This window comes from Eretmochelys imbricata, chromosome 1 (assembly GCF_965152235.1).
Source record: "Eretmochelys imbricata isolate rEreImb1 chromosome 1, rEreImb1.hap1, whole genome shotgun sequence".
In the NCBI taxonomy this organism is placed as follows: domain Eukaryota; kingdom Metazoa; phylum Chordata; order Testudines; family Cheloniidae; genus Eretmochelys; species Eretmochelys imbricata.
The window spans coordinates 159,245,711-159,305,749 of record NC_135572.1 but is presented as its reverse complement, the minus strand read 5'-3'; the positions used below and the strand labels follow the sequence as shown (position 1 = coordinate 159,305,749).

Below are 60,039 nucleotides of genomic sequence, written 5' to 3'. Positions count from 1 at the left end.
ATTGAGACCCTTAAAATTTTTCAAGCAGCAGCCAGGTGAGACAATAGCCAGTGGCTGAAGCACTCAACTAGGATGAGCAAGATACCACTTCAAGTTCCTGCTCTGAATTGGGCAGAGCATGGATTTGAACCTAGTTCCCACAGAGACTATTAGCGTTTTGAAGAGAAAGTCCCTCCTGGACCCAAGAACCCTCCCCAGTGAAAGTTTTGTAGAAACTGTCATAATTTTGTGAAAAGTTTCAGTTTCAACAAATCAGCATTTTACAACAACAGTTTCATCAAAAAATTCCCCCCAGCTCTGGTAAGGGCATCGCAATCTGACCCTAACTGAAAGTCCTGTGGTTTGTGTCAGAAATATTTTGACTAATGTCTCATCTGCAGAGCACTAAAGTATGTACATCTAGAGGAAGGGAGAAATATTGGGACAATTAAAAACAAAGGACAACTCAGCATTTATACATTTTGTTTTGATTCTTTTATTGCTTTGGACAGCTGCTTGGTACCAACCTACTAAAAAGAATAAAAGCTATGATTAACTGGGTCATCGGAAAAGGAGTAAATCCAAGGCAAAAATGATCTGGAAATCAGAATTATTACAGAGTGCGAAGTGTAAGATGTGAAGGTTTTCTATTATTTTCCTGTGTGAGTATATCCATTGATAGAGAGGTTCCTGGTGCAATTTCCTGGTACATGGTCTCTAACAATCTAGGGGAGAAAGAAGGGAAATGGGTTAAGAGTTGAATTTTTTCATCAGATCCACAGAAGATTAAAAGCACGTGTTTGCCTGTGGCAGATAACAAAAAGTGGTATGTCAGGCAATTATTCAGCACAACAGTTCCCTCTTACACATCTTTCTATATGTTTAAGGCACATGAGTTATGAAGATCTACCAAGGAGCGTGTGTAAAGGTGTTATTATTTCTGTGACACAGAGGAGATGACTAAGCTGAGGGCTGTGATCCACAGAGGGGAAGTTCCAGAGAGGCTGAGATGCCCCATCTGGACTCTGAAACACCTTCCTGTGCCCTCCTTGTGGCACTGACACCCAGTACTAAGTACTGTATGCACAAGAACTGTCTTCATATCCCTTTATCGCCACACATCTTGCATCACTGCAGGCAACATTATAACAGCAGTGAGTGTCATGTAATACATTGTTATGTTCTGCCTCAGCATAGGGGATGGACTGGATGAGCTCTTGACGTCCCTTCCAGGCCCACATTTCTGTGATTATTCATCCCCCCTTTTTTAAACATTAAAGATCTCTACCTCACTCACACCCTGAGCATGCAAGCCTTCAACACAAGCAAATAATGACGGAAGACTCCATGAAGCTTAGTCTAAGGGAATTCTCTACTAACGCTTAGCCTGCAAAGTCTCATGCAGATCAGAAAGTAAAAGAGTAAAATTCCCAACTACAAGCCTCTATGTGTTCATGCCCTGAGAAAATTAACTTTACTTCACACTCATAACTTACCTTCTTCTACCAGAAGAGGATAAAAGCACCAGGCGACAGCAGGGGGTCTTGACTCAAAACAACATCCTCTCGCCTTACATACTGTAGCAGGGATGCCGGGGTAACCACAGTTCTTTCTGAGTTTTACCTCTGCTGGACAGACCTTTTTATCTGTTTTTTTTAAAAAGGCACGTTACCTTAGGCTTCTTCTATTCTATTCATTATTAATATTACCATAGCACCCAGGACCCCCAGTCATGGACCAGGTGCTGATCAAACACAGAACAAAAACACAGTTCCTGCCCCAGACATCTGACAATCTAAGTGTAAAACCAGACATCAGATGGCTACAGACAGGTAGGTGGAGGCGTACATGATGTTTATTTGTAATCCACTGACAAACTGTTAGTTTAATAGCACTGGACTTGGTTATAAAAATAGAGAGACAGAGTCCTTGCTGCATCAGACATGTGCTGGGTGTGGCGGGGGGAGGAGGGTTCTGTCAGGGAGCCCGTTACAGCTCCTTGATTCTACACCCAGCCTTGGTCACAGGTGCAGTTTAGAGCAACTAGGGACCAGCTGCTAGATGGGGATTGTGGGAGTGCATGGTGCTTTGGCTGCTCCCATTGCTCTGAGTGAGGTAAAGGGAGTGCAGTGGGGGCAGAGAATTTGGCCCACATTTCCTACAGAAGGTGCTAACTGCAGAAACTGCCTGATTTAAATAATCCAGCAGAATGAAGGAATCAAAACCAGATCCCAGTACCTGGAAGCAAAAGGTTAAATGTTTTAATAATTGTGTAATAATTGGCTTTGAACAGAGTGTAAACTTCTCTGATCTGGGGCACGTGTAACATGACAACAATGCAGCTTAGAACTTAAACAATACATTAGTGAGGTTTGGCCACTGAACATGACAGCCAGGCCAGTCTTCTCAACATAGGTACCAGATTCACATGGGGCAAAGCTATGCCTGTTTAGCTTAAGTCCAGAATAAAGGGGGGTGGGTGGGATCCAGCACCTCAGCAGGATCGTGGGGAGGAATTGTGCCTCAGAGGCAAAATGCTTCCTAGAACTACCTAGCATGCAGGAGCAGAGGCAATGGTGGAGTCATGATCTTGCCTCTTCCTCACCCCTCCCCACTAAAAACAATGGTGGTGTCTTCCCCTGCCCTAGGGAGTCAGAATGGAACAGAACCTGTGTTCTCCAGATCACATAGACTGCAATTCAGCCTGACCCTTTCATAGGGCAGATCTGAGAAAGGTTCCCTAAAGCCTCAGAAATCAGAATCTGGCTCTTAACAAGGGTGTTGTACCTTCTTAGCCTGGTGGGAGGAGCACAGCCTAGGTGGGCAGGCAAGAGCAGTTGTTCAGCAAGTAGGTCAGACTGAGGGGAATTGGTTATATCAGTGCTCAGCCTTCAATCATGTGAGGGAAGTAGGCTGCTTAGGAGGTAATCAGGGTCCATGCTTCAAACTAGTGGTGAAAGTTCACATCGGGATCCAGGAGACCATTGCAGAACTGACATCAACTGATAACTGTAGCTGTGCATATCTGTTTGGTAAATCTCCAATTCCCCTTCAGCAGCTGTGGAAAAACTTATGTGGGCATATCTCACCACCATGCAGCCCAGGTATGGTGTTCCTGCACAATAATATTTATTGATGTACAGTCCTGCTCTGAAAAGTGAATTTGTAAAAATGGCACTGTGCGATTCTGCCATTTGTTTCTCATGATTCCCATAAGAAACATGTTCCATTTATAAAATAAAATGATTCCCTCCTCGCCCTCCTAATTCTCAGAGTACAAAATCAGTCTGGGCTCTGACGGCCCACATGCCTTCTTTCTGTCTCATGTATTGTATAAATTGTAATAAAGGTTCTGTTAGAAAACTGCCTGTTACAAGTATGCAATCTCACTATTTTCATATTATGTCCTCAGTGCTAAATGTGCAACTCCAGTTGCCTTCAATGAGTTTGCATGGCTTTAACTAATTGGAACTTAGAGCAGAAAGTTGTTGATGATGCAAAAGAAGGAATAAAACGTATCTTCCGCCCAGAGCTGTGGTGGCTCTTCAGGGTCGACAGGAGTAAAGATCTGGTTGTGTCATTAAGGTAACAGGAAAGAACTGAATACAGGGGGGAAGCAAACCTGTTGAGCAAGAAGCTGCCTTTTTTGAATGCTTGCTTTTCAGAACTGAATCACACTTATATTCTTTTCTCTTTGACCCTGGTTTTTGTTTGTTTGTTTTCCCCCAGTCCTCCTCACTGCTGAATAGAGATTTGGCTACTTAGGGCCTGGAATGAAAGCATTATCCATCTTATCTTTATGAAAGGTAATAAAAATGACTCATCATGATAGAGACCAAATGACTTATGGATGCTGAACCTAGTCCGTAAAGTATTAAGGTGTCTGTGAACTATACTGCTACAGCAGGTCTGATGTGCAGTAGTTATGTGAATAATAAGAGAGTTTCTACACTTACCATTCTACTGTTGATGAGTGCTTTGCATTGTCTCTCCTAGTCAATATGTTTATAAATATCTAATACTACAGGAAAAGCTTTACACAGGGTTTGCTGCCCTTTGGGTGTTCTTAGTAGGACTCTCCTCTGGCATAAGTTGCCTAAAAGCAGGGTTGAAATGGGATTGTTCTTTCTTTTTAAGAGCTCTTTAGTTCTCAAGCGTTTTTCAGGTAAAACTACACCTCTTTCTTTTGGAGAAGGGTGTTGAAAAGGGGTGTATCATCCCATGTCTGTTTGATGTTGTTTCTTCTCTTGGCCCTAAAATAAAAGGATTTGAATTCTATGGCCTAAATACTCTGGGTACCAAAGAGAGGATATTCTTGAATGTAGGTGTTTCACTACTTCTCTGTCTATTCCTTGTTAGCCAGAAACAAACTGGCTCCAGTGTACATGTTCAATATCCTCCAACTACTCGTGTTAAGAGTTGGTGGCTTCATTTACAGATAAGAATCCCTTGCCCTTCTTGACTTCAGTGGGTAGTACTAAATTAGAATTAAGCATTATGGATACAATAAAACAAAAGGAAAAGGCAGCCCCTTTAGATATTTATTAATAGGACTGGACACCACATAGCTCTGAGGTCTTTGCAAGGTACTCTAGAGGTTTTTGAGGCTAAATTAATTAATTCATTTATTCTGTATAGGGACCAACTCTATGGCGGAGTTTCTATCTCCAGCCTGGAATCACTATAGAATAGTTTCCTCAGTCAAGTCCTTAGTGTCTTGAGTAACATCTGTGGCTCAAATCTTGCTATATGAAGCATGCAAGCACAGCAGAATTTCCTTGTATGCTACATGTTGCAGGATCAGAGCCATGGCCCTACAATTCCTATTCAGTTAAGTCTGGTGTCCGTTAGAGACAAAGTTTGGGAACATCTTTTCAAATTTTAAGGAAAAAAACAAAATAATACAGGATCCATAGGACTTATTCAAGGAAGAAGCTAAAGCAGGGGCTGAGGTTCTGCAGTTGGGGCACCTTACCTGAAGAGCATAATGGGAGGGATGCTGTGAATGAGTGCGGGGGAGGGGAGGAGAACAGAAAACTGGAGTTTAAATGGGGAGTGAGTGAGAATGGAGAGAAGTATCAGGAGTTTGGAGAGACTGGAGAGAAGATAGACCCAGGGGTCTTTTGCAGAAGGCACTAAGCAGTTAAAGATGGGCTCATGTCCCCTTAAAGATTTTTTTTTTTTCCTGGCCTTGGATCAGACTTGATGTGGAGTAACTCTAGCCCTGGATAGCCACTTAGAAAACAAATATAAATTAACAAAGACATTCCTAACTTTAGTCAACATGGCTGCAGATGGGGGCCACTTTTAATTACTTGCTAACTTCTATCCAGGAGAGAAAGCAAATGACTGATGTAGAGCATGTGAGAAAAATAGAGATATAGGAGACTTGAAAGTAAGGTTGAATGTTGCCTATGCTAGTATTTTTCACTGTCCTCACTCTTTGCAGCGTTCTAATAGAAATCTGCACCCATTTGGTTGTCCTTCTTATTGTGTAAGTAGCACTGTTTCCCACCTGGACACATTTTTGCATAGTTAAGCACTAGGGAAATCAGACACGTTTCAGAAAGGTACATTACATTTCCTTGCGAGAGGAATGAAGCACCAGGGGACGCCAGGAACTTCTGAATTGAAACAGCATCCTGCGTCCTCGCATTGCTTGGCAGTGATTCCTGGAGGCCCGCAGTTCACTCTGTTTTTTGGAGCCACAGTACATTGGCATGGAGCTGTTTAGAACAAAAATCAGTGTTACCATCTCTCTCTCGTTATCCCTATTAGTGTTTTTTTATCAGTGGCACTTTCACTGGTTTCAAACAATCTTGCAAACATAAATTCTCCATGACCCACTGAAGCCAGAAATCATTTGGTCTACAGCTTTTCAACAGTATGAAGATACTGGCTCCATTGAGGTCAATGGCAAAACTTCCACTGACTTCAGTGGGACCAGGGTTTCACCCTTTAAGAATTAGTGTCCTCCCCCAAAGCCCATTCAGGTAATGGAATGAGGCCCACTGAGTTCAGTAAACTTTGGATCAGGCCCAGGAGTAAGAATGTAACATCATATACTATTCCAGATCCAGCAAATTTTGACACCTTTGCTGATCTTTTAGAAAGAAAGAGAGAGAGAAGGGTTCCATGCAAATTAGTATAGTTGTGAAGATGCAAAACCATGGTAGTCAGGTTATTGTAAAATAAGGGATCAGATGCAAATTGTAATAGCTGGAATTTTAACATTCTAATCTTACAGTAGAGGCATCAGTAATAGATTGGTTCAATAAAAGCTGTCTAAATGCATCAAACCTACTTACTTGCTGCCCATTTCTTGGGTTGTCTAATTGGATTTCTTTGTCTGATTATGCAGTATTTATATACAACTTTCTGCTTGTATTGGCACAACAGTGTGGTATAAGTTAAAATAAACAGTGTGCTTTTTGCAGAGAATTGGCTACAATAGCACATCATGAGGCAAGATCTTTCTGGTTTTCTAATGGGTAGTACCAGGTTCGATGTCTATTACTACTCCTTTTTGTAGGTTGCTGCTTGTTTTGCTAAGCGTATGAATGTTAATCTTGCTCCCAGTGAAGTCAGGGGGATTTTTGCTATTGAGTTCAATAGTAGCCGGATCAGGGTCATGGAACAATACCTTGAGATGAAATGTTAATATTTTATTGTACACAAATAGGAGATCTGCTCTTGCTGCTATTGAAATCAGCAGCATCAGGCCCATGTAAGTACTTCTGAATGCAATAGCAAATAAATATACTTACCTGGGGGTTCTGCTCCTTCAGTCAGTGCACTGAGCCCTAAAATGAGGATGACTGACAGTAACTGGATCCCCTTCTGGTCCATTGCAGTGTGGAGTTCTCAAAAAGAAAAGAGAGAGAATTTGGATCTCGGATAAGTACCCCTTACATTCAGAAGGGTTCATTTTATACCCTATTCTATGTTTGTGTAGTAGGTTCAGATAATGCTTTGCCAGACCAGGCTCCACCTAGAGTATCTTTTTCTTTTGATTAGAAAATCTAACCAAGTATATCATATATGTGGTGGTGATATCCATTTGATAAAATGAAAACTCCTGTGACAAACTGCATTAATCATACACCTTTGACTACCTCACCTGAGCTCTTTTCCTTGGGGACATTCCAAACCTCTGAGCAGCTTCAAACTGTCGCTGCATATTTCTAATAAAACAACTTGCCAGAGCAATATTTTCCCTCCAAATATATAATTTCTGCTTCAAGACTTCCACTGGGCCAAGGCCCAGAGCAGGCGATATTCACTCCTGAACCAGTGAAAGGATAGCTCACAATCCATTTGGCCTATAGAGAAGGAAACCACTTCACATTAGAAAGTAAAGAACTGTTGTGTTAATTTCAATGGAATAGGTGAGCCCAGGGAGTCAAAGGTATTAACCTGACCCTGTCACTGTACAACACCAAATAGTCCAATATGGTTTGGGGTTATGATGAGCAGAGAGACCTTGGCCAGCTTAATCCCAGGGTACAAACAAACAAAAAAAAAAAAGGCCAAAGTTTGGAAATGTATTGATTAGGTCACACAAGAGAAAAAACATCTTGCAACAGAGTGGTTATGCAAAACAAACTTAATCCAAACTTATCAAAGTCCTTTTTAGAGCGAGGATATTGGTTAAAGTCTCATATTTTGTCAAACAGTCCATCTTAGTGGAGAAGAAAGGATTAGTTCTGTTGTATATTGAGTTGACCTCTGAGAATGGTGGTTACTTTCTCTGCTTCTGGCAAAACAGAAAGAAAAAGGAAGGAAGAAAAAGGATAGTAAAGGTGGGAGAAATAAGGCTTTTGTTGACATTCTCACAATACAAAGGGATGGTCAGTCACAGGTGGATGCTTTGGGCTGTCAGGTTGGCCATGACAGCTATTGCTCTGGACTCTGGCTCACTTCCCTGGTCTGGGATGTCATATGGCTGGTCCGGTCAGGTCCCTCTCCTTTATCCATCTCAGGCTGCATGGACTTCAATGAGCCATTTAATCTTGTTGTGCTGGTGTCAGGTGGTGCGACTGGTCTCTGGCTCAGGTGTAAAGCTAGCAGACAGAGCCCCAGAGGAAGATAGTAGTGGACGCAAAGGAAAAGGAAGACAGGGTAGAATCTCACGTATATCAGTCTGGGATCCTCACTGGTCCAGCAGTGATCGTCAGGCGTCCTCACTGGTGTGCTGGTCTAGACATACTGATGATCAAGGTCCACCAGCAAAGGACAGTCTCTGGAATGAAGCAGAAGCCTGTTGGCCTTTGCTCAAGGGATTCCCCCAGGAGTCTATTCCCTATTTGATCCCCGGAGAGTCCCTTTTATAAGAACCCTAAAAGGGTGGCGCTGGGTAGAATAGCTCATACCCTCATTACTTGTCCACCAGTTAGTCCTGATTTCCAGCACATCAATTTTGGTCCATTAATTTCCATTCTCTTATTAACCAGATATGATCTCAACACAGCCCTGGGGTTGGATCAGTAGAGCTTTCTGTCTGAACTAGTCCAGTCTCTGTCTCCCTTTCATATCTTTTTCTGTCCACACTTGTTATAGGTGATGGTAACATTTTGTGAACTTTCACCCACTTTCTAACAGTTGTGCTCACAATTGGGGTCGGCCTGATAGACACCATTATTACACCAATCTTTCCAGTGGGGAAATCAATTTGTTTCTAACTCTGATAGACTGTGTGATATTAGACCCATACCTCTCAACTTGCCAAGGCACAAATGTGACAAAGACCAAAAAGGGGCATAAAATTATTCATGCAGGTACATTACAGTGCTGTGGGATTCACCTATTTAGTGTAATGACCCCGTTACTTCTGTCTTAAATAATTTTAAACAAAAGGGTGGTGTATTGAAGACCATGTACAAATTTTAACATTATTACTTTAAGAGTAAGAGGTTTCTTGGTCCTGCTTGCAGGTTATGGGGTCTGTAGGGAAGCATGTAGTCTGGGCCTAGCACAGTTTGTCAGCAGACAGACAGCCTAGAGTTAGGTGAGATGAGTTATGCTTCTCTGTTTTAGGGAGCAGCCTGCTTTGTCTCTCTCTTTTTCTGGGTTCTTTTATCATTCTGATTTCTAAGAAATAATGTAGTGTTATGTTGCAATCTTCCAGTATGAGTATTTTGTTTTTATTTGGCTTCTCTGTTTGTATCCTGTGAAACATAAAAAAAAAAATGAGAGGGACACCAAATCTGTGAGGAATGCAGGGAATAATGGGATTAAATTGAAAGACGTTCCTTAGAAAGAGGTTTCTTTGAGAGGTATGATCAGAGCTTAAAATCCTGACACCACTGTTAATAGCCTAAGATAGCTTTTCCATAGTTAGAATTTTCAGACTGTATTGTCTGCCTTTGTGGTCTGTTTTGTCAGACATGATTCCAAGGCATGTAATGTGGAAGGATACAAAAACAGTACTAATAAAAAGAAGATAAATATTTCTGTGGTGTATTGTATGCTGTGAACATAACTGCTAAATATTTTTAATGTAAAATGTGGCAAATGGAGAAAACAGAATGGTGTACTTTGCTAAAAAGATTTTATTGGCATCTATTTGGGATGACCTGCATACATCACTTGTGTGTGGGTTCATCACTCAGGAGTTATGTAGATCTTCTGAGACTCATGCTGACAAAATCTTTAAACCACACCTGCATGTGTTCTACAGCTACCATGTTCAGCTAGTTACTTCAATGACCAAGAGAAAATGATGTTCTGCATATATGCAGTCCTGACTGGCAGAGTGTAGGTCTTTGATCCTTTTAGTGGCTGGACCATATATAGAGATGTATGAGCCTGCGACTGCTTCCAAAAGAGTAGGCTAGTTTATAGGTAGATCATCAGCTGGTGTAAACAGTCATAGCTCCATTGAAGTCAATAGAGCTCTGACAATTTAGATCAGCTGAGGATCTGATCATTTAGCTCAAGCAAATAGGGCCTCATGCTTTTTGATCCAGAGGTCCGGTGTTCATTCCCCACAAATGACCCATGCAGGGGGCATGGTTACATATTGACAAGGGAAAAAATGAATTTCCTTTGCAGGTTTTTTTTTTTGGGGGGGGGGGAGAGGAGGGACTTCTTGCTTTTAATGATCAAAAAGGAATCACCTCTCCTCCCCATTTCCATGCTCTGGCTTGTTCATTATAGTCCACCCCCCTGCTCCCAAGGTTACCCTATTGTGGCTAATCAAAGGCAAGTCCTGACTCAGTGGACATTATTTGGTTGTTCTGTATGGGAATTCTGTTGCCATTGTTTACTATGTTGCACTGAGGCGGGAGAGGACAGGCAAGTATGGAGGGCAGCAAGGAAGGCATAGAGGCAGGTAGCATGAGGGTCTGGCAAGTCCATCTACCCAGTGCACTCTCTACACAGTTCAAGATGCAGAATGCTTTACAAAGGCATAAAGCCTCCTGATACTGGCACTCAGTCAGGGCACATCATCTTCAAACCGGCGCAGCTCTGCTTCCACAGATACACAACTGATTAGACTAGTTGGAACATGGACTGGACTAAATCTCCCATGATGCACCACCATCGCCCCTCTTATTGAGTTGCATCATGGAAAATATAGTCGAGGCAGGGAGAATGGTCCATGAGAATGGGGGCAAGAGGCAGTTGAACTATAACTCCTATGAGGTACCTGGCAGCATTTCTGAATCAAATAGATTCATTTTTGGCCAACATTTTTTCAGTCTTCAAGTATTTGGGGGTGGTGGGGGTTGAAAAAAGTCAAATGTGTCATGGAAATTAGGAAATTAGGCTGTTTTCTAGAAAAGTGTCATTTAATCAAAAATCCAGTTTTCCAAGTAATTTATTGGCCATCCCTAACTAACTCAGCCTGTTTACACTCCCTACCTCAGACAGTTTATACTCTGCACATATTGATGGGATGTGCCCTCCTGCTCACCAGGAAAATCTTCCTGTTCACTAGTATCAAATGGGTGAATGACTTTTTTAAATCCCTGGCTTGTTTCCTGCACTGAGTTCTTTGACAGTGTGCTATTCGTCAACATTAAGAACTCTTTTCACCTCCCCCATTTGTTTTGAGGATCACTTGTTAATTGAAAAAACATTACTGACCCTGTAATAAATATTTTGGCCTACCATAGCAAAGCTCATTTTTCTCAAAATCCATCCATACTCCATTTATTGGAGTTTCTTTCTGGAAGTCATGATCCATCAAAGTATAATGGGTTAGCACTTTGTTCATCCTTTGCTTCATATATTTTGCAGGAGCAAGCAGAAGTGGTCTGTGTTACAAGTTAACATCCAGCAATTCATGATAGACTTCTTCCTACCATCACATGGAGAAAACTTCACATTTCAGGTAAAGGAATTCAGTTTCTTGTCCTACACACAATTTTGTCAATGCAACCTAAGAGTCTGATGCAGCACACATGGAAATCAATGGGAGTCCTTCCACTGGCTTCAGTGGGAGCTGCATCAAACCATAAGAAAAGCTTAGGTAGCTGAAACCTTCTTCTTTTATATGAAAAGCAAATGACTAAATGAATTCCTTTGTACCCAAAAGTGAGGAACTTTGTTGCTGTCAAAACGGGGCAGCAATGTTGAGTTGATTACTAGACCTTGGTGTGACTCCTAAAACGTACTTATAGAATTTGTCACTCCTATTGCTTAATAAATTATTTATTAAGTCTGTTATCCTTGCGCTGTCAAGTGTTGAGCCCAGTCCCATTCTACTCATAAGGGCAAAACTTCCACTGAAGATTTGCCTATGCAAAGAGTATAGGATTGGGCCCTTAACAAACAACTTAATCTGAAAGCTATTGGCTTCTATTCTTTTGCAAACACGATTGTTAATCTGTTTATCTCCTTTGTTATAATAGCTAGAAAGTTATTTCAGATTTCCCTTGAGTGAATTTATTTCCTTTCATTGGGTGAGCAATACATTCAAGTGGTTTATTTTCTATATTTTTTGAACCAAATTTGTGCCAATTGTCAAGGGACTATCTGACCAGTCCCAGAGCAGTCTGATAGATAGGGCCCTACCAAATTCATGGTCCATTTTGATAAATTTCATGCTCATAGGATTTTTAAAATCTTAAATTTCACAGTTTCAGATATTTAAATCTGAAATTTCATAGCGTTGTAACCATGGGCGTCCTGACACAAAAGGGGGTCATTGCGGGGGGTGGGATGTTGCAAGGCTATTGAAAGGAGGTTGTCGTGTTGCCACCCTTACTTCTGCATCACCTTCAGAGCTGGGTGGCTGGAGAGTGGTGGCTGCTGGCCGGGAGCCCAGCTCTGAAGGCAGCGCCGCCGCCAGCAGCCGCACAGAAGTGAGGGTGGCGTGGTGTGGTATTAGCATCTTTACTTCTGCGCTGCTGCTGGTGGCCGTGCTGCCATCACAGCTGGGTGCCTGGCCAGCAGCCATCACTCTCCAGCTGCCCAGCTCTGCAGGCAGTACAGAAGTAAGGGTGGCAATACCACCACCCCACTATAATAGCCAGATTTCACGGGGGAGACCAGATTTCACAGTCTGTGATGTGTTTTTCAGGGCCGTGAATTTGGTAGGGCCCCACCGATGGGATGCAAGAGGATGGGGTCAGTCTATATCAGTGGTGAGCAACCCTGTGGCCTGTGGGCCGCATGCGGCCCATCAGGGTAATCCACTGGCGGGCCGCGAGACAGTGTTTACATTGACTGTCCACAAGCACGGCTGCCCGCAGCTCCCAGTGGCTGCGATGCGCCGTTTCTTGGCCAATGGGAGCCGCGGGAAGCGGCGGCCAGCACTGATCTAAATTGAGTCCCTCACCTGCCAGTTTTGAGCACTGAACACTTATACACTAATTGGGCATAAATATGCAATATGTTTTCACATAACAATCTCATTTTTGGGAGCATTAAAGTGTTCATTCACAGAAATCCTCTTAAAACACGAAAATGAGAGCGAGAGGAAAAAAAGAAAACTAAAAATCTTTGTAGTCTTGTTTGGCTTTTCTTATTGTTTCAGATAGAGGCCTCGTTCTGAAGAAAAGAGAAATTGATCAAAAGTAGTGGTGATTTCACAATACCATCACATGAAGAACTGACTTCAGGCCACTAACTTTTCAGGGATGCCTGTGTTTAAGGGATTATTTGTGGAATTTAGATATGGGTGATATTTTCCACCCCTATCCTTTCTATACTGCTCTCCTTGGTAGTCTACTGGCATTCTTGTTGTCATGTTATTGTCTTACTTAGGGCTAGATCCTCTCTAGTCCTCTGGCAGTTAGCCAGTGGTCTGTGGGGAAGAGACAGAGTAAGGAACCTTGCCCACCATTGTATGTACCATATAAGGGGCTAACATAATGCGTGTCCTTTTGCCTGTGGGAGCCCAGTGACTGCTCTCTCTGTCTCCAGGAGGAGACAGAACTCCACACAACAGGAGTGTGCTGCACCCCATGAAGGAATGTATCAGTGTATGCACTTTTCCTGTGGACACAGGACCCCTGCAGCAATGCGGCTCCACACTGCCTCTTATTACGGGCTAAGTGTAATCTGTTCAATCTAATCCTTTGTGTCTGAGGCTCCTGCCACCTGTTGTATTAATTTAGATGGAATAAATGGTCCAAAAGTGTTATCATAATCCAGTCACTGCCCAACATTAAACAGTGTTAAACAAGGTCCGAGGCTTGGTATACAAAGAGCTCAGCTGCTTAGCACTGTGGCAAAAACATCATTAAAAATCCTTTTAACCTTTTGTTGAAGATAAAGAAAAGACGGGGAAAGAGTTAAAGTATTTGAAATGCAAAATATTAAATAAGGCTTTTATGTTAACAGTGTTCCTTGTTCCCTTTCCCTTTATCTGTAGATATGTTTTAGAAGGAAAATACCCTGTTGTTTGACCATCTCTTAGGTGGTATCAAAGGTGGTAGTAATTGTCCTTTTGGGGGAAAGAGAATTAGTTATTTAAGATGGGTTGGAAACGTCACTGTTGCTGCTGTCAACGTCCAGTCTTAGAAGGAAAACCCCCCTTGTTTGGCAGTCTCTTAGATGGGAGCAAAGATGGTAAGAACTGTCAATCCAGGTGGAGTTTGGGATTCAGCTGGAACTGGTAGGGGTGACAATGTCATCAGGTCCCTCTCTTTGGCCCATTCTGGTCAGGACACCTCTCAAGATTAAGATGATGAAGGCTAGGGATCCCAGGAAACTGTGGTAGAGACACTTGTGATGGTGAAGCTCACTCCAGTAGCCTCTGTCTGTTCTTCCCAGCTGTTCTTTTTGTTCTTTCATACTTTATCCACTAAATCTATTTCTTTTAAGAACTCAAAAAGGGAGTGATGGGTGGAATAGTCCATCCCCTTATTACTGTATCCACCATTTAGGCCCAATATCTGACAGTTCCACTCACAATGCAGGTAAATTTGTAGGCCCAATTATCAGAACACATCCTTGCTCAAATTAAGTAGTATCTCATTTGTCAAATAGTCTGTGATCTTACCAACAGAACTGAAAAAAACCTTCCCTTCTATGCAATTTTCACTAAAAATATCAATAAAAAAATTGCTTAAAATCCCCATTTTATCTATATAAAAAAATAAACTATCAGCATAGCAAAGAGTGAAACACTGAGGAAAGAGTTTAATTTAGAGCTTGTTTTTAATTCCACTGCCTCAGTGTTTTAAACTATTTATCTGTTGTCAAACCCATGTGAGTGGATGTGTTTTAATCTTAATTTAGAATATTCTCTGTGTTAGTACCCCTGTCAGTAAATATGAATGTTTTTAATTATTTTTTCCGGTATATTTGATTTATTTACATATATTAACTATTCTTTAGAATCTTCAACAAAGAGTATGTCTGAATTCTAAGGCCCAGAACATTGCTCCTTGATTGATAAGTAAGCCTTTTCCGGAATTTATTCACTGTGCTGTATTTAATAATTCTTGGGTGCCTACATGTCTATAAAACTCCAGATATTCTCGGAAACCATCTCCTTAACATACATACATATATATAAAATGCTTACTTGGGAAACTAATAAGGGATGATTTTTACAGCAACTGTTTTCCATTGGGGAATCAAGAGGGAAGAATGACTGTGGGGTAAGAAGCACAGGCGCCGACTCCGTGGGTATTCCAGGGCTGGAGCATCCAGGAAAAAAAATTAGTGGGTGCTTAGCACCCACTGGCAGCCAGCTTCCCCCCCTAGTGCCTCCCGTCTGCCTGCGGCCCCGCCAATCAACTCCTACCCCTCCCTCCCAGTGCCTCCCGCCTGCGGCGATCAGCTGTTTCGTGGTATGCAGACGGCGTGGGGGAGGAGGGGGCGGAACTGGGCGGGGGGTTGAGCACTGCTGGGGCCCAGAGGAAGCCGGCACCTGTGGTAAGAAGGACCCACTGAGCGAGTTTATCTTAAAGAATTGTTAGTCCCCTTATCTGTAAATAATCGTGCCTTCACACACAAATCAGGTAAACGGAGACTCTATAGAAATGACATCACAACATATGTTTCTGGGACAATATTCTTGGCAACGAGGTTTCCTTTGTCTGAAACCCTATATAATGATACTGGTATGGAAACTTAGTTGGGGCAATGAAGACTGCGCGTCCCTTCCAGATGCAGGGGAGAGACTCATCCTGATCTTAGTCTGACAATAAAGGGTGGTAATGTATCTATTTCATTCTGTATTCTATATACTGCTGTACTAATCTCTGATTGATAATCTTAGATTAAATAATTCCAGTTGAGCCTGTTATTTCAACAGAACTGAGGCATCAACTCAGACATGCAACATCAGTTACAAATACTTTACATGTATATTGCACCTTTCATTCTGTAAGAGCCTAAAGAGCTAAACTAGGTATTAGAATTTAAAGATCACATACTCAGCACGAAATGCAGCCACCTCTGGGGAAGACTACATTAGTTCATAGATTTTAAGGGGCAGAATGGACTGTTATGATCATTTAGTCTGACCATCTACATAAACACAGGTCATTACATTTCACCCAGATTAGAGCAGCAATTTTAGTCTAGCAATACTAGGAGGGGAAGTGAAAAGTTTAGGTAGATTCAGTGCAATTACCCAAGCTAGATTTTTGACCAAGACACTGTGGCTAACACTTCTCTTGTAGGACCAGCTGCTGATATCCTTACCTACACTGAGTAACACTTACTTCATGAGCAGTCCCACTGGAATCAGTGAGATTACTTTAAGACTAAGGTGCTAGTCAACATGTGTAAAGGTATCAAAATCAGGCCCATTATAATAGTGAGATGGGATCCTTAATGACCATGAGTGCCGGAGTCCAATTCTGTCTCAGTAAATTTCACACATGGTAGAGAGGGCCTGGCAAGGATCTCCACATCACTGAAGTAACTCAAGGGACTGCAGGAAGACTGGGGACACGCTGTGGTCTCTAAAAGAAAAGGAGTACTTGTGGCACCTTAGAGACTAACAAATTTATTTGAGCATAAGCTTTCGTGAGCTACAGCTCACTTCATCAGATCATTTCCTGTGCACTGTGGAAGGGAGCTGCCTGCCAGCCCCAAACAGACCAGCACTCAGTAAAGGTTTGGGAGGACCAAGAGAGGGTGGTCTGGGGAAGGGCTATGGGATCTCCAGCTTTGCATATTCAGTGGCCCTAACACCCCATACAGGAGGTGTAAAGTGGCGAGAGCCTCTATTCCTGCCTTTGGCTGGGGTCGTGTCTGCAGAGGGGCTGTATGGCAGCCACATGTGGGTTGGAAGTACTGAATCCCAGCCTCCTCGATTCCCACTTAGTATCCCACACAAAGCCCATTGATTCGGGCTTTGTGTGGGTTTCTGCTGTTTGTTTGTGGCTTTGGGGCTGGTAGGTGGATAGGAAGCTATACAATTGTGTCCTCTGATCATTATACATGTACACACAGAACTGTATAGAGATAAACAGAATAAACAGGCAAACACGGGGCTTGATACGGCATTGTAATATACTGTTTATATAGAAATGTATATACAAGTTTTCATGCACACAATGTAGCTATTGTTTGCTGTAGATAGGTGTGTGGGTGGGGTGGGTTCAGTTAGTATGGGTATCCATATGTAAATGAAGAGCTGACATCTTTTCTAGATACAATACAACATTGCCTTTGCTCAGAGCTTTGTTTTTGGTATATTGTGAATAGATTACAAGCTGAAATCTTGCAGGTTTTTAATCAGTTTTGAGACTATCTGATTTAAGCTGTGATTTGTTCCATCTCTCATACTGCTTGTGTTTTCTTTACCCACATTCCATTTATATGGCTTCCTTTTGACTGGATATGACTGGAGGAGAGCTAATGTGACGCCAATTTTTAAGAAGGGCTCCAGAGGTGATCCCAGCAATTACAGGCCTGTAAGCCTGACGTCAGTACTGGGCATACTGGTTGAAACTATAATAAAGAACAATATTGTCAGACATAAAAATGAACATAATTTGTTGAGGAAGAGTCAACATGGTTTTTGTAAAGGGAAATCATGCCTTGCCAATCTACAAGAATTCTTTGAGGGGGTCAACAAGCATGTGGACCAAGGGGATCTAGTGGATATAGTGTACTTAGACCTTTAGAAAGTCTTTGACAAGGTCCCTCACCAAAGACTCTTACGTAAAGTAAGCTGCCACAGTATAAAGAGGGAAGGTGCTCTCATGGGTTGGTAACTGGTTAAAAGATAGGAGACAAAGGGTAGGTATAAATGGTCAGTTTTCAGAATGGAGAGAGGTAAATAGTGGTGGCCCCCAGGGGTCTGTTCAGGGACCAGTCCTATTCAAAATATTCATAAATGATCTGAAAAAAGGGGTAAACAGTGAGGTGGCAAAATTTGCAGATGATACAAAACTACTCAAGACAGTGACATCCCACGCAGACTGCAAAGAGCTACAAAAGAATCTCTCAAAACTGGGTGACTGGGCAACAAAATGGCAGATGAAATTTAATGTTGATAAATGCAAAGTAATGCAAATTGGAAAGCATAATCCTAACTATACATATAAAATGATGGGGTCTAAATTAGCTGTTACTACTCAAGAAAGAGATTTTGGAGTCATTGTGGATAGTTCTCTGAAAACATCCACTCAATGTGCAGTGGCAGTCAAAAAAGCTAACAGAATGCTGAGAATAATTAAGAATGGGATAGATAATAGGACAGAAAATATCATGTAGCCTCTATATAAATCCATGGTATGCCCACATCTTGAATACTGTGTGCAGATGTGGTCGCCCCATCTCAAAAAAGATATATTGGAATTGGAAAAGGTTCAGAAAAGGGTAACAAAAATGATTAGGGAAGGCTTCTGTATGAGAAAAGATTAATAAGACTGGGACTTTTCAGCTTGGAAAAGAGACAGGTAATGGGAGATATGATTGAGGTCTATAAAATCATGACTGGTTTAAAGAAAGAGTAGCAGCTGTGTTAGTCTGTATCCGCAAAAAGAAAAGGAGTACTTATGGCCCCTTAGAGACTAACAAATTTATCTGAGCATAAGCTTTCGTGAGCTACAGCTCACTTCATCAGATGCTTATGCTCAAATAAATTTGTTAGTCTCTAAGGGGCCACAAGTACTCCTTTTCTTTTTGGTGTAGAGAAAATAGATAAGGAATTGTTGTTTACTACTTCTCATAACATAAGAACTAGGGGTCACCAAATGAAATTAATTAGGCATTAATTAATGAATTATTTTGCTCCAGATCTAAAGGCAGGGAGAGGTCACTGTTTTCATGTGTTTTTAAACCATGGAAATTAACAGACAAAAGGCTCTCTCAGTGCAGGTTACTATCTGTGTATCTACGAAGGAACTGCATATTTAAAAAAAATCTATGCATTTTAAGTCCGGAAATGAACAGTTAAGGGAAGATAAACATTCCAATATATTCATAGTCCATACAATCTCTTAGACAAACATAGCCATGTAAAATATGCCATTGCATATGCCAAAACCAACTTTAATTCCACCCCTGTAGACTCATTTAGGAAGCTCTTGTAAAATAATACATGGCCCATTGTGGTATATTTTACACGGTTAGAGTCAGTGCTGGGAGAGGACTTTTGTCACACCCATGAGATAAAATGGAAAGATTAGATAACTCAGATCAACCAAATGTGCACACACACACAACCTGGAGGTGGGCCCGACCCAAAAACCTGAATTCAAATACACAACAGAGTTGAGAAACTCTAGAACTGGATTCAGATCTGAGGTTCAGACCCTGTTTCACCAAAAATGAAGAGACTCAAAAGAATATATATGTATATTTTGCTTCTTGTGGAAGAATGTGCCTGGATCTTCTAATATGGCCTGATGTCTGCAATACTCCCTATAGTCAGCATTTGTATTCTCTGAGATGGGATCATGCTTAGTAAATACATTACTAAGAAGTGTTCATTACTATTGTTAGTATGAAGGGGAAGGATGAACCAATTTAGACAAAGTGAAACCCAACCAGAACTTGGCCTAGATTAGTTGCAGTAGAGCTGGTTGAAAATGTTCATGCTTAAAAGAGGAAATGTGGGCAATTTTTTAAAAAAGGAACTGTAATAGCAGTGTGATTTCTTGGATTTGGGAATTTTTTCATAGTCAGTATTTGATTGGTTGACTTAGTCACAGGGTGGGACTTTCATAGTCAACATTTTGTTTTCAACATGTTTCTATTTTGAAACTCAAACTTTTTTTTGTTTTTGGAAAAAATCTGATTTTTCAGAAATGAAAATATTTCTGTCTGAAAAGATTCATGGCAATTTTTGAAAAATAAAAATTTCACTCCATTTCCAAAACCAGAAGAATGAAATAATCTTCAGGAAAAATGGTTTTGAATTTTTGACCATCTATATATAAGTGTTTAGAAAGGCAGATGAACACCAGTGGGGTAGGGAAACCCACTGTGAACCCACAGGGAGAGGCTCACTGGGCCTAGTAGGCTATGGGAGGGGAAAGAAGACTATCACCCTTTCCTCTCAGGATGATAAGCTAAATAGCAGGAGCGTAGGCCTCTGAGTGGAGTGGAAGGAGGATGTTCCAGGAGGCTTCTTGGATATCCCCAATATTTAAACCTTCTCCCACACACTTTTATAAAGTACACTAAGTATAGAATCCAGAGAGGGTTCAAAGTTTGGTACAAATCTAAGTCCTGTGGCCTAATGCTTTAACAACTAAGGAACTCTCTGCTTTCACCTATTGAGGAACAGGAAGAAGAATGGCTGCTGAGCTGCTTTGTCTGTATAAGCTTAGGGCTCACAATTTTCTAATTGCATAAAACCAAACACCCCAGCCCTGCCCCTTCCCCAGGGCCCTGCTCACTACATTTCCCCCTTCCTCGGTGGCTCGCTCTCCCCCACCCTCGCTCATTTTCACTGGTTCTGGGTTAGGAGGTTAGGGTGTGGGAGGGGGTCAGGGCTTCGGCTGGGGGTGCAGGCTCTGGGGTGGGGCTGGGGATGAGAGTCTTGGGGTGCAGGACAGGACTCCAGGCTGGGGGGGTGGGGCCAAGGGATTCGGAGTGTGGGAGGGGGCTGTGGGTTGAGGCAGGGGGTTGGGGTGCAGGAGGTGGTACTGGCTCTGGGGTGGGGGTACGGGCTCTGGAGTGGGGCAAGGGATGAGGGGTTCAGGGTGTGGGAAGGGGCTCTGGGCTGGGGTTGCGGTGCAGGGGGTGAGGGCTCCAGCTGAGGGTGCAGGCTCTGGGCTGGGGCTGGGAATGAGGGGTCTGGGATGCAGGAGGGGGCTCCAGGTTTGTGGGGGCTCAGGGCTGGGGGTTGGGCTCGGGTTTGGGGCATGGATTTACTTCGGGCAGCTCCCGGTCAACAGCGCAGCAGGGCTGAGGCAGGCTCCCTGCCAGTCTTGGCACCACGCTGTGCCCCAGAAGTGGCCAGCAGCAGGTCCGGCTCCTGGGTTCGGGGGGGAGGGGGCAGGAGGCTCTGTGCATAGCTCTTCCCCACAGGCACCGCCCCCCCCCAGCTCCCATTGTCTGCGGTTTCCAGCTAATGGGAGTGCGGAGGCAGTGCTCTGGGTGGGGGCAGCACATGGATCCCCATGGCTCCCCTACCTAGGAGCTGGACCTGGTGGCCACTTCCGGGGCACAGCGCAGTGCCAGGACAGGTAGGCCTTAGCCTTACAGCACTGCCGACTGGACTTTTAACGGCACAGTTGGCTGTGCTGACCGGAGCCACCAGGGACCCTTTTTGACCTGGTGTTCCGGTTGAAAACCAGATACCTGGCAATCCTACATAAGCTATTTACCCAGAATTCCAGATGGACAGAAGAGGCAGAGGGAAAGAAGTTTCCTCTCTCTATCTAGTGGTGGACAGGAGAATGTATGGCTACAGAGAACTTCTTTTGCATAAAATTTCAATGTACAACTTCTCCAGTAACACTGTGGAGTCCCCCTAATTGTACACAGACTCAGAATTGGTTGGAATTGAACTGTGAGAAGAGCGAGGATAGAAAGAGCTCATACTTTAGGATGGGGAGTACATGCCCAGTAGCAAGGACTGTGTTCAAAGGTTCCCCTCTACTAAGGATCCTTTGTTTGTTGGAAGGAGTCTTTCATTGGGGAATGATGCAGGGAGTAGAGATGAGTAAGCTCTGGTAAGGCTGCTCCTACCCAGCCACGAAAGAAAGCTGTACTCCAAAATCTAAGTTAGGTGGTAGAGCATCAGGGCAGGACTAACCAACACTCAAGAGATTGGAGAGAGGCTCTAAGGACTCTGGGACTGCACTACACACTGACACCAAACCACGAGTAGGGTTTTGCAAAGGGAGAAGTGATATGATAAAGGACATTTGCATATTTACAAATTCCAAGGCCAGAAGGGTCCATTGTGGTCATCTGGTCTGACCTCCTGTATAACACAGGCCACAGAACTTCCCTAAAATTATTCCTAGAACAGATCTTCTAGAAAACAATCCAATAATAGTACTGCCCAATCTCACAGGACTGTTCTGAGGATAACTATGCTAAAGTTTATGAGGTGCTCAGATTTTATAGCAATGGACCACAGAACATAGCTGGATTAAGTGCTTCCTGCCCATCTCTCAGTAGGGCCCTTTGGATTATTTCTCTTCTTGCTGGCAGCCACAGCTCCTCCCAGTTCAGTGTCCTCTGGGAATTTCTCTTCGCTGTTGGACATTCACTCCAGCAGATGAGGAACTGAGTTAACAGACTACTGACAAAGTTACAGTGTTATTTATCATTCATATAGCTATATTGATGCTCTGTTCTCTTTTTACCCTTAATAAAGCTTTCTTTGTTTCATACACACACTTGGTGCTTGTGAATGGGGAAGTATTGCAAATTAGTGCATCCAGGGAAGATATTTAGTGATTCTAGAAATTCTACATGAGGGCAAGAGATGGTGGTGTTTGTTTGTAAGTTTTAAGAGGGATCCCTAGATTTGTGGAACTTGGCCTTTGTTACTGCTATTAATCACCTGGCAAATGGCTACATAATAAGCATTTCACACATTGTCCCCAGCACCTTCTAATTAAACACTCAAGCTTATAAATGGATCCCATTCTCCTAAATCCAGTCACTCAGCATATGTCAGACAGGGCTGGGCTCAGAACTTCCTTACAGCTGAGGGTTACTGCTAGAGCCCAGGAGGCCCAGGAGGCGGTCAGTTGGCAGTAACAAGTGTCTGCTCCCCAGGTTGCGCCTGGTTTAAATGTGCTTTAAGGCTGGTGATGAAGAGGAAGTCACCCATAAGACAGGCAGTGATAGCTCAATAGATCAGACCATGAGACCATGATTTGACTACTGAGAACTAGTCAGCAGGATGAACCTACTGCTGTAACCAAACACTACTATTGGCACTGGTTTGAAATTTCTGGATGGACAGGTTCCGCCAGAAAATGCCAATTTGTAAGAAATTGAAATGTTCAGCAGAAACCAGTTTGTTTTGATGGAAGTTCCATGGAAAACTAGACAGGTTTCAGTCAGAAACTTACCTGATGTCCTGCCAGTCTACCTGCCTCCCTAAGTCCTTGGTAGCCCATATGGATGGCTGCTGAGGAGCCCAGGGTCCCTGACTCTACAGCAGCCTATTGGCTCCCAGGGCCGCCTGATGAACTGGCTAGAGAGCAAGCTGAAAAACTCTGTTTCAGTCGATCTGAAATGGAATTTCTTCTTCTTTCCCTCCTGCAAAAAATATTTTTTGACCTTTTGTCCTGATTTTTCATGGTGGAAAAGACTGAATTTAGAATGGCTATAAAACAATACATGTGAGAGAAGTGACTGTTCAGACCCAAAGACAGGCTACATTGCCTCTGATACCAGCAGTCTACTCCTGTGTTCCTTCCCCTGCCTTGTGGTGTCTCATTGGTACTCCTTTTGTGGTCAAAGATTGATCAATCAGCTTCTTCCCTCCCCACCCCACCCTCTCGTCTCTTTCTTCTCCTTGTCTTATTTTGGCTTTCTGTTTGTCTCTGCTAGGATAGTGCTACCTACAGGAGAGGAGGAAGTACTGCCACCAGATTCAGTCCAATACTTCCTCCAGCTAATACTGGTACTGCCAGACTATGTCAGTATCACCTGGCACTAGAAGGCTGGTTGCCAGAGGTGCATATCACAGGGAATTGAGAGAGGTTTTGGAGCTAAGAAAGGAGATTGTTTCTTCTTGGCATACACTTTGTCCTAGACTTCAGGAATGATTTCCAGGTGCTTCATGCTCTTAAAACCAGCTGCTCGGTTACTCCTTGTCACACTCATGGGACGAGCTGTCAGAGTTCAGGATTCCTCAGGTTGACCCTAGGCCTGTGTGCTAAGCAAACCTAATGATGGGGCTCTCAAAGGAAACTCTGCCACACAGAGATAGGTCCATTGCAGTAGCTTCACCTGTTTGTATCTAGGATAGGCCTTAAATAAACAGATCTGGTGTTAGACATGTTTTGGGAGGCAGAATCCAACAGATCCTAAGTTAAACTTTTTGACTCACAACAAATCTCACTTATGTCACCTTTGAGAAACAGACGGTGGGTGGACTTGGAAGTATCATAGGGACCTATGTGTCACCTGCTCTCTCTTTCACTTGAGAATGTATACCAAACTGCTCCTTAGTTTATAAATGCAATTTTTTTGAAGGGAAATGTGTACAAACTGCTATATATTTTATATGCTGGTCATTGACATTTTGAAAATAATCACATGCTAAATTTTAGCAAGCAGACCATACAGCCAATAAATATCTCCCAAGTGGAACTGTTTTAATTTAGTTGATTGGTTACTACTGTGGCAGGTACAAGTATAAATAGGAGAACTAAACTCCTGATCGTCCTTCAGCAAGTACCTCGAGCCCCAGATATGTATTTCCCTTCTAATTTTCCTGCAACACTTTTGACCAAATAACTGTTTTGATTATATTGTGAACTGTCATTTTTTTGCCTTTGATTCCCCAGATTGATTGTTATTCAGGGTAGCTGGAAAAAAATATGGCCTGATTTTTTTTCCATTTGCTTCAGTGAGAACAGTGGGTGATTAGTATCTTTGGAAAGCAGATAGTACATCAGAAGGGCCAAGATGGAATTTGAGAAGCAAATAGCCAAAGATAAAGACAAAAACCAAGAAATTCTCGAAGAATATCAGAAGCAAGAAGCCTTTCAGCATTTATTAAACTACTAGGGAGGAAAAGGACACTGCAGAGACGTTACTAAAAAAATACACCTCAGCCTTTCTAAAAGGGGATGATGGGCAGATACCTACCCCTGAGATACTTTATAGAGGTGGTAATAAAGATGCGGCAGTGCTAGAGTGTGAGGTGTCAACGTAAGACATGCTGGAACAAATGGATAAAATAAAAGAGCAAGAAGTCATCTTGACTGGTTGGTGACTTGGCTGAGCTGCTAACAAAAATCTGTAATAGATAATGAAAATGAATTACTCTGTTAGTAGATGGGAAGATAGCTAATGTTGTTGCTATTTTCAAACAGGTGCTTAGGGTGAGCCTGGGAACTACAGATCAGGGAGCCTTACTTCAGGACCAGGTACATTAAGTGAAAAAATAGAGCATTATAAAACACTTACATGATAGCATAAAGAGAGGACCAGCGGTGCTCCTGTAAAGGAAAATTGTTTGTCTAACCTATTAGAATTATTTTCAGGATGTTAACAAATTAGTGGATAAAGGAGAACGAGTAGATATAATTTGTTTGGACTAGAGCTGGTCAGGAATTTTCCAAGGAAACAGGTTTTACTAGGAAAATGCCAATTTGTGGAAACAATGTTTGTGAAAACACATTAGTTTCAACAAACTCCTGATGAAACATAGGCAGGGATCTGATGGAACTTTGCCTGGTTTCCTGCCAGCTCACATGGTGGACTTCTGGGGAATCTGGCAGACTAGTAAAATGATGGAATCTTAATGACAAAAAGTACTATTTGCATCCTCTGTATGCATCACCTGGATAATAGCATAGCTGGAAGTAGCTCTCACATTAAGCCATTGGGCAAATCTCTTATCTGTGGTGTAATCAAGTAAATTATAAAGTGCATTTTGGTCACAGTTCATCTGTCATGATTATTATTATCTATCAATGAGCAGAGTACTGGGAAAAAAGCATAAACAGAAAAATACACAAAATCTAGGACTCTGTCTTTAACAGGTACAGGTGAACGTGCTGTGGATGTAAAGGAAAGAAAGACCTGTTGTTATTCAGGCATTTGAGAAAAAGAATGCCAAACTAAGGGATGTTGTTTTGATTCAGAATACCCAGGTGTGCCCTGGTGTTTCCATCCTCTGATAAAAAAAGGTAACATATTTCTATGAAATGTGTATAATTATCCCATTGCTTGAATACACGAAACTAATGGTAGTGGAGGGTGATCCTGTGTTCTCCCTGGCCTGCATTATGCTTTGTGTGATGCTGGCAAATCCCTTTTTGACAGAACTTCATGAGTTTTTCCTTTATTTGGTTTTCTGTCTCTCCTATACAGACACACTCACGCCCACAGTATTACATGCTGCACAGCGTGGTTCATCCTTAATTGGCTACCACATACTAGTACTAGTCCAATCTCATTTTTAGTGGACTACATGTGCCTAATTCAAAATATCCAATGTTGTGTTATGTGGAGAGGATACCCTTACATATGGCACGAGCCAGCTCCCATTACATCAATGGGAAAATGTAATTTCATTTTAATTTAGATTAAAATTTTTAAACAAAATCCTCTTCACTGGTTTAGTACTGGGCAACTGTTTATCATTTTCAATGAATCTAAATAAAATATATAACTTGTGTTGCATACCAGTTTGTTTTTAATATTCTTAATGTTTCCTCTACCTTTCAAAATTATGTCTTTGATTCTACACTTTGTCTGTGCTGCATAATAGGGAGTGTTGGCCTCAAAAGCTGGCTGCAACTCCCTGATTCCTGACTGCTCACACCAGTGGGAGTCAGAACAGCAGAAGGCCTACTTCAACTTCTGCCTTTGGCACATGCTAAGCTCACACTACTAGGGGGACTAGACATAGGTGGAGCCCAGCTCCACTGGGCCCCCAACATAAAAACATCAGAACGGCTACACTGGGTCAGACCAATGATCCATCTAGCCCAGCATCCTGTCTTCCAACAGTGGCTGGTGCCAGGTGCTTCAGAGGGAATGAATAGAACAGGACAATTATTGAGTGATCCATCCCCTGTCATCCATTCCCAGCATCTGGCAGTCAGAGGTTTAGAGATACCCAGAGCATGGGGTTGCATCTCTGACCCTCTTGGCTCATAAACATTGATGGACCTATTCTTCATGATTTGTTTAATTCTTTTTTGAGTACAGTTATAGTTTTGGCTTTCACAACATCCCCCAGCAATGAGTTTCACAGGTTGACTGTGCGTTGTTTGAAGATGTACTTTCTTATCTTTGTTTTTAACCTGCTGCCTAATAATGTCATTGGGTGACCCCTGGGTCTTGTGTTTAGGTGACGGGGTAAGTAACACTTCTTTATAAACTTTCTCCACATCATTCATGATTTCATAAAACTCTACCATATCCCCCCTTAGTCATTTAATTTCCAAGACGAACAATCCCACTCTTTTAAATTTCTCTACATATGGAAGCTGTTACATACCCTTAATCATTTTTGTTGCCCTTCTCTGTATCTTTTCCATTTCTAATTTATCTTTTTTAGATGGGGTGACCATAATTGCATGCAGTATTCCAGGTGTGGGCATACCATGGATTTATATAGTGGCATTATGACATTTTCTGTCATATTATCTATCGCTTTTCTAATGGTTCCTAACATTCTGTTCACTTTCTTGAACTGCTAAGGCACATTGAGTGGATGTTTTCATTGAACTATCAACGATGATGCAAGATCTCTTTCGTGAGTGGTAAAAGCTAATTTATACTCCATCATTTTGCATATATAATTCAGTTTATGTTTTCCAATGTTCATTACTTTTCATATATCAACATTGAATTTCATATGCCATTTTGTTGCTCAGTCACCTAGTTTTGTGAGATCCCTTTGTAACTCTTCACAGTCTGTTTTGCACTTAACTATCTTGAGTAATTTTGTATCATCTGCAAAATTTGCCATTTCACTGTGTTTCCCTTTTTTTCCAGATCATTTATGAGTATGTTGAACACTGGTCCCAGTACAGATCCCTGAGGGACACCACTATTTACCTCTCTCCATTCTGAAAACTGACCACTTAATCCTACCCTTTGTTTCCTGTCTTTTAACCAGTTACTGATTTATGAAAGAACCTGGCCTCTCTTCCCATGACTGCTTAGTTTGCTTCAGAGCCTTTGGTGAGGAACCTTGTCAAAGGCTTTCTGACAGTCCATGTAGACTATATCCACTGGATCACCCTTGCTCACATTTGCTGACCCTCTTAAAGAATTATAATAGATCAGTGAGGCATGGTTTCTGTTTACAAAAGCCGTATTGACTCTTCCCTAATAAATCATGCTCATCTATGTGTCTGATAATTCTGTTCTTTACTATAGTTTCAACTAATTTGCCTGGTGCTAAAGTTAGGCTTACTAGCCTGTAATTGCTGGGATTACCTCTGGAGCCTTTTATAAAAATTGGTGTCACATTAGCTATCCTCCAGTCATCTGGTACAGAAGCTGATTTAAGTGATTGGTTACATACTATAAGGAAAAAGAACGAGGAGTACTTATGGCACCTTAGAGACTAACAAATGTATTTGGGCATAAGCTTTCATAGGCTAAAAACCACTTCATCGGACGCATGCAGTGGAAAATACAGTAGGAAGATATATATACACAGAGAACATGAAAAAATGGGTGTTGCCATACCAACTGCAACAAGACTAATCAATTAAGGTGGGCTATTATCAGCAGGAGAAAAAAACTTTGGTAGTGATAATCAGGATGGCCCATTTCCAACAGTTGACAAGAAGGTGTGAGTAACAGTAGGGGAAAAATTAGCATGAGGAAATAGTTTTTACTTGTGTAATGACCCATCCGCTCCAAGTCTTCATTCAAACCTAATTTAATGGTGTCCAGTGGCAAATTAATTCCAATTCTGCAGTTTCTCATTGGAGTCTGTTTTTGAAGTTTTTTTATTGGAGTATTGCGACTTTTAGGTCTGTAATTGAATGACCAGGGAGGTTGACATGTTCTCCGACTGGTTTCTGAACATTATAATTCTTGATGTCTGATTTGTGTCCATTTATTCTTTTTTGTGGGCCATCCTGATTATCACTACAAAAGTTATTTTTCTCCTGCTGATAATAGCCCACCTTAATTGATTAGTCTTGTTGCAGTTGGTATGGCAACACCCATTTTTTCATGTTCTCTGTGTATATGTATCTTCCTACTGTATTTTCCATTGCATGCATCTGATGAAGTGGATTTTAGCCCATGAAAGCTTATGCCCAAATCAATTTGTTAGTCTCTAAGGTCCCACAAGTACTCCTCATTCTTTTTGCTGATACAGACTAACACGGCTACCTCTCTGAAACATATTACAAGTAGTAGTTCTGCAGTTTCACATCTGAAGTCTTCAGAACTTTTGGGTGAATACCGTCTGGTCCGGGTGACTTATTACAGTTTTTGTGACAGTCTGAATGACTCTCTTCTGTACTGTGAGGATAGTATTATCTGCAGGCAAAGGCTTAAAAACGTAAGTGTCATTTAAGCCAAAATTTTCAAACTATGGTGCCTAAGGTCAGACACCTAAATCCACATTCAGGGCACTTAATAAACAGCCTGGTTATAAAAGTACTGAATATCCACAAACCAGTGTGAGCTGTGGATGTTCAGCCCTCTTTAAAATAAAATAATAATAATAATGATGATAAAAAAATTAAACCACTTATTTAGGTATTTCTTCACCCTCTACTTGTGATCTCTGGGTAACTGCATCCGCAAATACAAATTCAACTCTATGCAGATGACTCAAATCTACCTCTCTGCTGCAGACCCGACTCCTTCTGTCCAAACTAAAATCTCAACCCGTCTCTCTGACATCTCCTCACAGCTGTATGTCAGCTCAAGCGCAAGACGGCTAAAACAGAACTCTTAATCTTCCCACACCCCGAAACACGCTCCACTACTTCTACCTCGATCAGTGTGGACAATACCATCATTTTGCCTGTCATTCAGGACTTTGACCTGGGCATCATCTTTTACTCAGACCTCTCTCTAGAACTCACCAGGGGCTTTGCAGACTCAGCTAAACCACACAAAGACACTTCTAATGTGGAATAAGAGTGTCACATGGGGAGTTCGTGTGGAATAGCTATTGCACTTTAAAGTCACACTTTAGTTTATTCTGCACTAACTTCTCTGTGTAGATAAGCCCTAAGTCTTGCCAATTCTTTCCGTATCATGTCTCTGATTCTACCCTTTTCTTAAACTAAAGCTCTTGTCCAGGCTCTCACCTTGTATCTCGATACTACAATATCCTTTTCTTTGGCCAGGACAAATGCAATCTTGCCCCACTCACAACCATTCAGAATACTGCTGCAGAGTTAATTTTCCTAGCCCATTGTTTTGACCATGGCCTCTCTTCACATCCCTCCGCTGGCTCTCTCTTCATGGTCATATCAAACATAAGTTACTTATCTTCATTTTCTAGGCCTTTCATGACCTATCATCTCTCATTCAGTATTCAAAGGGCAACTCACACCTCTGATCAGCCCATGATACCAGCCTCCATCTAATGCCCCTTTGTGCGTTCTCCTGTGCAGCATCTCACACTTGGGAGGAGCTCCCGGTAAATGTCTGCAAAGCCAAATAATTTTTCTCCTTCAAATCCCTCCTTAAAATTCTCCTTTGATATATCTACAAAAAACTTGACAATGGTTAGGCTGTTGGTGTGCTGAGACCACTGCCTATCATACTGACCAATATTGTCTCATTGTTTCCTGTCAGTCTGCATCCATCTCTTGTCTCTTATACGTCAGTTGTAAGCTTTTTGGGGCAGGGACTATCTTTTGTTCTAGGTTTGTACAGTGCGTAGCACAGGGGCATAGCCACAGCTGGGCCGGGGCCCACCCACTTAGCATCCGGGTCCACACAAATCAGGACCAGAGCTCCCCAAATCCACAGGCTGGGATGGGGTGAGTCTTTCCAGGCGAAGGGTGTGCTTCATGGGGGTGGGTCTGGGCACGGCTGGCGCTAGGGCCGGAGCAGCAGCACACGGCACTGGCAGGAGAGGGACGCGGCCAGCCGGGCGGACAGACCCTAAGACAGGATGGATCTTGAGCCCCGGCAGGGCCCCCCCTCTACCCCATGGGGGTGCCCTGCAGCCTCATCTTCTGGTGCCTTCTGAGTGGTGAGGGCTGACTGCAAGGATGGGGGGAGACAGGCCCCCCATCATTGCCTGCCCACCCAGTTTTCCTGTCCTAGCTACACCACTGGCCTAACACAATGGGGCCTGGAACTCTTATGCACTTGTACAATACAAATAATAGGACTTGAACCCGGATCTTCCACATCCCAGGTGAATCCCCTAACCACTGGACTATTAGAGAAACATTTGAAGAGACTAGTTTTTGTTCTGATGCAGAATGAAAACAAATGTTAAAACCTCAAGATTTTTCAAGGAATGGAATTCTTATTTTCTGGCCCACCATCGACCTAAATAAAGTCAAAGATCTTACTCCAAAACACTATAACCAGCCTCTCACTTTAGGACTCTTTTTTAGAGCTTCTCTGACCTCTCAAGGTTGTTTTTAATTTGCTTCCTGCGCCTCAGATGATTACCCATTTGGAAATGAGCTGCACCTGTGCCTTAAACAGATCACTGCTGTTCTGGCTTTTCTAGCCATTAGTAGCCAGGCAACCATCAGCATTAGTTCCTACAGAGGAATACATATTTGCCCAATACTTCTTTTCCTAGTTTCCTTCCTGCTGGGTGGAAAAAAAGAAGTTGCAGCACATTCAGAAAATGTAAATGCAAAAGAACACTTTACTATGTTTTTTATCATTAATTTCACCTTACCACTTATTCACATGCCTCCAGCCCGAGCCCAGAAGTCTATACAACAACAAAACATGACTGCAGCCTGACCCTGTGACCTCGAGTCAGCTAATATGGGCCAGCTGTGGGTATTTCTTTGCTGTGTAGACATACCCTAAGCATCAGGGCTCATTCTGCTTTATTCCAAATACTTAATCTACCTGGCCACAGTTTTCTCAAGCAAGTGATCTGTTTCTGATTTGTCTTCTTACATCTGATATATATAGCTAATATTAATTCTTTGCATTTACACACTGCTTTATCATCTGTAGATCTCAGAGCGCTTTACAAAAGGTGAGTAAGCACTTTAATCTTATTTTGCAATTAGCCTAAAAGCTGAGATTTGAAAAACTTTATGAGAGGCAATGTGGTCCAATGGATAAGGTATGAATCCATCAAGGGTTCTGTCCCCAGCTCTGCCCCAGATTTCCCACATAATCATAAGTGAGTCACTTAAATTCTGTTCCTCAGTTGCCCCAGACACTTTACCGTTACAGTGATGTTATTGATCATTATTAGGGCTCTGTGTCTGTCACAGAGGTCGCAAAAGTCAGGAATTCCATGACTTTCTGTGACTTCTGCAGCAGCCAGTGTGTCTGACCCCACGGCTGCCCAAGCAGCTGGCTCTGGAGCCAGCTGCTCATGTGGCCCCCAGGACAGCCCCACCAGCCACTACTCCAGCCCCCAGGCAGCGGTCCCCGGCCAGCCAGAGTAGCCGCAGTCCGTGGCCCTGGCAGCTGGTACTGCTGACCCCAGGTGACCTCCCAGCAGCGGCTCCCCCATCCCTCCCGGACAGCTCCCCTCAGCAGTGACACCCCCTCTTGTCTCCCCAGCACTCTCCTCCCCCAGGATTTAATCACGGGTATTTTTAGTACAAGTCATGGACAGGTCAGGGGCCATGAATTTTTGTGTATTGCCCGTGACCTGTCCATGACTTTTACTAAATCACCCGTGACTAAATCCTAGCCTTAATCATTATTTTAAAAGGGTTACTTAGGTTGTATCTTAGCCATCAGTGCTGGGCTTTAGCTGAGCCTTTATCAGTCCTTCTGGATTATGTAGCATCTGCAGTTATCAATAGTGTGACATTTTAAAGACTAAGGCCTTGATTTATGCCATTTAGATAAACCTTGAGAGATAATTATCTGGAAATAAAAGAACGAACAAACTGTTCAGAAACTTCTTCTTCCAGATGTTTTATTGTAAGGTTTTATTTTTACTGTGTGGAGGAGGGAAGTGCAGCTCTGCTTCTCCTCCAGCTTTCTTTATATGGATAGCAGGAGCCCGAAGTGCTACAGACAGGTAGTCAGTTATACACGGGAACTACCATATGACTGAAGTTAGTCATGTGCTTAAGTACCTTACTAAACTGAGGCCTTAGTTCAGAAGTGAGAAAAATGTTAAAAATCCTACATAACTTTTGTCTGCTTTTCAGATTTTTCCCCCTTTTTTACCCTGAATTATGCACTACCAGAAAGTGCTCATATACTACAGTGATGAGGTGATATAAGAAGCCATATAGAATAGAACTAGTGTCTCAGACCTATGGGCACTGAGGCCCAGATATTTAAGTGTTGCAGCACCCAGCATTGTAACACCTAACTGATTTAGGCTCCTAGGTGCCAAAATCCCATTGACAATTGATGGGATTTAGGCTCTTAGGAGCCTAAATCACTCTTGCAAATGGTCTTTATGCTCCTAAATCTATTAAGTATTGCAACACTGAGCACAGCAACACTTACGTCCTTTTAAAAATCTGCTTCCTGGTGGCTTGCCAAAATATCACTTTTTTAATATTAAAAATAATTGATACTGAACGCACCCATGATAGAGTTTCAACTTCCTTCTGATAAGGTTAGGTTGACAGTACGGAATGTAAAACCTGATTGCCATATAAGCTTTAAATCTGCATCAGCATTTTCCCACTTTCAAATATTTATTACTTCACTGGACATTGTATGGGCTGGAAAATGTTTTAATCAAAAAGAGATAAATGGTGAGAACTGCCAAAAATGCCTCCTTAGGTAAATGTTATTTGAAACTATTTGATCAAACAAAACTGCTATAAAACAAAACCCTCTAAGGACATTTTCATCTGTAGACTCACATTCTTCTTAAAGACTGAACACTGAAGACTGCAATGGAAAATAAGGTGTTCTGGTTACTGACCATTTCCCTCATTGTGGGGCTCAGCAATGCCTTGCTGCGTAAGTGCATGTTTAAAATATCATGTTCAGGGCATAAGCTCAAACCACCTGAAATTAATCAACACTAATTCTGAGTATTGTTAAATAAGGTATTTCCCAAGGATCTTACTTTATAATTTCAGTAATGTTAAATATTAAGAAACTATTATGTTGATTGCTCTGTTATGTTGAGATGTAAAATTTAATGTACTTTAGCTTCATAATGATTCCAAATGGGAAAGAATAAAAATTAGGACCCCTCTAATATTTTTTTCTTGGCATGAGTGGGAAGGATAGAGCAAAGATGTTTGAGATCTAATACATTATGTTTCTTTCTGTCATGCAGAGATAACTAGATGTGGGTCTGTTCTTCTAACAATAGTGTTTTTTTTCCTGGAGAGATTTGTCCACATAGGGCCCAATTTTGATCTGAATGTTTGTGCAGAATTCTACTGATTTCATTGGAAGCTGTTCGTGTTCAGGGAAAAAAATTATCCCAGAGATGGGAAAAATAGACCTGGAGGAATTAGACATAATACAGTCTTGTGGCAAGGCGCACTACCTAGTGTATTAGCAGCATATAGCAATTCTTTCAAGAGTTTAGCTCATGTTTTTGTATTTGCGAGAGTCCTTTTGCAGAAATGTTTGATAGCACTGCTTACAGAACAGATCTATATGATAGAAAGATGACATCCTTGTCCCCAAAATATAGTCTTTGGGCTCTTTGCATGTACATGCTTGGGCAGCTGCTCGCAAAAGAGAATACACAATATGCAACACAGCAAAAGTCATTTTTGATAAGGTGAAGCATGTTTTACATACTCCTATGTAGGATCTTATTTTTCTATGGAGTTAATATTATTTAAAGAAAAAAAGTCAGTTACTTTAGAACCAGAATTAAGGTTTTGCAAATCTCATTGGGAATTACTTCAAAATTTTACAAATTTATAAACAGTTCTTGTTTGGGCTTTAAGCTTCGAGCAATCCAAACGCTGGAATCCAAACATTGTTCTATTGTAGGGGAGCTATCTGCCTATCTTAGAATTTTATATTGCTGCCCATCCCCATATCATCCGAAAGCCTTCCATGAATATAGGCTAGCAACAGTGAGGCCCCTAGAGGACTTCATGCTAGACTGACTAGTCCATTTTCATGGTCCAAGTTAAATGCATTCTAAAGTACTGTATATAAACCAACATATATAATGTACATACTTCAGATTTTTAGTTATATTTATATTGTTTAAAATACAAGGAATTTTAATACACAAATTTATAAGATGCAGTACTGCAAAATCCTTATTATGCAACCCTCAAAAAGCTTTTCATAAGGTCCCGATCATGCTCCCATTAAAGTAAATGGAAAATTTCATTGACTTCAATCTGCAAGATCAGGCCTTAGGAGCTGCAGAACCAGGTTGTGCCTATTTGTTCCCATTAACTCGGATGGGCTCCCCTCCGGAAATCCACCCAGCTTTCGAAAAGGGCCTGCTCCTCAAAACCAGGTTGTGAGTGTGTCTTAAGTACTTACATAGCACCATACATGTACACCATGCTTTACAAAGCATGAACAAAGACAAGATTCCTGCTACATGGAATTTACTGTTTAGAAAGGGTAAGAGAATCGTGTCAAGTCAAATCTCCAGAGAGTCTAGGTATTCCAGACCTGAAGTTTGGAAAACACGCCACTCCCAATAAGTAAAGTAGCAAGAAAACAATTTCAAATAAACAAAAAATAAAAAGGACTAGTTTTCACATCTGTGGTATTAGATGATTTAAGCAAAGTACTCGATATAGTAAACCAGTTCCCACTTTTGCATTTCTACTTTGATTTTTGCCAGTCTGCTCTCACTTTTCATTGGGATTTTACACAAATGTAACTCCATTGATTTCAGTGCTGCTTCTTTCAATTTACAGTAACTACAAAATTAGGGACAAATTCTTCTCTGGGGTACTTGCCTGGGGTACCACTGACATAGCTGGAATTTGGCTCTTAGTATTTTACAATTACAAATTTGTACTACCAGTAGTTGTATAATTTTTGTAGTGAAGTAAAACTACTGTACAGTAATGCTTACTGTTACTGTGCTGGAGGGAGGCTTCCTTTGGAGAAAGAATGCCAATCATTACAAAGCTGTCTAGTGGTTTCATAGTGGTATAGGATGACCAGATAGCAAGTGTGAAAAATCAGGACGGGGGGGGGGGTACTTGGCAGCTATATAAGAAAAAGCCTCAAATATCAGGACTGTCCCTATAAAATTGGGACATCTGGTCACCCTATAGTGGTAAGAGCAAATATTCAGCAGTTTCAGGACACTAGACTCATTTAAATTGTGAATTTGAACATATTTCTTCTGCAATATAAGTCTAAGGAAATAACCCATTTCACTGCTTGGTCCTATGCTGAGGGACTGTTTTGAGCTGGGTCTATTTATAGTTTAAGGTAATAAATTGTTTAGGTTTACAGAAGTGCTTGATGTGGCTGAAAGTGTCATTTACAGGCCGGTGCAATTTTGAATCCCTTAAATAACGGATGCATAATGATTTAAGGAAAAATATGTTAGGCTGTTTACCTTGTACTTCGTTTTAAATAGCTCCAGGTGAATGTGATGTGCAACCAAAAGCAAGAGAAAACTGTGGGTATCCAGGCATCACTGAAATTGAATGTAGTGCAAGACAATGCTGCTTTAATTCAGATGCTCCAGATAGCCCCTGGTGTTTCAAACCAGTTCCAGTAGAAGGTAAGTGTGTGAAGGATGTCAGTTTTTTCAGTGCTGGCAGACAGACTTATTTGTATAAATCCCAGTTCTGCAAGGTGTTGAGCATCTTCCCCTTCCATTAAAGTCAATGCAGCAACTTTCAGGAGGAGTCCTGGGATCAGTTAAATGTCATGCTAAGGTAGGGATTGGTGCTGTCTTCTGCATGGTGACGTTACCATCTTGTGAATGCAACCATATAACTAAATGCATTCTTACATACTAGTGTGTACAGAAGCCACACGGTGAAGCAGAAATGACATTTTAGTAAATCAGTAGATTTCAAAGATAAATGGAAGATTACAAATGTGACTGCCTTAGAGAGATTGGTCATCTACAATTAATAGATACATTGAAAGAAGAGGAGGAAACAGAGGAAAAACTGAGAGAATTTGGGAGGTTGAGTAGAATCTTGTTTAAACTGGTTTTCAGTTTTTTCCTCTCATTTATTTTTTCATTTCCTTCCTATTCAACACCATCTGGCACCCCTTTATGTGAAAATATTTAGAGTTCAGTTACTAATTTGTTTCCTCTATTGATGACAGGGGAAAATTAAACGTAGTCCTAACTTTCAGAATAATGTCAGTGTTTGTGAAATGGGTGTTGTTGAAATTGTTTGAGATAGGTAACGCACTGGGCAGTAGTCATTTTCATTTTTTTCCTTCTCCACCCAGAATGTCAACTATAAAATGGATCTTCTCTAGAAACGTGTCTCTCACAGTGGAGTTCTTCATTATGACAATGACAAAGTGCACTCATCTGTACAATGTATGCAAGCTGTAATGATGCTGATTTCCATGCAGGTCATTTCTGATCCCTCTGTTTTCTTTACAATGACATAGTTTACCACTGCAGTCTTTTTTCTATACTTTAGTATCATGTACCTGCCTGAAACAATAAAAGCAGCAAAACAAAAATTGCTAGATGCTTCTTTGGTATTTTTGTGCTCTAAATAGGTTGCCCTTTCCTGGAAAGTGGATATTTCTCTCTCTGACTTCCCAAGAGAAACCAATTACTGTCAGTTCTGGAGAAAAATACATCATCCTATTGTCAATACAAATACTACAGATTAAAACATTACCAAAAAGATGAAACTAGCGCAAGTTGGGTATGAATTAAAGTTACCAGCTAAAGACTTTTCTGTGGCCTACATGATCATAGTCTATTTCCAAATGGACAAGTATCCACATGGCTAACCCATCACATATGGCATGGATTGATAAATTTGTTGGCTGTCTTATCAGAGACACAAGGACTCAATGGACCAAGGAGACTGAACTACCTCCTCACCCCGCAGGTACTTCCTCCAGATCATGGTTAAAGCACCTGGACAGGGCAATGTGGACAAGTATGCAATGCTACTACCCATGCTGCTGGAGATTTTAGTCTCCAGGGCTTTCATGCTAGAACTTTTCACGAGCACTAGATGTGCTCAAACAAACCTTGTTTAGATGAAGAGAACTGATGAACTAATCAGATAATTCTGTGTCACTTGGATTTGATTTCATGATATGCACTTGCAAAGGATTCCTGTCATGGAAAAAATGCCATGAGCTCAATCCATTTCCCACTGAAGTCTTTTCATTGACTGAGAGTTGATCAGGGCCCATGTTTGTAATGAACTGGAGCTTGGAATCCATCTTTCCAGTCACACCCTCATTGCAGATTTCCTCTGCCTTTAAATTCAGCTTTCTAGCTGTGTCTTGGACAAAATGGTTAATCCCTATTGACACCAGACATATCTTTGTGCTTTTATCCTATACAAACCCCCCACTGATTGTTGATAAAGAAAATAAATAAATGGCAATTTAAGCTTTACATTTCTCAGATGCAATTGCACAGCCTGATCAGAAATAGCCTGCCAGTTTCCACATTTAAAACTGAAGTCACACCGTAGATAGCTTTACCTTCAATAGACATCAATAATAATTATTTATTTATATATATGGTCATACTTCCTAGAGGTCTGGGCCTAATTCTCATAGATATTAAGGTCAGAAGGGACCATTATGATCATCTAGTCTGGCCTCCTGCACAATGCAGGCCACAGAATCTCATCCATCCACTCCTGCAATAAACCTCTCACCGATGTCTGAACTATTTGTCTTGCATCTTATTCCAGTGCTTAGTCACCCTGACAGTAAGGAAGTTTTTCCTAATGTCCAACCTAAACCTCTCGTTGCAATCTAAGCCCATTGCTTCTTGTCCTAGTCTCAGAGGTTAAGAAAAAGAAAATTCTCCCTCTTCCTTGTAACAGCCTTTTACATACTTCAAAACTGTTATCAAGTCTCCCCTTAGTCTTCTCTTTTCCAGACTAAACAAAAGAAATTTTTTAAATCTTCCCTCATAGTTCGTGCTTTCTAGCCCTTTAATCATTTTTGTCGCTCTTCTCTGGACTTTCTCCAATTTGTTCACATCTTTCCTGAAATGTGGTGCCCAGAAGTGGACACAATACACCAGTTGAGGCCTAATCATTGCGGAGTAGAGCGGAAGAATTACTTCTCGTGTCTTGCTTACAATACTCCTGCTAACACATCCCAGAATGATGTTTGCTTTTTTTGCAACAGTGTTACACTGTTGACTCATATTTAGCTTGTGGTCCACTGACCCCCAGCTCCCTTTCCTCAGTACTCCTTCCTAGGTAGTCATCTCCCCTTTTTGTACATGTGCTAATATAAACACACAGAAGCTCATACATAAACAACTCCCCCCTTCAAAACAAAGCCTTGACAAAACAAAAAATACCCTACAATTCACCCACCAAGGAAATGAGAGTGAACGAATCACACGTTAGTATGGTTAGATAGGTTCTCATGCCATCCTCATCATAATACTATCTAGAGTAGGCAGAGCAAAAATTAGAGATCTGAACCACAAGGGGATAGTTTCACCAAACCGCCTTCAACAAAACCACGGACAAGAATTTAGGAGTAGTTCATCTGTGTATGAGAGAAGCTGGGGGTAGGGACTGAATTGAAGGGATGGGGACAAATTCCCTCCACCCCAAACCCGATATAGAAAACTTTGTAAGGCAAAAAGGAAAGTGAACTATTCTATATAACGTGACTATTGTCTGCACCTTACTGGGAATGGAAGTGAGAAGACAAAGAAGGAAATGATACCTTTGACAAATATTGCAGCTACATGTAATCTCTTCAGGGACTATATTCTGCTCCATGAGAGAGAGTTACTGCAGCTCCCCCAGGAATTAAAAACAGTGGTGTTTGTGTGGGCATTGATTATCCCTGCCCCAGCCTGGAGCCCCTTCCTGCACTCCAAACCCCTCATCCCCGGCCCCACCCCCATTTGGAGTCCTCACTCCTCCCCACACCTCAACCCCCTGGCCCAGCCCAGAGCCCCCTCCTGCACCCCAAACCCTTCATCCATGGCCCACCCCAGAGCCCACACCCCCAGCCAGAGCCCACACCCCTTCCTGCACTCTGAACCCCTCGGACCGAGCCCCACCCCAGAGCCTGCAACCCCAGCCCAGAGCCCATACCCCTTCCCGCACCCCAACCCCCTGCCCTCGCCAGGTGAAAGTGAATGAGGGTGGGGAAGAGTGAGCAATGGAGGGATGGAGCGAGCAAGGGATGGGTCTCGGAGAGGGGGCAGAGCAGAGGGCAGAACAGGGGTGTTTGGTTTTGTGTGATTAGAAAACTGGCAACCCTAATCTAAGTGCTCATAGCTCTCTGAGCCAGAGTAACCTATAGTGGTACAAGGCACATTTAGAGCAGTATAACTGCATCTATATTAGGGTTTATACTAGTAGACCTACTTTGGTTAAAAAACCCTGAAAGTTATAGCAATACAACTTTTAAATATAGGTCAGCCTAAGGCCTGAATGTAGCATGAAAACTGACTTCCCCTGTCATCCCGACTCCAGGGCAAGGCTGAAATACCTGGGCCGGGACGGTTTATGTGGGAAGCTTGCACTGCTGCTACCTAATCTGGCTACTGCCATAGGCAGGATACAGAGATAGATGGACCTGACCTGGAGTGGCAAAACTGATATGGATAAACAGAGGTCTTTAATGTCCAGAACGTTCAATCCAGTATTGTTCACCAACAGCAAATTCACTTAAAGGTTTAAAAAACAAAACTAAATAAATTTTTCATGGGAGCTCACAGCAGAAAACAAGCACAAGGAGATTTCCCTCAAATCCCTACCTCAGTCCCTATTGACTCTGCCTTTCTTCACCTCCCAAGTTTAAGGCAGTCTGCCTCTCTCCCCGAAAACCATCAGGGATATGGAAGTTTTCTTGACCTGGCTGGTTCTTTCTACCCCACACACCAATTAGAAGCAAGAAAAAGGTACAGATTTTGGAGCCGGAATCTTTCTTCTATAGCAGTAGCTTCTATAGGACCATCTAGCACTTCTGAGCCTGCTCAGTTAGCCCATGTACCCTGTAGGTTTGCTCTACCACAAAACCTTCCCAGCATCTACATCTGCCACCGATGGAATATCTGAGCTGCTGAATACATGGATAATAACCAAAGGGTATGCCATGTAGATTTGCTCCTCCCCACCAGCATCTGCCACTGATCAGAAAAGAGACAAATAATTAAGGCTGTTGTGAAATTCACCAACTGAAATCCCTCCTTTAATGCTGGTGCCCTTGGTCAGCTTTTGATCAGGTAAGTGAATGAGAACTGGCTTGAATTCTAAACACAGAGGGGAAGTCTGGTACGTAGACAAGAAAAAGTGTTGTCCAAATCTTATAATAATTAGCAGGACCGTTAAAAGGAGTTTTTTTCTTTTTAAATGTACTGTTGCAGAAGTACAGCACCAACTAGAGCAGTGGCTCTCAACCTTTCCAGACTACTGTACCCCTTTCAGGAGTCTGATTTGTCTTGCGTACCCCCAAGTTTCACCTCACTTAAAAACTACTTGCTTACAAAATGAGACATAAAAATACAGAAGTGTTACAGCAGACAAGTACTGAAAAATTGCTTATTCTCATTTTTACCATAATTATAAATCAATTGGAATATAGTGTACTTACAATTCTTAGTATATAGAGCTGTATAAACAAGTCATTGTATGAAATTTAATGTGTACTGACTTTGCCTAGTTTTACAACAGGCTACATAAAAAGCATTAGCAAATATCTAGATGAGTTGATGTACCCCCTGGAAGACCTCTGTGTACCCCCAGGGTTACGTATATCCCTGGTTGAAAACTACTGAACTAGTGTACCGTGGATATGTTGTTTCCTAAACGCAGGTACGACAACTACTTGTGATGAGAAGCCACTACCATCCGTGTTACATTTATTCTTAAAGGACAGTCACCTTGGAAAAAAAAATTCTACTGACCAATTTTAACAAAAGATCAAGTTTCTGGCCCTATTTGAACAGTATATCCTGATTTTCCTTCCATTCTCCCATCCCCAGTGATAGAGTCTCTTCAGCAGGGAATCGTGGGCACTGGCCTAAGAGCAACACCACCCAGACATGCTTGGCCCCACTCTTCCCTTTTGTGCCCATGCCTGCCTGCTGGCCTCCTCAGCAGCAGCATTGAGGTAAGTCCACTTTACACCTTGTTTGAACCAGGAGTGGAGACCTTGACCCTGAAGAACCATCCTTTCTGCTGCCTACCTCACTTCCCACCGATCCATGGCTCCACGTAGGGCCCTGTGGAGGGAAAGAGTTCTGGGATTGCTAACCCTCAGAGCTCACAATGAGTTAGAATCCAAAGATTCATGAGACTTTAAAAATAAATTTCCTTCCAGTTTTTCAGGCTTTAGGCTTCAAACCCAGTTATAGGTCCATAAGCCATTTCAAGGCCTCCTCTGTGACACTGTGGATATCACCCACGTCGTCATCCCTATTTGGGGCACTGTGTTAGATGTTTTTCATGTTCTCACTGCAGCCTCATGAAGGGGAGTCTTTGATTTTCCACATTACATCAAGTAGCTGCAGCTTCTATGGTTTATTTGGATGTGGTTCAGTATGGCCCAAAGTCTGCACAGCAGATTGAAACCTGGAGGGCAGCTAATTGGGTCAATGATAATGTGCTTGTTTGGAACAGTGAATGAGGTCCAGACACTTTGCCATTCCCTGGCTAGATCCAGAGACATGAGGTGGCTGCATGTGGTTTCTGCAATTTCAGGCATTGTTGGGGTATGGTGTCCATAATCTGCCTGATGGGAAGTTGGATGGAAGAGGATAATCTTCACGTGGTTCACCATGTTAAGTGGAAAACCACAACTCAAGTAATGAAACTGGCAACTGAATGTTGACTGTCAGTCAAAAGACCAACAAAATAATAAGTATAAGTAATAAATAAGTATCTGGTTAAAAGATAGGAAACAAAGGGTAGGAATAAATGGTCAGTTTTCACAAAGGAAAGAGATAAATAGCAGGGTAACCCAAGGATCTCCACTGGGATCAGTGCTGTTCAACATATTCATAAATGATCTAGAAAAAGGGGTAAATAGTGAAGTGGCAAAGTTTTCAGACAATGCAAAATTAGTCAAGATAGTTAAGACAAAAACTCACGGCAAAGATTTACAAAGGGATCTGTAACAGCATGTCACCCACCTCTTGCGAGCACCCCATTCTGCTATGGTGTGTCTGCAGTTTTTTCCAATTTCTTCTAATCATGGTGCCCCCTGTCGGCTGCTGCACTTGTCAGGCAGGCCTTTGGTGCCTCCGCCCTCTCACAGTCCATGTGAGGAACTGAAGAAAACAACGTCCTTTCGGGGTATACTGTCTAACCGAGCCTATCTCAAAGTCCTCAGTAACGTCCTGCAGCTCCTCCTTGTCTCAGTCACTTCACAGTCCAACAGGGCCCATTGCAATTCCCTTCCTCTGGCAACATCTCTGTAGCCCAGCCCAGGCTCCAGTCCTCAGTCTGACCAACAGGGTCTATCTCAGTACCCTAGTTGGCCGGCTTACTTACAAAGGTTCCTACTCTTGGATGGAGCAGCACCCCCAGGGCTTCCTCCATGGTGACTCTTCATGTGCCCTTCTGTCCTCTGACTCTGGATCTCCAGCTGGGTCAGTCTCAGTTCAACCCCCTTCTAAGCGGTTTACAGTTCCATATACAGTCCTTTCCCTGGGCTTATCTAAACTCCCTTCTGTCAGGTCACAGCCACTTCCCCAATGGCTGTTGGAGGGGACCCAGGCCCACTCATTACTTTGAGCCCCAACCCAGGAAGCCTCTAAGTAGCAACTATGTGCCACATCACTTTAACTAACTGTGTTTCCCTGGGCCACTTCCTCATGGCCCTTATCTTTGTCGAGTGCCAGCAGCCAGCCAGGAGCATCTTCTTTGCTCCCTATCCCTGCCAGCAACAACCTGCCTTGGCTATTTCAGCTACTGCAGTCAACCAGGAGCACTGCTTGCTCCCCCAGTTCCCGCCAGCAGGCTGAACTTACTCTGGGCCCACAGCTCCATTTATACAAGTCTGCTAGACCCTGATTGGCTGCTCCCTGCAGCCTCTCTGATTTTCTGCATCCTACGCCACCTCTCTAGGCAGCTTGGAGGATCCTTTCCACTGCCTTTCTCTGGGGCAAGGTGTGGCATGGCAAGGCCTACAGCTGGGGGCCTCAAGGCCTAGTCTACCCCATCATAGGATCTCACTAAATTGGGTGACTTGGCAACAAAATGGCAGATAAAATTCAATACTGATAAATGCAAAGTAATGCACATTGGAAAACATTGGAAAACCTTCCATCTGAGGAGAAATTAAGACAACTGGGACTGTTCAGTTTAGAGACAGCTAAGGGCCAGGGATATGGTAGAGGTCTATAAAATCATGAATAGTGTGAAGAAAGTGAATGTGGAAGTGTAATTTACCTCTGCACATGACACAAGTACCAGGGATCATCCAATGAAATTAATGGGCAGCAGGTTTAAAACAAACAAAAGGAAGTACATCTTCACACAACGCACAGTCAACCTGTGGAACTTGTTGCCAGGGCATGTTCTGAAGGCCAAAACTATAACTGAATTAAAAAAAGAATTAGCTAAGTTCATGGAAGATAGGTCCATCAGTAGCTATTAGCCAAGATGGTCAGGGACACAACCATGCTCAAGGTGTCCTTACATCTCTGACCGCTAGAAGCGGGGATTGGATGACAAGGGATGGATCACTCAATAATTGCCCCGTTCTGGCACCTGGCACCAGCTACTGTCAGAAGGCAGGATACTGGGCTAGATGGACCATTGGTCTGACCCAGTGTGGCCATTCTGATGTTCTTATTATGGGGATCCAGTGGAGTGGGGCTCCACCTATGTCTGGTTCCCACAGTGGTGTGAGCTTAGCTTGTGCCAAAGGCAGAAGTTGAAGCACGCCTTCTGCTGTTCTAACTTCTCCGGTGTGAACAGTCAGGAATCAGGGAGTGGCAGCCAGCTTTCTGAGGCCACCACTCCCTATTATGCAACACAAACAAAGTGGAGAATCAGGGACATAATTTTGAAAGAAATAGGAAACATTAGGAACATTAAAAACAAACTGGTATGCAACACACCAGTTATAAATTTTATTTGGATTTATTGAAAATGATAAACAGTTGTCCAGTACTAAACCAGCGAAGAGGATTTTTTTTTTTAAAAAAATAGTTGGTACCCAAACCCCACCCCATCCAGTAATTAACTGTGTCATTGTATAAGACAGGAATGACCTGGAAATCAAAATTATTACAGAGTAGAAATCAGAAGATTTAAACACATTCCTTCATCAATGGTTCTATTGACAGAGAAGTTGCTGGTGTACGTTCCTGGGGTAGATTTTCTTTAATAATCTGAGAGTAGAAAAAAAAGGGAAAACCAATATTTTAGGGTCAGATTTTCCCATCAAGTCCACAGGTCAATGAAAAGTATTTTTTCTGAATCCTGAAGCAGCAAAGCTGTGACAAATTGAGAGGTGTCTATCAGGCAATTGTTCAGCACAACAGTCCCCTTCTACACATCCTCAGCTGACTGTACACAGGAGTTCAGCTGGTCTAATAGAAGGAGTGTGTCAAGATTTTATTTTTCTTTAGTTCGGTTATACCCAGGAGGTGGTGAGTAAGATCAGAGCAGAGAGGCCCTGATAGTAGAAGTTGTACAAAGGCTGGGATGCCACAACTGGAATCTGCACCAGCTTTTTGTGCCCTTCATGTGGGATTTGTGCTGATGGCTACTGGATGACAGAGGATCCTAGCTGTAGAGAGCCAGCAGCAGAATAATAGTATATATCATATGCACATAAACTAATACAGGGAGATGAAACAAATGTATGTCATATATCTGCATAGGGAAGAGATAACTGAGATGCCCCTACAATAAATATTCTCTATTTTTCAGGTTAATGAAGATGAAAAAATCACTAAAACTAGTTGAAAAGTTATTCTGATGCTAAACCATGAATTTTATTTACCCTTTTTTACTATTCCCCTCCCTACCTTCAAGTTTCCAACCAGCAGTAAAGCTGGTAAAAAAAAATTGTCAAAGTGTTTTCCAATGAAAATGTTCATGGAAAACATTTAGATTTTTAATCTAAATTAAATTAAATTAAATTTGTTAAATTAAAATAAGCTTGGTATATTTGAAGACAAATACTGGGAGTCATCTTTCTCAATATTGAAATCCCATTGGCTAACATAAAACACAGGATTTCCACACACTCTTGGTTAAAGAAGGAAGCTAAGAGTGTTGGTTTATAAAGTTATGCTTGTCTGGGGATAGTCACTTCAAAGGAAGGGAGTGCTAAGAGTGAGATTTTCTGTACTATGTGTGCTGAATTACCCTGGCTGGACTACTGGATCTTTATTATTCTGGTCTCACTTGATATTAAGTTATCATTCATCAGTGGGATATAAAGTGTTTGCAACTTATCACAGCAGCTCAGTATGAGTGGGAGCCCAAGCTGGTGGGTCAGAGGGCTCAGTGGAAGTAAGGCAGTTTCTGACAAAGATTTGCCTCCACAGGAGTACAGATTCACAGACTGAATGGCAATGTGAATGCTGGTGAAAGTACAATTTATCACAGCAGCTCAGTGTGAGTGGGAGCCCAAGCTGGTGGGTCAGAGGGTTCAATGGCACCCCAGATCCAGGTGGCACCCCAGGGGGAACCTGACAGATTATCCTCTCGGATTATCCTCCAATCTAATCCATTTTCCACTAAACTGCGAGTACTGAGCTCGCCCCTTCCACTCCCGTAGCATTGCTGTGACTGGGCTCAGTAGTGGAACACACAGCCTGATTCAGTAGAAATGTGAAACAGCATCCCAAATCCAGCCTGCGTGAGAGCTCTGCCACTTCTTTTTCCTGCCTGGAACCCGTACAGCACTGTTTTCCCAGGAAAGTTCCTGTTCAGACCTCTTTGGCTCCAACAATTTCTCAAAAATGGATTAACGCTTAGTAATTCATTAACCCTTTATAAACCATTTATGAATGGAATGTTAATATAAAGGATGACCATTAGTCCCCTATCCTTAAAAATGACGTGGTTTCATTTTAAGCCGCCACCTGAAATACACTGTGGTTGTGCATTAGGAAGTAAGGCCGTTTCTGACAAAGATTTGTCTCCACAGAAGTACAGATTCACAGATTGAATGGCAATGTGAATGCTGGTGAAAGTAAAAGCTTGGAGGGCTTTGCAACTTATCACAGCAGCTCAGTATGAGTGGGAGCCCAAGCTGGTGGGTCAGAGGGCTCAGTGGTACCCCAGTTCCAGGTGGCACCCCGGGGGCAACCTGATACAGTACCTACCCTCTCCACTTTACGCACTACTGGCTATTTTGAGTCAGGCACACATGGTCCACTAAAGATGAGATTGGACTAGGACTAGTACAGGGAGCCAATAAAGAATGAAACACACTGGGCAGCATGTGATATCATGAGTGTATATAAGGGAGAAAGATAAGAAAATAAAGTAAGAGTGAATGAAGTTCTGTCAAAAAGGGATTTGCCAGCATCGCACAAAGCATAATGCAGGCCAGGGAGAAAACAAGCATCATTCTCCACTTCCATTAGTTTTGTATATTCAAGTAATGGGATAATTATACACATTTCATAGAAGTATGTTACCTTTTTTTAGGTGAGGATAGAAACACCAGGGCACACTTGGGTATTTTGCATCAAAACAACATCCTTTAGATGTACAATCTTTCACTGAAATGCCTGAATAACCACAGTTCTTTCTTTCGTTCACGTCCATAGCACATTCACCTGCACCTGTTAAGGCAAAGTACAAGATATCTGTATTTTCCTGGTTGTGGTTAGTTTTCAGAACTCTGCTCGTTCACATTTTTAGCTTAATAGCAGTGTCATTTATCTCCTATGCTTTCAGAAGTTAAAATTGGTAGCTCTCTCAAAATGGAATCCCCTCAATTTAAACACCCCTACCAGTAGAAAAAATGTGAAATTGTGAAATGAAATCTCAGTTCTTACAAGTAAAACCTGACAAACTATAACATTGTAGAGTGAGATTTTGAAAAGGGCTTTAGAGAGTTGGGTGCCCAGCTCTGATTGCTTTAGTGCATAGGAATGTCACCACAGTCAAGTCGAGATGAGAGTTGTAATCATGCTCTCCTCCATTCCAGTCTAATCCACCTTCTACTAAACTATGAGTATTGTGCTCATCCCTTCCACTCCCATAGCATTGCTGTGACTGGGCTCGGCAGTGGAACACATGGCCTGATTCCACAGAAATGTGAAACAGCATCCCAAATCCAGCCCACATGAGAGCTCTGCCACTTCTTTTTCCTGCCTGGAACCCGTACAGCACTGTTTTCCCAGGAAAGTTCCTGTTCAGAGTAGTTTACCTGGCCCCACGGCACATACGACGGCTAAGTCTGGTATTCTTGAAGACAAATACTGGGAATCATCTTTCTCAATATTGAAATCCTGTTGGCTAACATAAGACACAGGATTTCCACACACTCTTGGTTAAAGAAGGAAGCTAAAGGTGTTGGTTTATAAAGTTATGCTCCTCTGGGGATAGTCACTGCAAGGGAAGGCAGTGCTAAGAGTGAGTTTTTCTGTACTATGTGTGTTGAATTGCCCTGACTGGACTCCTGGATATTTATTATTCTGGTCTTATTTGATATTCAGTTTTCATTTATGCCTGGCATATAAAGTGTTAATAGCTATTATGCGCATGTGAGAAATGGGATTAGTTTTATGGATGGTTATAAACACATCAGTAGAAGTTGTTATAAGCCAAGGCTATGAATAAACTAATGACCTGTTGGGCTCCAACAATTTATAAAAATGGATTAACCCTTAGTAATTTATTAATTTTTTATAACCCTTTTTGAATGCAATGTTAATATAAAGGATGACCATTAGTCCACTATCCTTAAATATTAGTTAATTACTCTCAGTATTCAAAATTCACACCTTATTTCCAGTTTGAATTTTTCAAGCTTCACTTCCAGCCACGGATCTTGCTATTCTTTTGTCTGCCAGATTAGTGAGATCTCTGGTACCACTTTCCAGGAGATGGATAGTGTAACGCTAGGAGGGTGACCTGCTGGGTTTCCTGGCCTGAAATGGGAAACTCTACATTTTGATGAGAGGTTCACTGAGGAGAGACAGAGGCTGCCCATTTAATAACAATTTCCTGAGGATGCTTCTAATTATTGGGAATGTGACGGTTTCTACTTCAGGAAATGTTAAATTATTTCTTAGAACATTCATTACTGAAGCTACAAATGCTATGGTTGCCTTTTTGGTAGTCAGTATCTGCAAGAGAGAGCAAAAAAGTCTGATGTAGTGAAGGAACATTGGGAACCAAGATTATTGCCCATTGATACATGGCCTGGCTTTGAGTAGGGAATGAAGCACCAGGGAACACCTTTGATGCTCGCATTAAAGCTGGTCACGAAAAAGTCTCAAAATGTTTTCCAATAGAAATGTGCATAGAAAAGATTTAGATTTTTAATCTAAAGTGTATTAAATGAAATTTCCTATTGATGTTAACGGGAGCTGGCTCATGCCGTAAGTAAGGGTATCCTCTGCACGTTGCACATTATTGAATATTTTGACTCAAGCACATATGGTCCACTAAACATAAGAATGGACTAGGACTAGTTCAGGGAGCAATTAAGGATGAAACACACTGAGCAGCGTGTGATACTGTGAGTGTGTATAAGAGAGAAAGATAAGAAAATAAAGGAAGAGCCCATGAAGTTCTGTCAAAAAGGTATTTGCCAGCATCACACAAACCATAATGCAGGCCGGGGAGAAAACAAGCATCATTCTCCACTTCCATTAGTTTTGTACATTCATGTAATGGGATAGTTATACACATTTCATAGAGGTATGTTACCTTTTTTTAGGTGAGGATAGAAACACCAGGGCACACCGGGGTATTTTGCATCAAAACAACATCCTTTAGATGTACAATCTTTCACTGAAATGCCTGAATAACCACAGTTCTTTCTTTCCATTGAGTCCATAGCACATTCATCTGCACCTGTTAAAGACAAAGTCCAAGATTTTGTGTATTTTCCTGATCATGGTTAGTTTTCAGTACTCTGCTCATTCAAATTTTTAGCTTAACGGCAGTGTCATTTATCTCGTATGCTTTCAGAAGTTGAAATTTATAGCTCTTTCAATCTGGAATCCCCTCAATTTAAACACCCTACCAGTAGAAAAACTGGGAAATTGTGAAATGAAATCTCAGTTCTTACAAGTAAAAGCTGACAAACTATAATGTTGTAGAGTGGGATTTTGAAGAGGGCCTTGGAGAGTTGGGTGCCCAGTTCTGATTGCTTTAGTGCATAGGAATGTCACCGCAGTCAGTAGAGGTGAGAGTTGTAATCATGCTCTCCTCTATTCCAGTCTAATCCACCTTCCACTAACCTGTGAGTACTGAGCTCGCCACTTCCAGTCCCATAGCATTGCTGTGACTGGGCTCGGCAGCGGAGCACACACGGCCTAATTCAGCAGAAATATGAAACGGCATCCCAAATCCAGCCCACGTGAGAGCTCTGCTGCTCCTTTTTCTTGCCTGGAACCCGTACAGCACTGTTTTCCCAGGAAAGTTCCTGTTCAGAGTAGTTTACCTGGTCCCACGGCTCACACTAAGGCTAAGTCTGGTATTCTTGAATACAAATACTGGAAATCATCTTTCTCAATATTGAAATCCCGTTGGCTAACATAAGACACAGGATTTCCACACATTCTTGGTTAAAGAAGGAAGCTAAAAGTGTTGGTTTATAAAGTTATGCTCCTCTGGGGATAGTCACTGCAAGGGAAGGCAGTGCTAAGAGTGAGTATTTCTGTACTACGTGTGTTGAATTGCCCTGACTGGACTCCTTGACATTTATTATACTGGTCTTATTTTATATTCAGTTTTCGTTTCTACATGGCATATAAAGTGTTAATAAATGAATACTCAATATTATGAGATATCATGTTAGAAATAGGATTAGTGTTATGGATGGTTATAAACACATCAATAGAAGTTGTTATTAAACAAGGCTATGAATAAACTAATGACATGTTTGTCTCCAACAATTTATAAAAATAGATTAACCCTTGGTAATTTATTAATTTTTTATAAACCCTTTTTGAATGGAATGTTAATAAAAAGGATGGCCATTAGTCCCCTATCCTTAAAAATTATGTAGTTTCGATTTAAGCCGCCACCTGAAATACGCTGTGGTTGTGCATTAGGAAGTAAGGCAGTTTCTGACAGAGATTTGTCTCCACAGAAGTACAGATTCACAGACTGAATGGCAATGTGAATGCTGGTGAAAGTACAAGCTTGGAGGACTTTGCAACTTATCACAGCACCACAGTATGAGTGGGATCCCAGGCTGGTGGGTCAGAGGGCTCAGTGGTACCCCAGTTCCAGGTGGCACCCCGGGGGGGGGAACCTGACACAGTAACCTCTCCACTTTACGCATTATTGGCTATTTTGAGTCAAGCACACATGGTGCACTAAAGATGAGATTGGACTAGGAGTAGTACAGGCAGCCAATTAAGGATGAAACACACTGGGCTGCATGTGATACCGTGAGTGTATACAAGGGATAAAGATAAGGAAATAAAGGAAGAGCCCATGAAGTTCTGTCAAAAAGGTATTTGCCAGCATCACACAAACCATAATGCAGGCCAGGGAGAAAACAAGCATCATTCTCCACTTCCATTAGTTTCTTATATTCAAGTAATGGGATAATTATACACATTTCATAGAAGTATGTTACCTTTTTTCAGGAGAGGATAGAAACACCATGGCACACCTGGGTATTTTGCATCAAAACAACATCCCTTAGATTTGCAATCTTTTACTGAAATGCCTGAATAACCACAGTTCTTTCTTTCTTTTACGTCCATAGCACATTCATCTGTACCTGTTAAAGACAATGTCCAAGATATCTGTATTTTCATGTTTGTGGTTAGTTTTCAGTACTCTGCTTGTTCACATTTTTAGCTTAATGGCAGTGTCATTTATTTCCTATGCTTTCAGAATTTGAAATTTATAGCTCTTTCAATCTGGAATCCCCTCAATTTAAACACCCTACCATTAGAAAAACTGGGAAATTGTGAAATGAAATCTCAGTTCTTACAAATAAAACCTGATGAACTATAATATTGTAGAGTAGGATTTTGAAGAGGCACTTAGATAGTTGGGTGCCCAGCTCTGATTACTTTAGTGCATAGGAATGTCACCGCAGTCAGTAGAGGTGAGAGTTGTAATCATGCTCTCCTCCATTCCAGTCTAATCCACCTTCCACTAAACTGCGAGTACTGAGCTTGCCCCTTCTGCTTCCGTAGCATTGCTGTGACTGGGCTCGGCAGTGGAACACAGAGCCTGATTCAGTAGAAATGTGAAACGGCATCCCAAATCCAGCCCGCATGAGAGCTCTGCCACTTCTTTTTCCTGCCTGGAACCCGTACAGCACTGTTTTCCCAGGAAAGTTCCTGTTCAGACCTCTTTGGCTCCAACAATTTCTCAAAAATGGATTAACGCTTAGTAATTCATTAACCCTTTATAAACCATTTATGAATGGAATGTTAATATAAAGGATGACCATTAGTCCCCTATCCTTAAAAATGATGTGGTTTCATTTTAAGCCGCCACCTGAAATACACTGCGGTTGTGCATTAGGAAGTAAGGCTGTTTCTGACAAAGATTTGCCTCCACAGGAGTACAGATTCACAGACTGAATGGCAATGTGAATGCTGGTGAAAGTACAACTTATCGCAGCAGCTCAGTGTGAGTGGGAGCCCAAGCTGGTGGGTCAGAGGGTTCAATGGCACCCCAGATCCCAGGGGGAACCTGACAGATTATCCTCTCGGATATTTTGAGTCAGGCACACATAGTCCACTAAACATGAGAATGGATTAGGACTAGTACAGGGAGCCAATTAAGGATGATACACACTGGGGAGCATGTGATACTGTGAGTGTGTATAAGAGAGAAAGATAAGAAAATAAAGGAAGAGCCCATGAAGTTCTGTCAAAAAAGGATTTGCCAGCATTGCACAAAGTATAGTGCAGGCCAGGGAGAAAACAAGCATCATTCTCCACTTCCATTAGTTTTGTACATTCATGTAATGGGATAGTTATACGCATTTCATAGAGGTATGTTACCTTTTTTTAGGTGAGGATAGAAACACCAGGGCACACCGGGGTATTTTGCATCAAAACAACATCCTTTAGATTTGCAATCTTCTACTGAAATGCCTGAATAACCACAGTTCTTTCTTTCCATTGAGTCCATAGCACATTCCTCTGTACCTGTTAAAGACAAGTCCAAGATTTTGTGTATTTTCCTGTTTGTGGTTAGTTTTCAGTACTCTGCTCATTCAAATTTTTATCTTAATGGCAGTGTCATTTATCTCCTATGCTTTCAGAAGTTAAAATTTATCACTCTTTCAATCTGGAATCCCCTCAATTTAAACACCCCTAACAGTAGAAAAACTGGGAAATTGTGAAATGAAATCTCAGTTCTTACAAGTAAAAGCTGATGAACTATAACATTGTAGAGTGGGATTTTGAAGAGGCACTTAGAGAGTTGGGTGCCCAGCTCTGATTACTTTAGTGCATAGGAATGTCACCGCAGTCAGTAGAGGTGAGAGTTGTAATCATGCTCCACTCCATTCCAGTCTAATCCGCCTTCTCCTAAACTGCCAGTACTGAGCTCGCCCCTTCCACTCCCATAGCATTGCTGTGACTGGGCTCGGCAGCGGAGCACACACGGCCTAATTCAGCAGAAATATGAAACGGCATCCCAAATCCAGCCCGCATGAGAGCTCTGCTGCTTCTTTTTCCTGCCTGGAACCCGTATAGCACTGTTTTCCCAGGAAAGTTCCTGTTCAGAGTAGTTTACCTGGTCACACAGCTCACACTAAGGGTGTCAAGGTTCCTTCCCCACTCTGAACTCTGGGTACAGATGTGGAGAACTGCATGAAAGACCCCCTAAGCTTATTCTTACCAGCTTAGGTTAAAAACTTCCCCAAGGTACACACTTTCCCTCGTCCTTGAACCCCATGCTGCCGCCACCAAGTGTGTTAAACAAAGAACAGGGTAAGAGCCGACTTGGAGACGTCTTCCCACAAAATATCCCCCCAAGCCCTATACCACCTTTCCTGGGGAAGGCTTGATGAAAATCCTCACCAATTTGTACAGGTGAACACAGACCCAAACCTTTGGATCTTAAGAACAATGAAAAATCATTCAGGTTCTTAAAAGAAGAATTTTAATTAAAGAAAAGATAAAAATCACCTCTGTAAAATCAGGATGGTAAATACCTTACAGGGTAATCAGATTCAAAACATAGAGAATCCCTCTAGGCAAAACCTTAAGTTACAAAAAGACAAAAAAACAGGACTATACATGCCATTCAGCACCGAGTATTTTACCAACCATTAAACAAAAGGAAATCTAACGCATTTCTAGCTAGATGACTTACTAACTTAACAGAGTTTCTGAGACTGCATTCCTGATCTGTTCCCGGCAAAAGCACCACACAGACAGACAGACCCTTTGTTTCCTCCCCTCCAGCTTTGAAAGTATCTTGTCTCTTCATTGATCATTTTGGTCAGGTGCCAGGGAGGTTATCTTAGCTTCTTAACGCTTTACAGGTGAAAGGGTTTTGCCTCTGGCAGGAGGGATTGTATAGCACTGAATACACAAAGGTGGTTACCCTTCCCTTTATTTTTATGACAAAGGGTAAGTCTGGTATTCTTGAAGAGAAATACTGGGAGTCATCTTTCTCAATATTGAAATCCCGTTGGCTAACATAAGACATAGGATTTCCACACACTGTTGGTTAAAGAAGGAAGCTAAGTGTTGTTTATAAAGTTATGCTCGTCTGGGGATAGTCACTGCAAGGGAAGGCGGTGCTAAGAGTGAGTTTTTCTGTACTATGTGTGTTGAATTGCCCTGTCTGGACTCCTGGATATTTATTATTCTGGTCTTATTTGATATTCAGTTTTCGTTTATGCATGGCATATAAAGTGTTAATAAATTAATACTAGCTATTATGTGCATGTTAGAAATGGGATTAGCATTATGGAAGGTTATAAACACATCAATAGAAGTTGTTATTAGACAAGGCTATGAATAAACTAATGACCTGTTTGTCTCCAACAATTTCTAAAAATGGATTAACTATGTATGAATGGAATGCTAATATAAAGGATGGCCATTAGTCCCCTAGCCTTAAAAATTATGTAGTTTCAATTTAAACGGCCATCTGAAATACGCTGTGGTCATCAAAATCCAGAGAATAAATTTGAAGTCTGTTTGCATTAGGAACTAAGACAAAGATTTGCCTTCACAGATGTACAGATTCACAGACTGAATGGCCGAAAGGTACCATTAAAATCCTCTGCGTAACATAGCCCTAGAATTTCACCTATTACTCCCTTCATCAAAGCCCAGTAACGAGCAGCGCTTAGACAGCTATGCTTGATTTAAAAGACTGCAAGTGATACAAAATTTACTGCATCCCTTGGTAAATCTTACAGTGGTTAATTACCCTCACTCTTCAGAATATACACCTTATTTCCAGTTTGAATTTTTCAAGCTTCATTTCCATCCACTAGATCTTTGTATGTCTTTGTCTGCCAGATTAGAGAGATCGCTGGTACCATTTTCGAGGAGATGCAGAGTGTAACTCTTGGAGGGTGACCTCCTGGGTTTCCTGGCCTGAAATGGGAAACTACATTTTGGGAGAGAGGTCTACTGAGAAGGGACAGAGGCTGCCCATTTAATAACCATTTCCTGACAATGCTTCTAATTACTGTGCATGAGACAGTTTCTACTTCAGGAAAGGTTTGATCATTTCTTAGAACTTCCATTGGTGAAGCTACAAATTCTATGGTTGCCTATCTGGCAGCCAGTATCTCTGAGAGAGAGCAAAAGTCTGATGTAGGGGGAGAACACTGGAAACCAAGACATATTTCCCATAGATACATTACCTTGCTTTGAGTAGGGAATGAGCCATGATCATATGAAGTCAATAGAAGTTTTGTATTGGCTCATACATCATCATCTTCGGATGAAATGTTAATTGTACTTACTTGGTATTTCACCTCCTTCAATCAGGATTCTACATTCCAATACCAGGACCACCGCCAGTAACCAAACCCCCTTCTCTTCCATTTCACTTTGTAATCTTCAGCCTTCAGATTCTTCTGAAAAATTTGAATGTAGGATGAAAATCTTTCACATCTAAAGGGGCTCATTTCATATCCTCAGGTATATCTATGAATCAAAAAGCTCATTGAAGTCAATGGAACGACTCCTACTGACTTCAGTGATCTTTGGATCAGTTTGTATGGGCTCTATCCATTAAAGCCAACGGAAATCTTTCCATTGATTTGACTAGGACTTGTATCAGTTTCTAGATTTTGATTACATTTTCCAGACAATGATCCATCTACTGCATGTATATCTTTTCGCTCCATCTACACTGCAAAAATATCCATGTTTAAGCAAGGTTGTGTAATAAACATGGTTGTGACTAAGCTGTCTTATAATGTGTAGTTTCTTCTCCGTGTGGACATTTAAAACATATTTTTATAACTTTGCTAGAGAGAAAACCATGTTTTAATCCTAGTAGATACATATGATCTGATTTTTTTTCTCAAATCAATTATACACCAGTGTAACCTTGTTGGCTTCCGCAGCGTTACCCCTGAGATACATGGGGTTGTCTACACTTACACGGCTGCAGCAGGGAGCATGGAAGCCTTGAGGCCCCAGAATCTGGGACAGTCCACATGGCAGGGTTTCTCTGGAACCACAAACCCTGGAAACTCTACAGTCCCCAGTCTCAAGTCATTCCACGTAGTGGGGTTGCCCCAGAGCTACGGAGGCAGGAAACCCTGCTGTAACTGCTTCCAAGGCAGTCCATGTGGCAGAGGTGCCCCACAGCCATGAATCCTGGGAGCCCAGATTCCCCAGCAGCCCAGCCTGTGTTTCGTCAGGAGTTTGTTCAAACTGATATGTTTTCACAAACGTTGTTTCAACAAATTGGCATTTTCCTAGTAAAATCTGTTTCCCTGGAAAATTCCTGACCAGCTCTAGTCCAAACAAATTACATCTATTGGTTCTCCTTTATCCATTAATTTGTTAACACCCTAAAAAGAATTCTAATAGGTAAGCCGGACAATTGTCCTTTACAGAAACGCTGCTGGTCCTCTCTTTATGCTATCATTAGAGCCCAACAAATTCATGTCCATGAAAAACGTGTCATGGACTGTGAAATCTGGTCATTTGTGTGCTTTTACCCTCTACTATGCAATTTCATGGGGAAGACCAGTGTTTCTGAAATTGGGGGTCCTGACCCAAAAGGGAGTTGCAGGGGGGTTGCAAAGTTATTGTGGGGGGGGGTCACAGTATTGCTATCCTTACTTCTGTGCTGCCTTCAGAGCTGGGCAGCCAGAGAGCGGCGGCTGTTGGCTGGGCTCTCAGCTCGGAAGGCAATGCCCCAGCAGCAGCAGCATGGAAGGAAGGGTGGCACTACCATACCATGCCATCCTTACTTCTGCAATGCCGCTGGAGGTGGCTCTGCCTTTAGAGCTGGGCTCCCGGCCAGCAGCCGCCGCTCTCCAGCTGCCCAGCTCTGAAGGCAGCGCCGCCACCAGCAGCAGCACAGAAGTAAGGGTAGCAGCACCGCATCCTCCCCTACAATAACCTTGCGACCCCCCACAACTCCTTTTTGGGTCAGGATCCCTATAATTACACCACTGTGAAATTTCAGATTTAAATAGCTGAAATAATGAAATTTGCAATTTTCAAAATCCTATGACCGAGAAATTGGCCAAAATGGACCGTGAATTTGGTAGGGCCCTAGCTATCATGTAAGTGTTTTATAATTCTCTATTTTTTCACTTAATGTACCTGGTCCTGAAGTAAGGCTCCCTGATCTGTAGTTCCCAGGCTCACCCTAAGCACCTGTTTGAAAATAGCAACAACATTGGCTACCTTCCAGTCAACTAACAGAGTAATTCATTTTCATTATCTATTACAGATTTTTGTTAGCAGCTCAGCCAAGTCACCAACCAGTCAAAGTGACTTCTTGCTCTTTTATTTTATCCATTTGTTCCAGCATGTCTTACGTTGACACCTCACACTCTAGCACTGCTGCATCTTTATTACCACCTCTATAAAGTATCTCAGGGGTAGGTATCTGCCCATCATCCCCTTTTAGAAAGGCTGAGGTGTATTTTTTTAGTAACGTCTCTGCAGTGTTCTTTTCCTCCCTAGTAGTTTAATAAACCCTGAAAGGCTTCTTGCTTCTGATATTCTTCAAGAATTTCTTGGTTTTTGTCTTTATCTTTGGCTATTTGCTTCTCAAATTCCATCTTGGTCCTTCTGATGTACTATCTGCTTTCCAAAGTACTGATCACCCACTGTTCTCATTGAAGCAAATAAGAACTGTGGGTTCACAGCACCTTTGGAAAAAATCAGGCCACATTTTTTTCCCTCGGCCCCGAATAACAATCAGTCTCTGGGATGAAATGCAACAATCACAGTTTACAATATAATCAATACAGTTATTTAGTTAAAAGCACTGAAGAAAAATTAGAAGGGAAATACATACCTGGGGCTTGAGGTATTTGCTGAGTGAGCACCAAGCGTTTCGTTCTCCCTATTTATACTTCTACCTGCCATAGTAATAACCAATCAACTGCGCTAAAATAGTTCCACTTGGTAGATTTAGTCACTGTGTGGTCAGCTGGTTAAAATTTAGCATGTGATTGCTTTCCAAATAATCTTTGACCAGGATATGAACAGGATATAAAATAGTTAGCAGCTGGCTCCTTATTTTATACTGACACGCCCATCAACATGTGTTTCTAAAATGTCCCATGAGGTCTGTTGTGAGTCAAAAAGTTTAGCTTAGAATCTATTGGATTCTACCTCCCAGAACATGCCTAACACGAGATCTGTTTATTTAGGGCCTATCCTAGATACATACAGGTGAATCTGCTGCAAGAGACAGAGCTGACACATGAAGGGGAGGTCACGTGGGGTCACATGCCCCTGCCCCCAATTTTTGTCCGGGTTTGCTGGCCCCGCTTGTCACATGGTGAGGTCGGGCCTCCTTCCCGCATGTTAGCTGCTGGAGCCAGCAAGCTGGGATCTGTGGCCATACAGAGAGGCAGGGCCAAGCAGCTGGTAGCTGCAGGGTGACCCGCTGCTTTTGCTGCTGCCTCTCCCACGGAGCTAACACCTGGGACCTGCAGGGAGGGGCTGCTGAGAGTAAGAAGGGCAGGGGCATAGGTAGGGGGGGAAGTGACTCAAGCTGTTGGAGGGGATGAACCTTTAAAATGTGCCCCCGACCTACTCTCAGCAGCCACTAGTCATTTCTGGCAACGGATCTATCTCTGTGTGGCAGAGTTTCCTCTGAGATCCCAATCTTCAGGTGTACCTGGCTCACAGGCCTAGGGTCAACATGAAGAGTCCTGAACTTTGACAGCTTATCCATGAGTGTGACAAGGAGGAACCAAGCAGCTGGTTTTAAGAGCATGAAGCACCTGGAAATCATTCCTGAAGTCCAGGACAAAGTGCATGCCTAGAAGAAACAATCTCTTTTCTTAGTTCCAAAACCTCTCTCTGTTTCTTGTGATATGCACACCCTGGCACCCAGCCTTCTAGTGCCAGGTGAAACTGACATAGTCTGGCAGTACCAGCATTACCTGTAGAGGCTGGAGGAAGTATTGGACTGAATCTGGTTGCAGCACTTTCTCCTCTCCTGTAGGTAGCACTATCCCAGCAGAGACAAACAGAACGCTGAAGAAAGAGAGGTGTGTGGGGATTGATTATGGCTGTTGCTGGGACTATAAACAGCTCCAGAGAAGTATCACATCCTGGGGTGGTTTGCATACCCTGGTTCAGAGCAGTCCCAGAAGAGATGTGAGACACAAAGAAAGGGTGAAAAGGGCAAGTTTGAACTGACAGAAGGGCCTTCCTTTTGATGCCACAAACAGCTGTGACACAAAGGACCTTTTCCGTAATGAAAGAGACAAGGTGGGTGAGGTAATATCTTTTATTGGACCAACTTCTGTTGGTGGGAGGTTCAAGCTTTTGAACTACACAGATCTCTGTGTTGCTCGAAAGCTTGTGCCTTCCACCAAGAGAGGTTGGAATGTAGCATCCAAAACAAAACAAAAGTTAAGGAACTGGTCCAAATTGGAGCATTGCATCTTTGGTGATATATAGGAAGTCCTCTAACATGTAAACAGGTCTGGTATAAACAGTGGTAGGTTTGGGGGTTGTAAAGTGAACTGAACATGCGTGAGAACTTGCTTCCCAGTAGG

General features: G+C 42.1%; 2 protein-coding genes across 2 annotated transcripts; one reads left to right on the top strand and one right to left on the bottom strand.

Moving 5' to 3' along the window:
- Positions 1-696: 696 nt before the first annotated feature.
- On the bottom strand, positions 697-55,873 carry LOC144262940 (uncharacterized). The gene is made up of 8 exons (XM_077813447.1): positions 55,792-55,873; positions 52,856-53,002; positions 51,466-51,612; positions 49,581-49,727; positions 47,336-47,482; positions 39,782-39,789; positions 1,476-1,617; positions 697-704 (listed from the first exon to the last, which is right to left on the bottom strand). The coding sequence occupies exons 1-8, from the start codon at positions 55,871-55,873 to the stop codon at positions 697-699; spliced, it is 828 nt and encodes a 275-aa protein (XP_077669573.1).
- LOC144257858 (trefoil factor 1-like) lies at positions 24,707-37,637 on the top strand. The gene is made up of 6 exons (XM_077806035.1): positions 24,707-24,755; positions 25,599-25,682; positions 26,852-26,859; positions 33,510-33,582; positions 36,155-36,301; positions 37,561-37,637. Exons 1-6 carry the CDS (start codon positions 24,707-24,709, stop codon positions 37,635-37,637), a joined length of 438 nt encoding a protein of 145 aa, XP_077662161.1.
- Positions 55,874-60,039: the final 4,166 nt, after the last annotated feature.

Excerpts from the sequence above, each read along its gene's own strand:
- LOC144257858 (XM_077806035.1), top strand. The coding sequence starts at position 24,707 with ATGCTGGAACAAATGGATAAAATAAAAGAGCAAGAAGTCATCTTGACT. Across the intron at positions 24,756-25,598 it reads GCAAGAAGTCATCTTGACTG|AAAAAGAATGCCAAACTAAG; the intron begins GTTGGTGACTTG and ends CAGGCATTTGAG. Across the intron at positions 36,302-37,560 it reads CAAACCAGTTCCAGTAGAAG|AGACACAAGGACTCAATGGA; the intron begins GTAAGTGTGTGA and ends CTGTCTTATCAG.
- LOC144262940 (XM_077813447.1), bottom strand. The coding sequence starts at position 55,873 with ATGGAAGAGAAGGGGGTTTGGTTACTGGCGGTGGTCCTGGTATTGGAA. Across the intron at positions 49,728-51,465 it reads CTATCCTCTCCTGAAAAAAG|GTGCAGATGAATGTGCTATG; the intron begins GTAACATACTTC and ends TGTCTTTAACAG. Across the intron at positions 47,483-49,580 it reads CTATCCTCACCTAAAAAAAG|GTGCAGGTGAATGTGCTATG; the intron begins GTAACATACCTC and ends TTGCCTTAACAG.